Source organism: Callospermophilus lateralis, chromosome 15 (assembly GCF_048772815.1).
Source record: "Callospermophilus lateralis isolate mCalLat2 chromosome 15, mCalLat2.hap1, whole genome shotgun sequence".
Lineage (NCBI taxonomy): Eukaryota > Metazoa > Chordata > Mammalia > Rodentia > Sciuridae > Callospermophilus > Callospermophilus lateralis.
This window is the reverse complement of record NC_135319.1, coordinates 70571348-70642258: the sequence shown is the minus strand read 5'-3', so window position 1 is coordinate 70642258 and position 70911 is coordinate 70571348. Positions and strand designations below refer to the sequence as shown.

The 70911-nt window shown below is 45.3% G+C and overlaps 3 protein-coding genes and 1 non-coding gene across 4 annotated transcripts in view; 1 reads left to right on the top strand and 3 right to left on the bottom strand.

Moving 5' to 3' along the window:
* The window catches only part of Itprip (inositol 1,4,5-trisphosphate receptor interacting protein), a 24858-nt gene extending 2939 nt beyond the window's left edge, over positions 1-21919 (top strand). The window contains exon 2 of the mRNA XM_076834444.1: positions 17981-21919. Coding sequence (XP_076690559.1) covers positions 17994-19649 — 1656 coding nt within the window. The 5' untranslated portion in view covers positions 17981-17993 and the 3' untranslated portion in view covers positions 19650-21919. The remainder of the gene's footprint in view (positions 1-17980) is intronic.
* Positions 21920-29915: 7996 nt separating this feature from the next.
* Positions 29916-47025, bottom strand: Gsto2 (glutathione S-transferase omega 2). Its single transcript, XM_076835167.1, has 6 exons — positions 46861-47025; positions 46490-46598; positions 44150-44372; positions 43171-43272; positions 31994-32100; positions 29916-30208 (listed from the first exon to the last, which is right to left on the bottom strand). Exons 1-6 carry the CDS (start codon positions 46892-46894, stop codon positions 30049-30051), a joined length of 735 nt encoding a protein of 244 aa, XP_076691282.1. The 5' UTR covers positions 46895-47025; the 3' UTR covers positions 29916-30048.
* A 2356-nt stretch (positions 47026-49381) lies between these two features.
* Positions 49382-49488, bottom strand: LOC143381677 (U6 spliceosomal RNA). The gene has a single exon (XR_013088850.1). It is a non-coding gene; the product is annotated as a U6 spliceosomal RNA (small nuclear RNA).
* Positions 49489-54297: 4809 nt separating this feature from the next.
* Positions 54298-65055, bottom strand: Gsto1 (glutathione S-transferase omega 1). The gene is made up of 6 exons (XM_076834502.1): positions 64889-65055; positions 64575-64683; positions 61327-61549; positions 58321-58419; positions 55307-55413; positions 54298-54537 (listed from the first exon to the last, which is right to left on the bottom strand). The coding sequence occupies exons 1-6, from the start codon at positions 64920-64922 to the stop codon at positions 54384-54386; spliced, it is 726 nt and encodes a 241-aa protein (XP_076690617.1). The 5' UTR covers positions 64923-65055; the 3' UTR covers positions 54298-54383.
* Positions 65056-70911: the final 5856 nt, after the last annotated feature.

Here is a 70911-nt window from a genome sequence, read left to right as displayed (position 1 = left end):
GAGACGCAAGCCTGGCCTCATGGCTGACCGGGGAGCCTAGCCCAAGCATGAGATGGCTTTCCATCTTCATTCCTGGGCAAGGTGAGGTGGCAGATCCAGTTTGGGGCCTGGTACAAGGGTGATGTGTAATTGTCACCTGGGTGTGGTGCAGAGGGAAAAGGTGAAGCTGTGTGCAGGACGCGAAGTCTTCCTGGGGTGGAAGCAGGTGAGGGTGACCGAATATGCTGTCCTGACCTTCTAAACCCCTCTTCCCCCACCTCCAAGTAGATAATCACTTGGTTTCCACACTGTTCACCTCAGCACTTAGTGAGCTAGAACTGAGCACTGTAAATCGTGCTGTCCGTGGGCACTTATCAGAGGTTTCTGACCACTGAGGAAGTCAAGTAGTGTCTTGGGAAGGCTGGCTGGAGTCCAGAAGTCACCTGTCCCAGGGGCTGGCTCTTAGCTACACCCACTTACAAATCGTATTTATAAGTGGTTTGCACTCAGGCTACTGAATCACCCTGAGAAAGCGGGTGTAGAAGTCAGAATGCTAGTTTATTAGTTTGCAAGGAGACTTTATGAACACCACACAGACTGAATGTCATCTTGTCCATTCCCGCATCCTGGGGAAGCCACATGGGAAACTTGCTTTGCAAAGCTGGAGTCACAGCCAGGCAGGAGGGTGGGTGTGTGTGGGGGGGTGGGGCATTGACAGCCAGTGGTCCAGAACTCTGTCCACCTCTGTGGCCCTCTTGCCAATGATCCCCCTGGCTGTGCTTGTCTCCTTGGTTAGTGCCTCCAAGGCAGTGTTTACCTGGTAGGTTTTCTCCCTTTACTCTTGCATAATGTAGCGCTTTTTGTTATATTTGCTTATTTGTTTAGTGCTTTGTAAGCATTATCTCTCAGCTGCATAGATTTACATTTGCATATGTTAAATAACTACTGTAAAATCCAGGGCTGTAGAACCAGGCTGCCTGAATAAATGCTATATGCAAATCAAGAGGGTAATCAGGTGAACTGTGGGGGAGGGAGTGAAGAAGAAGCCAAGCACAGAGCTAAGAAACAGTGTCCCTAATTAGCACTGAGACCCCAGGGAGTAGTAAAATCAAGACCAGCTTATTGCCATCCTTGTGTGAGCCTAGGGATGAAGCAATCCTCTGCAGTGTCTGCTCAAGCCACCTGTCCTGCCTAGCTGGCCTCTTGGAGTTTAAAGGGCTCCCTCTAGTCTCTGTCGGGCCTCCTCAGAACTCATCTTTAGTGAGTCCCTTCTCCAGCTGCCCCAGGAGGTGACCATATGGGCTTTGGAATGGGCAGATTTGGGTTGAGTTCTGGCTCCACTGCTTAGAAATTAGGTGTTGTTAGTAGTTGGGCAGGTGCCTTGACCATTCAAAGCCTCATTTTCACCATTAGTAAAATGGGGATGAGCCGTCAGGACCATCAGAGGGTTGAGTTGGGTGGTGCATAGGAAGTGCTAAGCCTTGCCCCGCCGGCCTGCAGGCTGAGCTCTTCAGTGCTTAGTGGTCATCAAGGAGGTGCATTCTCTGCTGGTCTGGGCGACCTTGTCAGGGTGCTGCTTCATCCTCTGAGGTCTGAATGAGGGGCAAAGCCACAAGGTCTAGACAGTCCCAGAGGGGCAGAAGGAGATCTTCAGTGTCCCACTCAATTGACTTTTTCAGAGACAAGGACAAAGCTGCTTGCTCTCACTTTTCAGGGGACTCTGGAGGAGGAGTCATATTTGAAGCATGGCCTATCTCAGGCATCGGGGAAGGGGAGAGGGACAGGGGGGTCTTCTGGAGAGGAAGAGGGTCATTTGAGAGTATTCAAAAGACCTCTAGGGTCCTCTTGAACAGTTTGGGATCTCTGATGTTTTCCTGTAGAGAGTACATCTCCCCCCCATCCACATGGCCCATTCCAGTGACATCAATGGAATAGAAGCACCTGGCAGGTAGCATCACTGTTGCCCAGGCAACACCTCCACCTTAAGGCAGACAGGAAGAGACAGACCAATGTCAACTGTAAGACGCATGTTGAAGAGAAAGGACGTAGACGTTGTGACCTCTCCACAGGTGTGTTTCTCAGAGGCCCACGAGAGAGTGGGCTGTGGGGCTTGGGGTTCTGGGGCTACAGTTTTGAGTTCTGGGCCATGAGCCAGATGGTGGTAGGTCTTTAGGCCTTGGGTTCAGTCCGTGGTAAGGAACATAGTGCTGAGGGCCCTGGTCTCTTTAGTTCCCTCAGTGTGACTCCCTACAGGGGTTTCTGCTACCTAAATCTTTGAGGTGGGGAGGGGAGCTCAGGCCAGAGCAGTCATGGGCCAACCATTAGAAAAGGGAATTTCCAGCTTCCTCACCCTCACCGCCCAAAGAAAATGAGATGCAAGGATGCCCACATTCTTACTGTGGGGGCTACTCATTGACCCAGCCATCACTGTGCACCTGTGATAATAGGCATGGCACTGTGTTTAGGGACTCTGGCCTCATGGAGCTTCATGACCAAAAGCACAAACAAGAATGTGTGCGACCCACTACCCCAGAGGTAGTAGTACCAGATGGAACTAGAAAGTCTCATAGAGCGCCTGTCACTCAGCTCTGTTTCCCATGAAATTCTACATGGGTTAAATTAAACCTGTGAAGTCCCTTGTCTCCACTAGCTCATGCAGAGCATTGGAGGTCACGTTTGAGATAAACTTGAGTGTTTGGAGAGTGAGGTTAAAGAAGGCAACTATGGCTGTCTACAGTGTCCCACCAAAGGGACACCCTGAAGACGGCACTTTTCTCAAAGCTAAGCTCATTTGGCAATTCTGAGGCCCTTAATTTGGTGACCTGTGGGTTCAGCCACATCTCACTGCTTTCCTTCAGGAAGAATTTCTAAGCAAGCACCACAAGCCAACACAAGGGATGAAGATGCAGGGAAAGGAGGTGGGAAACTCTGTCTGTCTCTACAAGGTCTCAGAACAGGAATTGCCTTGTCTTTCAACTTGATGGTGTCCCTTCAAGATCTTTGTTGTATGCAACTGGGCATCCCTCCAGCCTGTGAGTGGCTGAAGTAACTGTACAAACATGACTTTTTCAGAATCATAAGTGAAAATTAGTGTATGCTTAGTAGAGATTTTTAGCAGATAAGGCTTCCATTGACAAAACTGGTCCCAAATCAGTGGTCATGACCTTTAATTCCTAAAAGCAGAATAACCTTTATAAAAGGGATTGGCTTCCTTTACTGAGCAAAGCCCCATCCTCAGGATTTAACACGTTTGTTTCTCTTGCTGCGACATCCCTTCTGGGTAGGTATAGGCTGGGTAGAATAGGCTCTGAGAGGCCAAGTGATTTGCCCACAGTCCCAGAACTGAAAACCACAGAGCAACATTCAAACCTAGATCTGTGCCTCCACAGCCTAACACACTTCCTGCCACCTCAGGCATCTGGATACCATAACCCAGTGACTATGAAAGAGGGGTAAAGAATCCCATGAGATTTGAGTAGCAAAGTGGAGAAGATATCAGGCAGATCACCAACTCTAGGCTGGAGCCCAGGTCCCCTCTTGCTGTGACTAGCTCTGGGGTATTAGCAGACAGAGCTCAGTTTCCCACTCTAAAATGGACAGGACCAACCAGTACCCAGATAGCATTCAGCATACTTTGAGATCCTCAGATGGAGTCCCTGGGGGAAATGCAAAGCCCAGGACTATGGAAGAACTCACTTGCAGGTGGAAAACATGGCAGCCACTCACACCAGGGCAGAAGGTCAGCTTTGAAGCTGCCCCACATGTTGGCCACTGTGTCCTCCTCCTTTCCCTGACTGGGATGCAGAAGTATCTCCAACCTGCATCCATCTGTCAGGAAGGGCATAGTCATCATTTGGGGCCTGCCTATTGGTGCACCAAGTGTGCTCTTATCACACTGGTCTCCCAGGAGCCTGTTTAATAGCCTTAGCAGCAGTCAGGGGACCCGCCTGAAGTTCATGAAAGGGGCCTTTGTTCTGGAGGGAGTTGCTGGAGGCTTGAAAGAAGGAGAGCAGAGGATGCCTGGACCCCACCCCTATGTGCTGCTTCCAAATGTCCTCCTTTTATCCATGATAGTTCTTAGGGACTCACCCAATACTGACGAGCCTGCCAGGGTCAGAAGAGACCTTGTTCCCCTTTTCTATTCTGCTGTGGGTACTGGGGATTGAACTCAGGGGCACTCAACCATTGAGCCACATCCTCAGCCCTATTTTGAATTTTATTTAGAGACAGGGTGTCACTGAATTGCTTAGCACCTCATCGTTGCTGAGGCTGGCTTTCAACTCGCAATCCTCCTATCTCAGCCTCCCTAGCTGCTGGGATTATAAGAATGTGTCATTGCACCCAGCTCAAGTGCACTCTTTATTCCCAAATTTCATCTCAATTGTCACCTACCCATCCCTAAACAGTGTGGGGAAGGGGATTCCACAGGAATGTATCTAATGTTCCAAGATGCCAGGTCACTGAGCAGTGCAGCATCATGGGAAGCCCATAGGCTTGAAAGACAGGACTGGGGTTCAAATCCTGACTGTGTGCTGTTGGTTAGTGACCTCACTACTGCATGCCTCCAGTTCCAAATCTGTACATGTAGATAAGTACCTGCCTTTGAGGTTCAGCCTGAGGATGACACACATAAAGCACTTTGCCCAATGCTTAAGCCCCAAATATTATGTATTGGATGCAGAGGTTTCGGGCCAGGAGGCTTGTCCAATCTTCTCCAGAAAGGGAGACTTGCTGCTCATTCTGCTTTACAATTGTATTGGACCCTGTAACCCTGCACTTATCTTGAATTTCTCTCTGACTCTTGAGCAAGAAGCTAGGTGTCAAAGGGCAAGGCAGCTAGGAGTCAGATAAGCCTATATCAGGGTTCATTCCTGGGACATTTCCTTGGAAAACACCGGTGGTCCCCAGGCAAAGGATTTTGCTCACATTGCCTAGGACACTTAGCGCTGTTGGTGTTTTGCTTTTCTGACTGCTCCTGGGAGTCCTGAGTCATTCATTCATTCATTCAGCAAGCATTCCTGGAACGATCCTCCTCCTAGTGCTGGGTGCTCAGAACCTAGTACTAGGAGGAGCTGTCAGTGACGCTGCTGACCATTGGGAGGGAGGGAGGGAGGGAGGGAGGGAGACTGCTGCTGAGCCTCCTAGGTCACCAGACTTCCTCCTCTCCCTCTCTGGCAGCCCCGAGACCTTTCAAGGACAGAGAGGTAGAGGAGACAACTTAGTAGTCATAGTCGTTAGTCCTTGTCCCCAGCCTTCTAGAGGAGCTTCAAGCATATTGGTCATCTCCCTTCTTCCCAGGGAGTCCTTAAATTGCAAATAGAATAATTCAACAAATCAAAGGGACTCCTGACTTTATCACCATTGCCAGTGCCAACAAGAGCATGTCACTTACAAAGCACTGCATGTAATTGTGCACCACCTGGCTGATGTGCACAAGGCCATGGACTGGGTCATGATTGTCATGGCAGTGGCAGAGCCAGGACTCAAAGCCAGACCATCGGATTGCAGAGTCAGCTCCTTAACTCCTCTTCTCTAAGCCTCTATAAATGGTTCAGCTCCTCTGAGCTGAAGACTCTTGGGCTGTTTCTTTCCGGGTGGCCTTGAGGGCAGGAGTAGGTCCCAGTGAACTTGTGAACTTGACACTAGCAGTGGTTGCTTGAGGACCAGCCATGGGATCATGAATTCACCGGGCATTATTTGGACGCATTCTTCATTCTCGGCAAAACTCCTGCATCAATGATATCACACCATCCCTGTGGCTGGGAAACAGTGTGGCTGTAGGTGGTTGTGGTGATTGTGGTTGTTGTTTGTTTGGGACAATTCACAAGGAGCAGGAGGTAGTCGTAGGTAATTCTGGGAGCAGTTTTGCTAACTGTTCCAAGCCTTACCGTCTGCTCTCTGGGAGGAGGAGAACTGGTTTGCTGTGACTAACAGGTGTGGGAAGACAGCAGGCAGCTGGCTCTATTGTTCAGACCAGGTCCCTGCAGCAGAGCTGGGGCAAAGAAGCCACCACAACTCTTAGTGTTTTATGACTGCTTGGCCTCCCTCTTGCTTTTGTGCTGCTTGTTCTTCCCCTTTACTAAGATGAAAGGGGTTTTAGATCTTTGCAGGCACGCAGAAGTGTGTGTGTGTGTGTGTGTGTGTGTGTGTGTGTGTGTGTGTGTGGTGTGTGGTGTGTGTGGTGTGTGTTGCTCTGGAGCTCCTGAGCTTCTCCTCCTCACCCCCTCTCCCCCTCCCTAGCCCAGCTGGGGCCAGGCTTTGTGTCAGGTACTGCCTAAGCCTCAGGGAACTAAGCCAAAGGACCAGGGTGGAAGAACAAACTGGGATTTTGCTGTGGCCAGGATGTGAGTAAGAGAGGGTAGCTGGGGTGGCCAGGGGTAAGGGAACTGGCCTCTCTGTGGCTGTGGAAAGCTTCTGGGGGGACATCCTCCCCCATGCCCTAGAAGCAGGTAGAGAATTCCAGCCAGGCTCCCGTTCCCATCCAGGGATCAAAAGGAAAGCAGCAGCTGGGTGCCCGCAGCCCTCTAATTCCTTCCATCCCCAGCTCATCTGTGGGAGGGGGAGGTGGGGCAGGGTGTGGCCCAGGGAGGGCTTTGTTTTCCTTTGTACTTTCTCCCTGGTTGTGCCCAAGCCCTCCCCGTCTAGCAGGCAGCCTGAGCCTGCATCCCACCCAAGGAGCCTGCCCGCCTGCCTGCCCTACCAACCAGTGTGACTTTGATGGAGGCTTGGGTTCTGCGCTTGGAAGCAGGACACATGTGGAACGTGGCGGGAGACAGAGGAAGGGGGCACGATGTGGGAGCCCTGGCATGTTCTGCCCCGGTGGGTATTAACGCTCCCTCTGTACAGCACCCTGTGGGTGAGGTGAGGCCACAGGAGCTGGGAAATGCTCCTCTGAGGAACTTTCGCCCAAGCCAAGCCAATACACAGCTGGGAAATGCTGAGCACAGCGGTTCTGTAATAAGTGCCTGCGTTGCACACACAGAAATTGGAGGCGGGATTGCAGGGGTCTAGGGAGGCCCTTCCGTGCCAGCTCACTACGGGATGTTCACTCTCCTGGCCAATGAATGGTCTGTGTTTGCGGAGACCTTCTTTGAAGGTGGTGCCTCCATCCAGGATGGCGTGTCCATGGCCCTGTGAGCAGCTCTGTACCAGGTGCTTGGAGGACTATAAAGATGAACAAAGACCCTGCCCTTGTCCTGGAGGAGCTCCAGCCCAGGAAGGTGATGGGTGAACAAGCAGGATGGGCCCACCGGGCAGACACAACCTGGAGCACGGTTAGTTGGTGACCTTGAGCAGACTGCTGGACTGCTTGTAACAGGGGCTGAGGTACCCTGCCTCTGACTGCCTCATAGGATAGTCACAGTAACCAGGGATGGAGGCCCAGGGAACCAGCTTTTGTTGGGTGCCTGCTATCTTCTGGTCACTTCCATGGGGATGCCTCTAGACACCAAATGTTTGCCTGCCTGCTTAATAAATAGGTCTCCTTCCCCTTGTTCTTCTATCCCTTTCCAGAAAGAAGGATTTGGCTTAGGAGTTGGGGCATGGGGAGGGGCTAGGAAGGGTCCTTGCAGTGGTTTCTGGGAGGGCTTGTTATGAGAACAGATGGGTAAGGTTTTAGTCCAGAGCTATGAGGCACGGGTGTTGCAGGAATGGTGGAGATGTGCAGGAGGGGTCAGGGGACTAGAGATGATCCAAAGTGACTGGGCCAGGCAGGGAGGAACCCAAGGGGTCCCCGAGGCTGGTTGGGGCAGGCCAGGCCCTGAAAATCAGACTTGAAGTGCTGACCTGTGTTACATAGAAGCAGGACTCCACTGAAGAGGGGCAGGTAAACTTTGGGGTTGGGTATAGGTGGGGTGGGTATTAAGGAGAGCTCAGAGGAGCTGGTTCCCAAAATCTCTGCTGGCCAGGTGGTGAGAACCCTGTCTCACATGGAATTCCCAGGCTTTAGTGCAGAGTAAAGACCTGAGCAGAGAAGGCTGGGGAGACTAGAAGCAGCACAGCAAAACAGGGAGAGTCTGTGGGGATCGCTGGCTGGAAGAGAAAAAGGTGCATCATGCATTAGGGCTGTGTCCGTCTCCTGGGGCTGCTGGGACAAATTGCCACAAACTGGGGTGCCTAAGACATTTATTCTCTCACAGTTCTGGAGGCCAGAAGTCTGAAGCCTGGGCGTCCGCACAGCCATACTCCCTCCAAAAGCTCTTGGGGGATCCTTCCCCCGCGGTGACAGCGTCCCATCCTCCATCTCTGCCTCCCCGTCCCATTGCCTTCTCTGCTTTCTGTCCCTTCATGAGGACACTGGTCATTGGATTTAGGGCCCACCTGGGTAATCCAGGATGATCTCATCTCAGGACCCTTAATTTAAATGTATCTGCCAAGACACTTTTTCCAAATAAGGTCACATTCTTAGGGTCTGGGTATATTAGCACAGTGACACATCTTTTTGGTGGCTGCTGTTGAACCCTCACACTGACTGGGCGAAAGGAAAGGGACATGGGCCAGGACGCAGGCTTCGGGGAGTCCTTTTCTTGTCCCTTGACCATTTTGCTCCTCATGTCCTACCTCTCCCCTGCCCACAGCCCAGCCATTGACACCATCCTTGGTCTGTCCATCCCCAGACACTGGCTTCTGTGCTATCCTGGGGTCAGGGCCTCTGCTGCTGGGGAGTCAGCAGGGTGTCTGGATGGTGGACTCCCAGCCTTCCTGGGAGATGGATGGCTTCCTTTCTCCATCCTTTGCTCAGCAGGGGACAGGCATGAGCCAAAGGCAGAAGAACAGGAAGGATGTGGCTCTCCCACCCCGGTTGGCCGGCAGAGTCCAGGCTGCTGTCCTTCCTGTGCCTTGGCTTCCCAGCCACCCTTATAGGAGTGAGCATCCTGGTGACTTGTTTGAAGCTCCTTCCTCTTCCAAGAACTTGTGACCAGGGACTTCCTGAGTCCAGCCAGTGCCCACCTGTGGGCTGTGGAGGCCCCCTCCCCACCCAGTGTGTGTTCCCTTCTCCTCCTTAGTATTCCACCTGAGTGGGGGTCTGCTCTCTGCTCTCTCCCTGTCCTCTGTCCTATTATGCCACCCACACCAAGGTCCAGTGTTGACCTCTGGGTCCTCTGAGATCATGGTTCTGCTCAATCTGGGGTGTGAGTTGGGGATGCAGGAGCCCTGGCTCTCTGGTCCTTGGGAACACAGACCTGACCCTGGAACACCAAGCACTTCTCAGTGAGTAACCCTTAGACTAGAGTCACCACCTTCCAGTCTGGGGCCTTCCAGTCAGCCAAAGCTTTGGCTGTGGGAGGAAACCCACTCTGGCATTAGCCTAAAGCCCCTCGCTCAGCCCTGACACAGAGTGGGCCCTCAAGTGCTGGTTGTGATTCTTCCCAGTGTGGCTGCTGGGGCTGACTGGAAGGCCCCAGAGTGGAGGCAAGACTGGGTTTGGGAGAAAAGGTTGAGTTGGAGGGTGCTTTAGGGAGTTCTGGACACAGGAAATGGCAGGTATGCTCCGTGGTTGGTGAGGGTTAGGAGAGAGGAGAGCCCGGGCCTGGAGTCACCTGGAGGTGTGCTTCCTGAGGGCGGAGGCACTGGGCAGGAGAGGAGAGCTGGCGGTACACGTGGACGACTGCAGACAGGACCCTGGGTGGTCCACAGAAATATCTTAATGGGCTTATGTGGTTTTTAAAGAATTTTTGACATAGTAGCCAACACTTTAAAATTGGAGGATTTTGATAAAATCCAGGTTTACTGGCTTCGAAGGAAAAAAGAAAAAAGATCTTGCCCCTCTGGGTACACAGGGTGTGATGTGGTGGCTCTCCCTATAAGTGAAATGTGGGTCCTCCAGGTGACCAGTGTCGCCCATGGCAGCCTGGCTCATTTTCCCTTGGGTCCCCCAGGGGACTTGATTTCACAGCCCCCATCCCTAGGAAGGATGACTGGGCCTGGGGCTGCAGGATGCTGGGAAGAGCGGGAGCTGGCAGCTCAGAACTGCCCCCTCCTACCTACTTTCTCAACAGGTCCCCTCCCTTCCTCTTTCCTCACTTCCTTTCTTTGCCCTCCTCTTCCTCTCCTGCCGGGTCCTGAGGCCTGTCAGGGCCCAGCCCCTACAGATGCTCTCCCCTGGCCCCATGTGGGGTGCAGGTGAAGTGAGGTCCCCTCTAGGGACACCGTGGTGGTGGTGGTGGCGGCTCTGTGTCTCTGTGGCCCTTGCTGAGGCGTGGGCCAGCTCTCGGGCCTTTCTCCCTCCCTCCCTCCCTCCTCAGTCATGGTGAGCAGTTCTGCCTTCGGAGCTGCTATGACCCAGCCATTGATGAGGTACTGGCTCTCCTGAGTTAGGCAACAAGGAAGTTGTGGGTAGAGACATTGTCACTTGCACAGCTGTTTCTGCCCCAGCCATCTCCCCACAAAGGCATGGTAAATCCGCTGCCACTGACGTGTTGGCAGCTGCGTTGTGTCCGGCTCATGCTTGGTGCCCTGGGAGCTGCAGGACATTCAGGTTCATGACCATATAGGAAGTCAGGGTCCAGCAGGTAAACTGACACAGTGAAGAGCAGGAAGGTGGCCCGAGCTGGGCCGTTCTGAGAAGGGCGAGGTCCGTCTGCTCCCAGGGCCAGTCTGCTCCCAGGGCCAGCCCCTAGAGGAGTGTGATCTTGGCCTGACCAGGAAGCATAGGGCCTGGGCCCTCCTAGAGAGGAGCATGAGGGAGGAATGAGCTGGTCACAGAGAGTCCCACTAGGGCTCAGACTGCCCAGCCATGGGTGAAAACCAAGGCTCAGGCCAAACACAGGCTCCGCAGTAAACCTGTCCTTTCTCCCTGTCCTGGAAACCTGGGGACTACCTACCTGGATGATTTTGATGGTTATCTCTGACATTGCCCAAGTGGCGCCCCCTGGCAGCAAGAGGTGGCAGGGCTCTCTCAGTTCCCAAGGGCCTGCTGAAGGGGACAGGGGGATAGCCAAGGGGGGAAGCCAGCTGCCAAGGTGCGGCTCACACACAGGCATATACCGCAGACTAGACCATCTTATAGGCCACACAGTGAAGCTCCCTGTCCCTCAGTCTATCTGTTCTGAAAACTAAATGACAGACATACGCATAGTGCCTAGTATTATGCCTGACGTGGAGTAACTTCTTCTTTATAAATGGTTCCAAAGGAAAATATCCTCATCTTCAGCTTCCCTTCTGTGCACAAATTCCTGCCCAGAATCCCTGGGAGGGTCCATGGCAGATGGCCAGCCTGCCTCGACCATTTCTACTTGATCCTTGGGATCAAGCATGTCTCTTCTTTAGGCCTCAGTTTCCTCATCTGGGAGTTGGGTTTAGACAAGCACAACTAAATTCTGACTTTCTTGAATCTATAGCTTTATTTCACTCCAAACACTGTGGATCTGATGAACTGAGACACTCCAGGACAAGGCCAGGCTTGTGACAGTTTGGGTCTCCTTGATTCCCCTTTTCTTGGAGGCCCTAGAACCTAGACAGTGGGAGAGGGACCCAGCTTACGCCCCCAGGCCTGGGCTACGCAGCCCTCCTCTGCTGCCTCCTTTATTCTAGTTCATAAAGAAAACCAGCAGCTGCTCCTTTTGGCTCTGAAGGTGACGCCGGGGCTGTGGCTACATTTGTTGTTGTAATTAGCAGAGCTAATTGCCTCTGACAGACCTGGTGAGGGGCAAGCCCTTGGCAAGCTCCAGGACCCAGCTGCTGACACCTCAGGAGCCCCACCTCCCTCCCAGAAGATGCCTGACTCGGAAACCTGGCTCGGGAGGAGCTGGTGCTCCCGGTGGCCCTCAGACCCCAGTGGACTTTAGAAGCACCTGGAGAGCTCATTAAACATGCCCGCCAGCCCCGCCCCTGGAACTTCTCATCAGCAAGCCTGGGTTTGCCCCCCAAAATATACATTCAAGTTGCCAGGGGTCCTGTTACTGCAAGCGTTTGGGAACCACTATCCCAGAGGGAATTTGGAGCCAGTGAGAAATGGGACCTGGGCACTTCTATGGCTAAGCACAGGCCAGGCTGTCCTGGGGTGGGGGATGGGGGGTGATGAGCAGACGTGGGGCTGGACATGGGCTTGTAGAATTCTGTCTGCAAGGAGAGGAGAGGCGATTTGGAGCCAAGGAGTCACACCAACATCTTCCCAGCAGGTGGGGAGGTCTCTGGGCAAGGAGAGGACCCCAGGGAACAGAAGTAAAACTCCCCTCCTCTGCGTTTTCGCAGCTGTAGGTCGTTGCCTCTCATGACCCAGTGCTCCTTCTGTCTGTGAGAGAACTTCATGGCCGACTCCCCTGTGGTTTTTACTGCTGGGGCTCAGGCCATCCTGAAGCATCCAGCATATTCCCAAGCTTAGCGGGGACAGAAGTGGGCAGAGGGGCCTGAGTTTCAGCCCAGCTATGACGTTTGCTAGGAAATTCCTTAGTTCCTTGGGCTTTGGGGAAGCCATCTGGGAAGCAAGAATCTTTTTAGGTTATAGTGGTCCCTGTGTTCAGCGCCCAGTGCATCTAGGGAGGGCTTCAGGGGATGCTGTGGATATTAGACAACTCTTAGTGGTATTTTTTGGATGGGGCTGTGGTGGGGAGTGCTGGAGGGCTCGAGGTGCAGGATGACGGGACCCTCGTAAGGAGTATGGGATTTCTCCTCCAGGGTCTTGGACTTCTGATCAGCCTCAGAGTAAGGGTCTGGTAAAGCACTGGTCCTGGCCGCCACTGTAGCCCTCTACCCAGGCACCCAGAGGTCAGCCTCTCCCCCCAACCCCTGCTGCCTGTGACCTGGCCCTTTGCCAAGCTAAGTTTAGCTGTGAACCACATGAGCCACCCTCTCTGTGGGTGAGGCGTGGGTGGAGAGGAATTCACAGGCTTCCTGTCAGCTTCCTGACAAGCAGACAAAGCCACCAAACGACCCAGGTTTATTCTCAAGGCCAAGCCCGCCAGCTGATGTCATGGACCACAGGTGTGAGACATCCCCAGAGAGGTGAGAGCTTTGGAGCAAGGCTGGACTGGGGGAAAGGAGCCCATGGGGAGGGATGCGTGTGCATAGAAGCACACGCGAGTGCACGGGAGTGTGTAAGTGCACATTATCCATGGTTTGCAAGAAGCCTGCCCCTCCCCCGCAGTCTCCAAATGTCAACATGCCTGCCCTCGGCCATCCCCTCTGACCTGGGACTCCTAAGGAGATGTCCTGTACAATTTGGTTTGGTTTTGGAAGGAGCACCACACGGGCTTCAAACTCAGCCGCATGTGATGGGCACGTGCAGCCACGGTCCTGTTCTCTGCCTCGCCCTGGCCCACCCCACCCCTCCCCACCCCTCCCCATCCCTCGGGTGCTGCAGATAAAGGCAGGCTGTGCAGAGTTCAGTGAGGAGCAGAGCACGTTGGGTATGATCCCTGGACATGGTTAATGTGAGGAGGTGAGTCAGCAGGAGATCCCAGACTCCCAGGGCTTCTCCCTCTTTGCTGGGGGGCAGGGCGGACCCAGCTAAGTGCCAGGGAACGGCAAGAACAGTGGAGCACTTTGTGCTCTCAAAGCACTTTTGAGCGTGCCTTCCTTCACGCCTCTGGCACTGGGGCAGGGCTAGTGTGCTTGGCTGGTGAGAAAACAGGCACTGTGCTGAGCACACAAGATGCGTGATCTCACAGGAGGGACAGTTCTGAACTCCTCACAGGTAAAGCAGGTAGCCTAGAGGAGCTGAACGATCCACCTGAGATCCCGCAGCAAGGGGCAAGACCCAAGTTCAAGGCCAGGTCGACAGCCCAGGTACCTTCCATTTTGTGGCACTGTTTCCCAGGTGCTGCAGATGGAGTCCCGTTTGTGACCCTACTATTATCAGTGTCACTAGGGGCTGCCTAAATCCTGCCAGAGTTCCCATCAGGCAGGTTCAACAGTGTATTCCCATACCATCAAGCCACCCTTTAATAAGAAAACTCACTAAGTGTTTCACTAAGTGTTTGATGTGCATTATCTTGTTTAGGCTTTACAACAGCAAGTATTATTCTTTCCATTTGACAGATGAAGAGACTGAAGTTCGGAGAAGTTGAGTGATTTGCCCAAGGTCACATCCAATAGATGTACATGCTGAGTTCTTATAACCCAGTCTGTTTCCTCCAAGTCTTGATTTGGCATTCTGAACCTTGCCAGCCCCAATACAGAGAAGCTTCTAGAAGCCCATTCTCCTCCAGAAAGCACAGTGGAAGCCGTGGGTGGAGGGAAGAAGACTTCCCCATCTAGTCTAGGACTTGGTGATGGCACCAATTGGTGGCATCCTACCCTGAGTTGACAGAAACTGACACCCTCCTAGGTTGGGAGTTGCCAGGGCTGTCCCTGTGTCTGGTCAAGGTCTCCTGTGCCCAAAAGTCAGTGGCCCTGAAGGACATCCAAACCCCCAAATTATCATCTGTCTACTGCCAATGTCAACATTCAATGCCTTTTCCTTCAAACTCGGAAACCTGTTCATTGGCCAGGCTCATGGCTCTGCTGTGGACCACCCCGGCAAACCTTCCATTACCGTTTCTCTAATGTCAAAACCAGGGCTGACCTGTTTCTGCAATTATCCAGCACGCTGCTCCTTGGCGTGGGGACAAAACGCTGGCCAGCTGCCCTGTCTCCCTTTCAGTTTGACTTCCTCCACTTTCTCCTGTCCCCCATTTCCTGCTCTGCAGAAACCCATGCGTGAGTACTTCAGAGCTCACCTCTGACTCTGGACTTGGGTCTCCACATGGAGGGCAGCTACTGCTGGACCTTCCTCTCCCAACCCTTTGGAATCCTCCTGACACACCCAGCTGTAAACGGGGTAAAGCTGAGTGTCACATCTGAGCAGCAGCTTGGTCCAAGTGTGGCTAGCAGCCAACTCAGGCAATTTACATCTTGCTCTTTGCTGGGGACATCCTGCCAAGGTATCCTTACCTGGTGACAAATCCCTGTTCCATGCACAGTAAAGGCAAGAATTCCATCATGCAAATCAGGGTCCAGGGCTCTAGCCAAAGGGAATGGGGCTCCCACCCACAGTCAATGCTGGCTTCTCCAGCGGGGTGATGGGAGAAGCCCTCTGGGTTCTTTCTGTTGTCCGGTGACAACCTCATGACCTCGCTGATTTGCATTTGGCCATTTTGCTCTTTGCTGAGGTCCCAGGAGGAAAAGAACAAGACTAGTGTGGAAAGAGAAAGGGCAGATTATTCCCAAGATTCCTGCTGAGCAGAGGAGAGGGTTTAATATACAGAAGTGCCCTCACCTGAGGGGGATGTGTCCAAGACTCCCCTGGGTGCCTGCCTGAAACTCTATATGGATAGTACTGAATCCATCTACACTGTGCTTTTCCCATACATACACAAGTTCAATGCCTTTCCTATCTGAACTTACTCTGCTTATCACACGCTGGGGCTATAACTTTTGCAGGTTGAGGTTCAACAGCAAAACACATTTCTTTTCCTCCTTCACAATTTCACAGGTAGAAGATTCACCCTTTTTTATTTCAATCTTTTTTTGTTTGGTTGGTTTTTTTTTAGTGGTGCTGAGGATTGAACCCAGGGCCTCATGCATGCTAGGCAAGCTGAGTCACATACTCAGCCCTCACCCTAACCATAGACCTTAGCAATCTCGGTATATGATTTTTTTCTTTCCTTAAGTTGAGAACTTTCATCCTTTCACTTAAAAGAAGCACTTTACTACCTCTCTTTGGCATATCCAAATTGCCAGGGTCACTACTCTTGCACTTTGGGGCCACAGTTAAGTAAAATAAGTATAACTTGACCACGAAAACTGCATTACTGCCAGTCAATTTGATAACCCAGTGAACTACTAAATGACTAACAGGAGGGTAGTATATATAAGGTAGATATGCTGGACAAATATGATTCATTTATTCCTGGACAGGAAAGAGTCAAACAATACAAGATTTCAACACACTACTCGGATAGCTGCAACTTGTTTATTATTTCTGGACATTTCCACTAAATATTTTCAGATCACAGTTGACTGCAGGTAGCAGAAACCTTGGGAAATGAAGCTGTGGCTGGACGGGGGTACTACTATACTGTAAAATGATGCTTTCCAGACCTTAATGTGGATGGTGTTAAAATACAGATTTTGTGTTGGTGAGGATGGGGGGAAAAGGTACACTCATACGTTGCTGATGGGACTCCAAATTGGTGCAACCACTATGGAAAGCAGTATGGAGATTCCTCAGAAAACTTGGAATAGAACCACCATTTGGCAAAAAAAAAACAAAAAACAAAAAAAACACCTCAATTTATTCCCAAAGGACTTAAAATCAGCATACTACAGTGATGCAGCCACATCAGTGTTTATAGCAGCTCAGTCCACAATAGCTAAACTATGGAACCAACTTAGGTGCCCTTCAGCAGATGAATGGATAAAGAAAATGTGGTCTATATGTACAATGGAATGTTGTCAGCCTTAAAGAAGAATGAAATCGTGACATTTGCTGGTAAATGGATGGAGCTGGAGAATATCGTGATAAGTGAAATAAGCCAATCCCAAAGAATCAAAGGTCAAATGTTTTCTCTGATATGTGGATGCTAATTCATAATAAAGGGAGCTGGCTAGGGAAGAATAGAGGTACTTTGGATTAGACAGAGTGGAATGAAGGGAGAGGAGGGGGTGTGATGATAGGAAGGATAGTAGAATGAATCGGACATTATTACCCTATGTGTGTATATGATTACCCAAACAGTGTAGCTCTACACCATGTACAACTAGAAAATGAGAAATTATACTCCATTTATGTATGATATGTCGTACATAAATGACATATACAAAAGCAAAAAAAAAAAAAAAACAGATTTTGAAGGAGGCCTGGAGTACAGCTGACATTATGTATTTCTAACAAGCTTCCAAGAGATATTGCAACCTATAGTGTGTGGATCACAATTTGAATAGCAAAGATTGTTAGCCCTCCCCTGTAAGTCACTTAAAGCCTAAAAATTTAATGGGGGAATGGAATATTACCTTTCACAATTAAGAAATCAGATTCCAAGTTCAGATGTATTATGAGAGGAAACTAGTGATATCAATACCATGACCCTGTGGGATACTTTTTACTCTTGTACCAGGAAACCAAGATTCAGAGACATGAGTTAACATGCCCAGAGTCTCACACAGCTTTTAGTGAGAAGGTTAGCTTTAGAGCCTCTTGTTCTTAACCACTAGACTTCACTTGTATTGCAGGAAGATGAATTCACTAGATGAAATCCACTGGGGTAGCAGTGGATGTTTGATTGAGGACTATTTTGATTTTGAGGGATGGAAAAACAACTCAAACTTACTTAAAGAAAAAGGAATGGCAGCCCGGCACTGTGGCACACGCCTGTAATACCAGGACCTCAGGAGGCTGAGGCAGGAGGATCGAGAATTCAAAGCCAGCCTCAGCAATGGTGAGGCACTAAGCAATCAGCGAGACCCTGTCTCTAAATAAAATACAAAATAGGGCTGGGATGTGGCTCAGAGGTCGAGCGACCCTGAGTTCAATCTCCAGTACCAAGAAAAAGGAATGGCTTCATGCGTAGCTGGATCCAGGGGTCTGCTTTCTTCTGTGTTGGCATCTTCCTCAGGCAGGCTCCCCCACCCCGCCCCCAGTGGCTGGAGAGCCACCAGCACTGCAGCTGTGACCCCGTCACCCAACCTAGCCATAAGGCAAGTCTTTCTCCCAGTGCTCCCAGCAAGCCCTTCCTTTGGCTCAAGTTAGGTCGCATGTTCACTGAAGAACCCATCACAGGTGGCCGCAGCTGGGGATGAGTGTGGAATAGCCTGATGGTCTTGGGCCTGGAACGCCCACCCCATAAGGACCTGGAGCAGAAAAGGGTTGGCTCCTAGGGTCAGGGAGGTGCTACCAACAGCAGAAAGAATGTCCTGGAAGACAGATGTCCGCCCCAGGAAGCCTTGAGTTCTTCCTCCTCAGCCAGGCTGAAGACACAGGAGGCAGCCGCAAGGGCCAGTGGGGCTGGGTGGGGCCGCGAGGGTCTGCGGACAAGTGCATTAGGGAGGCGTGGTGTGTAACCTGTGGTCTCTCTGTTCCCAGGAAACCTCCAGCCATGGCCCTGGGCCTCTTCCGGGTGTGTCTGGTAGTGGTGACGGCCATCGTCAACCACCCGCTGCTGTTCCCGCGGGAGAACGCCACTGTCCCAGAGAACGACCAGGAGATCATCCGCAAGATGCAGGCCCACGAGGAGAAGATGCAGCTGGAGCGGCTGCGCCTGGAGGAGGAGGAGGCGCGGATGGCAGCCGAGAAGGAGGCCCCGGAGCAGGTGGCGGAGGAGGGCCAGCAGCTGCAGGAGACGCTGGCCTTGAACCTCTGGACCACTCTCTGCATGATCCTCTTCCTGATCATCGAGGTGTGGCGTCAGGACCACCACGACGGGCCCTTGCCTGAGTGCCCAGGTGGGGATGAGGATGAGCTGCCGGTGCTGGGGAGCGCCCCGCTGCGGGGCGTCACCCTGCCCAGTCAGGCCATGCTGGGCCACTTTCACGAGCACTGTATCCGCGGCACCACGGCCGACGCTGCCCGCACCCGGGAGTTCGTGGAAGGCTTCGTGGACGACCTGCTGGGAGCCCTGAGGAGCCTCTGCAACCGGGACACTGACATGGAGGTGGAGGACTTCATCGGTGTGGGCAGCATGTACGAGAACTGGCCGGCGGACAGGCCGCTGCTGTGCCACCTGTTCGTGCCCTTCACGCCCCCGGAGCCCTACCGCTTCCACCCGGAGCTCTGGTGCTCCGTCCGCTCGGTGCCCTTGGACCGCCAGGGCTACGGCCAGGTCAAGGTGGGCCGGGCCGACGGGGACGCGCTGGGCTGCATCTGTGGCAAGACCAAGCTCGGAGAGGACATGCTGTGCCTTCTCCACGCCAAGCAGAGCGGGGCGCAGCCCTGCAGGGAGATGGAGGACCTGCTGTGTGCCCCAGAGTCCCCGTACCTGGACACCATGCGGGTCATGAAGTGGTTCCAGACGGCCCTCACTAAAGCCTGGCAGCGCATCGCCCATAAGTTCGACTTTGACCTTGCCTTTGGCCAGTTGGACACCCCCGGGTCCCTCAAAATCATGTTCCGCTCAGGCAAGGCCATACCCTTCAACCTGATTCCTGTGATCCAGAGTGACAACTCCGATCTGTACTTTGTCTCCCACCTTCCCAGGGAGCCCTCTGGGGAGACCCCGGCCTCCAGCACCGACTGGCTCCTGTCCTTTGCTATCTATGAGCTGCACTTCCTCAGGATAACTTCCAAGGGGCTGCCCGAGGGGGCCTGCCACCTCAGCTGCCTGCAGATCGCCTCCTTTCTGCTCTCCAAGCAGAGCGGCATGGCGGGCGCCAGCGGGCTCAGCACCTACCACCTGAAGACGGCGCTGATGCACCTCCTGCTCTCCCGCAAGGCCTCCGACTGGAAGGCGGCGCAGCTGCACTCACGCCTGCAGGAGCTGCTCTGCTTCCTGGAGAAGAGCCTGCTGGAGAAGAAGCTCCTTCACTTCTTTGTGGGCAACCGCAAGGTCCCCGAGGCCCTGGGACTCCCCGAGGCCGTGCGCAGGGCAGAGCCTCTCAACCTCTTCCGGTCCTTCGTCCTGCAGCGGGGTCTCTACCGGAGGACAGTGGACTCCTTCTATGAGATGCTCAAGAATGCCCCAACCCTTGTCAGTGAATATTCCCTACGTGTCCCCTCCAGTCAGGCCAGCCTGTCCACCAAAGCTGTCCTCTTGTAGAGCATGTGGAATTTGAGAGCCAGGAGGGAGGGTGTCTCGCAAGTCCGCGTGGCCGGGGCTCTGCAGCGCACCCGGGGAAAGCGGTAGGCTTGGCGGAGAGCCCAGGTGCAGCCTGCCGGGAAGCCAGGCCCCGCCGGCGGAGGAAACAGAATTCAGCTGGATGCTGATTTGCTTCTCTGCCACTGAGGCCCAGTGGCAGAGTTATCATTTGGGTTTGGGGACTGGTCCTTTGCAGGGTGCTCTTGGATTACCACAGATGGACAAGAAGGTGACAGAACACTCCACGGAGACTGAGAAGGAGAGAGTGCCGACGTTGACCTTGAGCGTAATCCGTTTCCATCTTGGGCCCAGCCCATGCTCTGTATCAACAGATGCTCCACATGAATGCTGCCAGGGACCCGCGTTTAGATCCTGTACCCCATGTCCAGGAATGCTGGGCCCCAGCCATCTTCAGGCAAAATAAGAATAAGGACAGATGTGGGAATCCATAACCTGTGACCCACGGTGGCTGCCCCTTCTTATAGTGTTGGAAGAAGGGACCAGGTAGAAACCTGGGGCTCCAAGTAGCTCATGCTACACCCAGCTGGGTATTTGGTGGCAGAGGGTTTAAAGTTGGCTGATGCTTTGGCCATATTCTCACTCAGGTACACCCCTTCTCAGGCCTTTTTGCTAGCACCGTATGTCCCAAGTGTCCCAATGGCACCTGGGTGCCATTTACTGCACTGGGCGCCTCTCACCTCTCTCCATCCTTTCAGCCCATCAGTGTGGTAGGGGGATGGCAGATGCTGCAGATGGAAACTGATCTTGAGAAAGAGAGGTACCAGCTGCCTGGGACAAGGGACAGAGCCTGGTTCCCAGGGAGGTAGGGTTGGGTTTGTAATCTGGACTAGTTCAGAGGAGGTTGCAGAGCCCTGGGGTGGGGACTGCCATAGCCTTGCAGTATCCTCAGGCTCTCAGTCCTAGGGCAGGGTGGGCTTGGAAGCTAGAACTCTGGAAACCCAGCTCTGGGCCACAGGCCCAAAGCCACCTCCTGCCCAGTTCCTCACTACAGGGGGACTCGCTTACTGCCCAGAGTCCACCCTTTCTGCTTGGGCCTTCCTGACCATGCAGATAACCCAGACCTAGAAGCCTGGTGTTGGCTGGGCTGACTGGGGACCTGTGTGGGCACCAGGGACACAGCCCTCAGAATTCAGGGACCACCTTGTCCTGCCGAGAGCTATGGGCCCTGAGTAGGCACCAGAGCCTGGGGCTAGACTGGGCTCCTCTGCAGGCCTCGTTCACGGGATTGAGGAAACTCTTCTCCACTGGGCTTCAGTGGCCCTTTGAGACTTCCTCTCTGCATCACTTCAGGACAAAGAGGAATGGAGAACAAAGAGCCAAGCCACGCCCAGGTCCCTCTTCCAGGATTCATGCCATCCATGCCTCCCAGATGGCATAACTAACTTGATGTGGGTGTTCGAGCTTACTGCGACCTGAAGAGAAGAGCGCCCCCCTGTGCCCAAGGAATGCTGTCTCACCTAGCCCTGGAAAGCTCGAGATTGCCCACCAGCGTTAGATCCTGGTGGGAAGACAGCTGCAGTCAGGGCGGCAGATCCCATCGGAAGTGGCCTAGTGTGAGCAGGAGCTGGACTGAGCTCGTGCTTGGGCTCCCCGGGCCCCCCAGCCACCTGGCACCCCAGGGAGTGACCCTGCTCAGGTGTGGCTCACAGCAACCCTGAGCCAGCCATCCCACTGGATTTCACTTCCAGAATCAGGGCAGATTTCCTTATTTATTGTAACCTCTGCCTTTTCTCCCTTCATCCTTTTCCTGCTGTGCTATGAAGAAAACCCAGTCACCAAGAACCAGCCTCCAGAAGCCAAGGCCAAGCCTGCATCTCCCTCAGGTTCCCCCTTTGCTTTTGGGAGAAAGTTCACTCAAAAACTAGCTCCAGTGTCTTGTTTGTGCAGAACTCAGTGGAGAAACCGTGGTCTGTTGTGCACCGAAGCTGCTTCTGAAGCAGAACGCAGCGGGGCTCTCGGTGTTTCATGCTGCCTTATTTATATTAAAAATAAATAAATCAATAAAATCTCACATGGAGGAGAAACGGGCACAGAGTTTGTTTTTAACTTCAGGAAGTTTGTGTGGCTCCCAGGGCAGAGTTGGGGACGGGGGTGGATTTCCTATTGAGAAGCAGAAGCTTTCGCTCCCCTTTTATTCTTACACTTTCAGGGAACTTTTAAAAATAACAAACTGGAAGATTTCTGTCTCTGAGGCTGTGTCTGCGCTGCCTGCGGAGGTCCAGAAAGGCCTTTGAAAGCCAGCTGGAAGGCAGATTCCAGCACCGGACCTTACTTCACAGAGCTCCTGTGTGCAAAGAAATGGAGGCTCTGGAAGTCACTGGAAGCTTCCGATATTTGAAGAAAGAAACTGTCTTGTAACTGGAGGAGCTCTGGCCCTTTAGGGCACATGGACCTTTCCACTAAGGACGCCCCTCCCGCTCTGTCTCTGAGGACTTTTACTTCTTTCCAAGGGATACTAACTGGGCCTGGCCTCTGCCTACTTTCTGGGCAGAATGCTCCAGGCTGTGATGCACCTCTTGACAAGGGTGAACTGAGTGGAGCCAGCCTGAGGCCAGGAGTTTGCGTAGATTGGGGAAGTACACTGCATACTTCAAGGCCCCTGTCCCTATGTATTTATTTTGTTACTATAATGAAATATCTGAGGCAGGCTACTTATGAAGAAAAGAGATTTATTTCTTGCAGTTTGGGAGGCTCGGGCGTATTTATATGGCCTCTGGCTAGGTGTCACATGATGGTGGGGACATGCATATGAGAAAACACGTCTTGAACTAGGGAACAAAGAATTGAGCTTTTATAACAATCATTTTGTGAATACTAACCAGGGTCCCATGAGAAATGCCTCATTTCCTCCTGAGGGCACCCACTGATTGACCTCAGGGCTTCCCACTAGGTGCCTGCCTCATAGTTTCTACCACCTCCCAACACCACCACCCTGAGGACCAAGCTTCCAACATGTGGATCTGTTTGGGGGTGGGTGGGAGTACCAAGGATTGAAGTCAGGGGCACTTGACCACTGAGCCACACTCCCAGCCCTATTTTGTATTTTATTTAGAGACAGGGTCTCACTGAGTTGCTTAGGGCCTCACTTTTGCTGAGGCTGGCTTTGAACTCACAATCTTCCTGCCTCAGCTGCTGGATTACAGGCAAGAGCCACCATGCCCTGCCAAACATGTGAATCTTTGAGGGGGACACAGAACTCCCAAATTACAGTTCTTGCCATGCTTTGCTGATGCACCGCCTGGGTGAGAACCTGGAACTAGCTAGCACATAGGTTCATTGTCAAGGGTGTCGGGGCCCCTGGACAGCTGGGCCATTTACCCAGATGCTACATGTTACCAGAATCCAACTTGGAGCAGTCAGGCAAGACTTATTTTTAAAGCTTTCTCCCAAGTGACTGGCAGTCCCCCTGGTTGAGGAAGGTTTCTCACTTCCTTTCCAACTGGACAGCTACAGGAAGCCCAAGTGGATAGCTTTTGCCCCAGAACTATTGGGAGGTGGACCTAGGAGAATCTGATGAGCCTTCTAGGTATCTATGGTCCAGGGGGTATCAGCTATGCCAGACCTCTGCAGGAGGCAGCAGGTGGTGCTAATTCCTAGCAGGTCTTAAGGGTCCCTAAGCAGGCCAGGCATGGTGGCACACCCTTGTAATCCCAGGTACTTGGGAAGGTGAGGCAGTTCTAGACCAGTCTGGGCAACTTGTCTCAAATTTTAAAAGGATCTGGGTAGAGTAGAGCACTTGCCTAGCATGTGCGAGGTGGGAGGGACAGAGAGGTGACCCTCTAATTACCCGCCTACGAAAAGTGCCACAAGAAAGACTGAAATGCACACAGTGCTGGTAGGTTCCAAGAAGACCAGTGAGGACCTGTTTGCCCACATGTGGCCCCACACTACCCATATCACATGGATGCTGGCTCCCGGGCCACATCACAGGCTGCAGAGGTATCTCTGGGAATGGGGTCTAGGAATCTGCATTTCACCAGATTCCTCAGGTAATTCTGGAAGGCCTCCTGGTGGCTCTGAAGGACAGGTAGAACTGTGTGACCAAGAGAAACACGGCAGCCAGAACCACCCGACTCCACAGCAGCTCTTGCTTTGTGTGCCCCCACCTGTGAGCTCCAAGTCAGTCAGTCAGTCCTGAGGTGGCTGCAGTAACTGTCCTCCCATTTTCCTGATGAGGAAACTGAGGCACAGAGGGGTTATGTGATTTATCTAAGGTCACACAGGGGTCAGTGACTGTCAATATTCTAACCAGGCAGTGCTGGTATATATGTTCCTGGGATGTTGTGGCACATCAAGTTGAGAAGGTAGAGGGGGAGCTGAATCACGGGAAGCCTTAGATGCTAAGCTACAGCCAATTTGGTGATGAGTGATGAACCATTGGCAGTTTTTGAGTGAGACAGTAGCTTGATTCACCCCTAAGCTATGGAGTTCTTAGTTACGTGCTCTGTGCCCTGTGGGGTGCCGAGGTGGCAGGGTTGGCAGGGTTGGCAGCCCCGGCAGCAGCCAGGGAACATTCAGGAGATCCTGGATTCAGCCTCTCCGAGGCTTATTCAGAACATTCCCGCGTTCCTGGGAAGAGCTGGAAGGTTGTTTGGTTTGTTCCCATGCAGAGCCGAGAACCGCCCAGAGAAGGCCAGGCCAGTCCCCATCTCACTGCACCCCTCCCCCGCCCACCTCCACTCCCCCACCCCACCTCCACCCCCCTGGAGGGGCAGTGTTTACAGTTGACTTTTCTCATCGCCATCTAAAGATAGCTTGTACTTTAAGTAGTTTGTTTTAAATAAAACAGTACTAGTCATGATTTTAAAAAAAAAAACAAAACAAAATCAACACAAAAGCTCCTCCTCCTGACTTCTGAGTCCACTCCCCAGAGAGAACCAGTACTGTTTCTTGGGCATCCTTCCAAAATTTTTCTGTGTAGGCTTATCACATCTGCATTTGCCTTGCTTAAATGGCATGCCATCTAACTTTTCTTGGGCATCTTTTTGAACATTTTTCTGTCTTATTCCTTAAAACAGCTGTTAACTGTCAACTCTGTGTGTGTGCTTGGGCCTCAGTTTACCAGCCTCCCCTACCGAGGATCACTCAGCTGCCTCCAGACTTTTTTGCTGTTTATCTCTGTGCACTTGGCCTGTTTTGAAGTGACCCTTCCTCTCCTGGTACTCACTGTATCCTGTACTTAGATTCACCACCAAGCTCTTTACACCGTCAAAAGCAACCATTGCTGGGGATTTCTGCAATCGAGGCTGCAGAGTAAAGGAAAGGCATTCGGCCAAGCCCTGAGCAACAGGTGGGCTTTCCCGGGGTCAGGCACTAGGTGAGGAGCAGAGGTAGAAGTCAGGGGTTCTGTGCCCAGGGAACTGGGTCTGTTAGGAAGTCAAGACCAATGGCTGCAGAATAAGTCAGAGATCCAGGAAGGCGTGGTAGTCATTGGAAGTGAAGTAGAGGCCACCCGAGGGGCGTGGGAAGAGCTGGGTCTGCCTTGAGTCTGAGCTCTCACAGCTTTAGCTCCCTCACAAAATCTGAAGCACCTCCCAGAAGAAAACCGAAGCCACCTGATTGTCTTCCAAATGCCTGGACTCCACTCACCTGAGCCCCAGGGCTGGCTGGTTTCCTCCTACACAACGTGAGGCCTTACTTTATAGGTGAAATCGCACTTGTCATCACTCTGGTGTCCCTCTACAGCCCCAGAAAGAAACCAGAACATAAAAACTCTCAGCAACAAATTATCTCCCAGCAAGATAGACCCACACAGGCCTCAGAGATGTTCCAAGGCATTGCTTCTGTCCTAGGGAGGAAGAAGGGCTAAGCGAAGCTCTCAGGACAGGGAGAGCAGCGGGGGTTGGTCCCCTCTGATTCTTTGAAACCCACTGGTCAGTGATACTTTTGGTTTCTATTAGGGTAACTTAGTGTAAAATAGAAACAGAAAGCAATGATCCACTTCCTGCTTCCCCTTGGCTTTATTCACAGCTGGCCAGGGTGGACTCCCCCTGTACGGGACCCAGCGGTCTCACTGTCTACTCCATGAGACCGAGGCTTCAGATACGCGTAAATGGCACAGGAGCTGAGAGCTTAGGCTCCGTGTTCAAATCCCAGTGGTGCCTCATCCCCGCACTGCAAGCAAGTCTTATCATTTCTGTAAGCGTTGATTTTACCTTAGTTTTCTCAACTGTAAAATGGGAATAATGCCACCCACTTCATGAAATTGACTGGGAATGCATGTGTAAATCACTGAGGCTAGGGCCTGGAGAAAAATAAGCTCCACAACAAAACAGCATTCCGTTCATTGTTACCTTTGCACTTAGCAGAGCTCCTCACAGCCAATTCCCACCTCCCGGTTCCTCTGCGCCCCCAGCGCTTCCTTTCCCCGGACTCCCTCGGCACACAGGGTGGGACCTGCGAGGTCTGTTTCCTCTACACCTCCTTTGGGGACAGACACATGCCAGGTGCTCAGGAAATGTTTGTGGACCTCCTGGGGAGGGGTCTAGGGCATTGCCCCCCAATTTGTGAGAATAATGAGGGGTCTCTGTCCTCGGCCCTTCCAACATCTCTGCTCTCCTAGGCTCTGTGCTGCAGGAGAACAGCAAGAGCCCAGACCAGTATTTGCCATAGTCAGGACAGATGGACGGAGCTGGGGTACCTGGCAGGACACCCCTGCTGCTCTGGAGACACAGGTTCCTCTTCACACGGCAGAGGCTGTGACAGCTGCCTCGTGAGGGGCTCCCTGGACACCCGTTTGTCCAGGCGACCATCTCGTCCTGTGCCCTGCATTCGCTCACTCACAGGACAGCGAGTGAGTATCATCACCGTGTGCCCTGCATCCAGGCACTGAGCAGATACGAGGGAAACAAAGTCCAGAGGGAGCAGAAGAGGAAGGTCACAAGGACGGAGGCAAGGCGATTACTGGTGACTTGAAGACAGAGGAGCTTGGGGGTTGAGGGCACAGGCTCTGGAGTACACAAATCCCAGCCCTGCACGGTGCCAGCCGCGTGACGTTGGGGCAAGTTATCCACCTCCAAGTCTCAGTTCGCCCGACTATAAAATGATTAGGACTCACAAGATCGGGAGGAGTAAGTCAGGTGTGTAGACTCCCTTGTATACAGCAGGCACTCAGTAAAGACAAGATGTGTTGTTATTGCTCTGACTACCCCGTGCTCCCATCTTAACACCTGAAACCAAACCCCAGCAAACCCTTCCCCTGGCTCCCAGGTGACCAACCCCTGCTGCCCCCATACCTAGGGCATCTGTGGGTCCCCCACGCTCTTCCTCCCTCTGCCTTCACATCATTTGGGACAGTAGCTCAGAAAAAGTCCCCAAAGAAGACTTTTCTGACTAGCAAATGAACAGCCAATGACCATTACTTTAGAATGAAATTTTTAGCTGGCCATGGTAGTGCACACCTATAATCCCAGCTGCCGCAGTCTGGCTGGGCAAAATAACTGAGAGGTGACAAGCAACTTGAAGGTTGAAGCAGGAACTACTTTATTGCGAGTGAACTCAGAGAGAACTGAGAGAGAACTCAAAGTAGCGGGCTCCTAAGGTAGCGGAACTGCCTTATTGCAGGATAGCAGAGGTATATATACCTAACCGATTACACACAGCTTGACTCAATTAACATCAGTCAGCAGTCAGCCAATAAGGAATCCTCACCATCTAAATGGCTTGCTGGCGTTGCTTCACAAACCACTCCTCCTGGCAAACTGCCAGGTGCCATCTTGACTTGATTTGCATCCCCAACACCCAGCGGTTCAGGAGGCTGAGGCAGGAAGATTGCAAGTTCAAGGCCAGTCTCAGCAACTTATCGAGGCCCTGAGCAATTTAGAGAGTGCCTGTCTCAAAATAAAATATTAAAGCAAAGGGCTGGGGATGGGGCTCAGTGGTAGAACACCCCTGGGTTCAATCCCTGGTTAAGGAAAAAAAAAAAAAGCTCTGGAAAAGGCAAAGAGACATTTGGTCAATCAACTAGCATTAAGGGAAGTCAGAGATGAGTTTCAACACAGAATGAAATTTCTGAAACACCTCTTGCCCCTATCATTATATAATTCCTCTTTATTCATCCCAATACCTGCTTCTTATGGCAGCCTTTGGAATATAACTAGGCCACTAGTGGAGGCCACTCAGAGGCCACTCAAACCCTCCCAGGAAGACCCCACAACCTGCTCTGGTTGTGCATTCTGATGTCAACATCCCTTGTGACCTGGGGTTTTTTCCAGAACTGTGGTTGCAACTCATTTTCCCCTTCTCTAGGGTGAGCTTTTTCTCTTGCAAAGATAAAGATAACCTCTTGAATCCTGAGGTTAAAATGCTCCTTGTGAGACACGCACACGATGTTAAATGTGGTTCTCTCTGGACATAAGAACACAGATGTCCTATTGTTGACATTTTTGTGTTTTTGGCCTCTGTTTTGTCTCTGCCCTTCCTGCTCACGAGCTCTCCGTAGCACCCTTCAGTTGCTCTGCCCTCTTTCCACGTCCTCTTAGTTTCATCCGGAGGTCGATGACTTGGTTTCTCTGTATGTCAGTCCAAAGACAAAGAAATAAGGAGGAAGTATAGGGAAGGGCATGTGACCAGGACCTTGGCAACCTGCAGGAGGCCACTCAGACCCCAAGCAGGGCTGTGGACCACCAGCCAGCAATTTTTCCCCCCAAAGTATTTTTATCCATCCTTTATTTCCAGGCTCTTCGAGTTTTCTATATTAGTAGTACGTGGGGTCCTAAAAGAGACCACCTTCATTTTAGCCACCCAGAGAATGTCATTTTCGGTCACATCAAAAGCAATTGCGGTCCCATGCCAAAGAGTCACCAGTGAAGGCGATTTATACCTGCAAAGGCTGATCAGTCCCCTGAGTCCAGGAGAGGCCACGGGAGATGATGCCCCTGTTCCCAAGCACAGATCCCGGGAAACACTGATTCACACGCTCCACTCTGCATTCGTTCAGGCGCCATGGCAACGAGGCCCTTCAGAGCAGATGGTAGCACCGACTGCCCGTCATGTGGCACCTCTTCTGGCAGGCCAGGCCGCCTCACCAAGCAGGCTTGCCTCTGTCCAGCTGGCAGGGAGTGACTCCTGGTAACTATGTACATGGGGCAAAATATGCCCAGGGCCAGCAGATGGCAGGGCCCAGCTGAGATGTGGGAAGAGGGGAGGGCTAGTTTGGGCTGAGTCAGAGGCAGGAACAGGGGACAGCTCCTGAGGGGGCAGGAACAAGTCAAAACCTCACACACGCTGCTGCCTGGCCTCAGCTCGTCTGGGAGGCTGGGGAACAAACTGAGAGGGAGCCAAGCCAAAAACATCAGAAGCTTCGACAAATAACACTGGACAGTCTCAGCCTCCCTCCTCCGGGGGAGGCGATGGACACTCCCAGCAGAGGGCAACTGCTGGTGCCCCCAGCATCCTCAGCTCTCTTTGTGCAAATCTGTGGTGGGGCCAAGCCAGAGCCTCTCACTGCAAAAGCAGCAGCTCCAAAGCTCCAGGGTAAACCCTCCACCAAGATGGCGGACAGGTGAGGGGCTCCTGTGGTGGGGAGCAGGTCCCACATCTTTGCCAACTGCATCCCTCACGTGACCCTGAGCTGGGTACCCAACAGGCAAATGGGGGCATCTGTTGGGACAGATTGAAAGAGTACATGACGCAAATCCCACAGAGTGACCTTTACCCGTGACTTGGGGTGTGTGCGTTTTTTTGCTACAGGATGCTGGTTACAGAACATTTGGTGAGACATCCCGAGCCATGACAGTGAAATTCTGACGTACTTAGCCCAGAGTGATAAATGGGTGTTTCATTTCCTGCTTTGGAATTCTTTCCAGTCACAAGACCCTCCGTGTCTCCCAGGCCCATGGCCAAAGTTTGAACAGAATGACAGGCACTCGTGCCCGCCCATAGGGACGACAGCATTCACTTGTCCAAAGGAGGGTATTTGGACTTGGAGTGTTTTCTTCTTCCCCTCCCTCTTCTCAAGATTTCCTCTCACCAGGGACGTTTTGAGAAGGTGCCCATCTGCAGTGACAAACGTCCATCCTAGGCAGGCCCTGAACACCAACATCAGCACTGTCACCAATAATCTGGAGATCCAATTGCACCAAAGGTCAAGAATCTGAGAGACACACTTGCTCCCAAAATGCACTAGGACATCAGGGCTGGGCACCTTCTGGAGAATCATTAGAAGCTACAGGCTAGAGAAGTCAGACAAATGATTACCAGAAAGAATACATTTTCTGTTTCCATTTTTATTGGGAACCTCAAAGAAAAGGAAGAGAGACGGACTGACTCCTGAGACAATCCCTGATGCAGAATCACAAAATGCTGGGAATTCTGGGTGTTGAATGGGGGACTATGAGCCTCAGCAAATTAGTCCAAAATCAAAGGCGTTAGGGTTGTTCTGGAAATAGAGATTCAAGAAGCCCAGGAAAACGTTCTTATCCATGAGCAGAGCACAGACTGTGGGGTCCTGCTTCATAGCTGATATCCAGAGCCGTAATGTTGGGGTGTGATTCACACAACTGCAAGACAGGAAAGAGGGGTCAGCACGTCCCACAGGGAAGACACTGCGAAGAGGGACACTTATTGCCTTTTAGATTTGCAAAAAAGCAAAAATGAGTTTCTTGGGGGAATATGGTTAATACAGTTATCATATTTAAGTGAACATAATCACTTAACTGAAGAAAAAAAATTTTTTAACTAGCTGTACACGTTTTGGAATGGCAGAATCTGTTGCTTCTAATAATATGGGGGATACTTGTGGACTGAGGCTCTGGGGAAATAAAGTGTCTATTTCCTTGTTTACTAACAAAAAATAGAAAACATTCTTAGGTCATTTGCAGATTTTACTTCAGGGAGTTTGAAAAAGATAACAACAGCAGTTTCCAAAAATACTTTTTAAGTGAATAAAACAATCCTGAGACTTGAAATAATGGAGATACTGAGGGCCCTGTTATGGTTTGGATGTGAGGGGTCCCCAAATGCTCATGTGGGAGACAGTGCAAGAAGGTTCAGAGGAGAAGTGATTGGGTTGTAAGAGTCTTAACCCAATCAGTGATTTAATCCCCTGATAGGGATTAACTGAGTGGTAACTGAAGTGGTGGGGTGTGGCCGGAGGAGGTGGGAATTGGGACATGGCCTTGGTGTATATATTGGTATCTAGAAAGTGAAGTCTCTCTCTCTCTGCTTCTGGATCACCATGGGAGCTGTTTCCCTCTGCCACACTTCCGCCAGGATGTCCTGCCTCACCTTGAGCCCTGAGGAATGGAGCTGGCCTTCTATGGACTAAGACCTCTGAAACCAAGAGTCCTCAAATAAACTCTTCCTCCTCTACAGTTATGCTGGTCGGGTCCTTGAGTCACAGCAGCAAAAGAGCTGACAAAAACAGGCCCTCTAAAGATGGATCAAGGAATTTAGGTCAAGGGCATGCAGGGGGATGCTACAGTAACAACTGGCTAGGGACAGTCCAGGACTGGTGGTGAACCTTCCTGACCTAGAGTTCAATGCTCTGTCTTTGGAGGAGACAGGTTCTTATCATTTACATGTTGGAGTTGAGTTTGAATATCCAAGTTGGTTATGTTACTGATTTCCAAACATCAGAAATGTCCAGCACCCTCCCTGCATCTGGCAGGATTAACACGAGTCCTAGGCCTATCCAACATCTCTCTGAGCTTTGGGGTGACGAAGCCTGTGTTCTGCTCAGGATGCTACAGAGCTATTATTTCTTTGGCCTTAAACATCCCTACCCTTCTGTGGAATGTGGTTGTGATTTTGTACATGTGTTTAAACATTAATCATGTGTTCCTTTTAAAAATTATATTCCTAGGCTGGGTTGTGGTTTAGTGGTAGAGTGCTCGCCTAGCACATGTGAGGCCCTGGGTTCAAACCTCAGCACCACATTAAAAAAATTAGATAAAATAAAGATATTAAAAATATATTAATAAATAAAAATGATATTCCTATCTGGGGGAAGATTTCTCATAAACATGAGATGTGACTCGGGTGTGCGGTATCTGCTGGGCAATGCAGCAGGACCGGATGGACTGGGCAGGACAGCAGGCTGTGAAGCCCTACAGGAGGCTTTGCATACTGGGTCTCCCCGCAGAGACGCAAGCAACACCTGAGTCTGCAGGTGGTGGGAGGAAAGCCTAGGTGCCTTTGGAACAAGGACACGCACATGGGTGGCTTGAAAACCTGCTTTGGTTTTATACATCCTGGGACGCCCCCACAAGGGGAGGTACTGGCACATAGACCATTTCAAACATTGTCACTCAGTGTATTTGCCACCACATGGTCGAGGGTCTTACTCAGCTATCCCATACACATCCAGCCGCTCAAACCAGGGCCAGAGGAGGTAATCGATCATGGATATGTGGTCCCCACCAAAGAAGGTGGTGTTCTGATAGTCCAGAATCTAGAAAGGCAAACGGAACAAAAGCACATTAATTCACAGCTCTGCCGGCATATTTCTAGACATTATATATAAATATCAGATACATTCCCAAAGAGGGAGATGGAGGATTCAATTCTTCTTCCCATTTTTAGGAGACTGTTTCTTCCCTTTTCCTGAGGCTTCTTCCACCTCCTCTAGGGCCACACTCCTGGCTGTATTCTGTCCCCTCCCTCCTTCCAACACTGGAATGACAGTGTAACTCAAGTGACTGGAGAATCTGGACAGACAACCAGTGGCCCAGTGGCTCCCCCAGTCTGGAGCAGGCTGCTCCAGGTGCTGGGCTTCCACACACCAGCTGGGTCCAGAGTGGGAGGCCCAGCCTCAGCCCAGAGCTGCCCGTGACCTGGAGGCCTGGGAGCCTCAGCCTGATGCTGAAGGCATCGCCAGGAACCCCACTTGCTGTAGTTCTGAACCCCATTCCCAGCATGCTCTTCTCTATAACAAAGGGCATACGTAGCCTTCCTACCGCTCACTCTTTCACCTTCTCAATCAGTTCAAAGCCACGGCAGGAAGAGCAGCTCCCTCAAATCCCAGCATTATCCATCATTCTTTTATTTGAGTTCTCTGAACTTCACACTCTGTCCCCTCAACATTATCAATATCTGCATTAAAATAAAATTTCTCTTTCCTAAATGGGACAAATCAACACAGGTAGATAGATTCTACTGAAAACAGATACCCTCTCAACAGACAGATCATCAAAGACGGATGAAAGAAAGCACCTGAAAACCCTAAAAAGCAAACACACTTGGCGAGGTTGTCATTGGGCCAGCTCTTCCTGGTGTCCCTTACCTGGCTGAATCAAGCAACCACTCGCTTTGGCCTACACAGCTCATAACCAGAGATCCGTCCCCCAGCTGGGGCTTAGAATGTGGCCCAGGTGACTCAAAGATGTAAGCTCTGTGGTGTTTCCATCTTGAGATGTTGGGGCTGTAGTGAGGGACAGAGGTTTACTAAGAGGCATCCTTTAAATTAGGTACCTGGTATGAATGGCACCATCAAGGACACACTTCAGGCCTGCTTGCTCTCTTGGCTGGGGCATGGTGATGGGCTTGTAGCTAAGAAGGGAAGCTCTAGAGCCCCCAGACCTTGTCCTGTAATAGGCTTTACCTCTGTTCTAACATGGAACCCAGAGCAACTTACCTCCTTTCTCCTCTAAGCCTCAAAGTCCTCATCTATAAATGGTGGGGATGTCAGAGGTTCTGGTGAGGGAGTGACATAACCATGCATGGAAACCCACCAGACCCTGCTTTCACCATAAGAGCAGAGACCCCTCATTCTGCATCCACAGAAATCAAGTAAATACCTCCTCCTGCCAAAAGATCATGAGCTCTCTACATGCCACCCCTTCTCAGAGGGGAAAGAAAGTCTTGATGCCCTAAAGTCTAAGTCTTGATATTTCCCAGTGGGCATAGAGAGATCCCCTGGATTGTTGTCCTGAAAGTCTGGGTAAATGTTAGGTGATAACACTTGTTCGAGGAGGCTAACAGAACAGCATGAAGACAGCAAAAGCTACGCAATGAAAAACCCAGAGGTGTCCTCAATCACATATAAACAAGATCTGGCTTAGAGGGGAAAGAAGCAAATATATCAGTGTTTATAGATTCCAGCAGGCTCAAAACTCCCTTTGTGTCCAGGAATAGATAATAAGTGTCTAAACTCTGTGTGTGTGTGTGTGTGTGTGTGTGTGTGTGTGTGTGTGTGTTTTGTTTGTTTGTTTTAGGTACTGGGAATTGTACTCAGGGACACTTAACCACAGGGTCTCATTAAATTGCTCAGGGCCTCCCTAGCTAAGTTGTTGAGGCTGGCCTTAGACTTGTGATCCTCCTGATTCAGCCTCCTTAGTCACTGGGTTTCAGGTATGCACCACTGCACCCAGCTAAATACCCAAACTTTTATCACTGATTTTGGAATGAAGAACCACAACTTGTTATTGGACTCATGGCACAAATGAAAACCAAATCTAAACCACTGGACTCTGGAACAACTGTATAATTCTTCTGCTTTACAGAGCAGGATGTTCTTGGAAAAGACCTTGTTAAGCAAATCAGACAAAGACATTTAATGGAATCAGGTGGGTCCTTTGATAAAATGATGATATAATTTCACAAATGAATCGCTGCTTAGTAACTGATAACTGTTCAATATATATTTCTAAAGCTTTCTATTTATTTACTCAGAGTAGGAGCATACCTTGAAATAAATGATCTTACAGACATTATATAAATACTCATAAAGTAATACAAGCAATAATCAAGGTACTTAGCATAGTAAAGTCAACATGAGCCAGGCATGGTGGCACACTCCTGTAATTCCAGTTACTTGGGAGGCTGAGAAGGCAGGACTACAAGTTTAAGCTGAGCCTAGGCGATTTAGTGACCCTGTCTCGAAATTTTAAAATGGCTGGGAACATGGCTCATTGGTAGAGGCCCTAGCATGTGCGAGGCCCTGGGTTCAATTCTCAGTACCAGGGAGGGTGAAATCCATGTGAGCTAATGGATAAAATAGATCAACTGCCCTTCACCCGGCCCTCAAAGGGCAATACACGTCCCCTCAGCTCTCTCAGAGCCGGCGATAACTTGACCCACCCACATCAAAACTGCCGGAGCTCTCAATACAGTGCCAGATTATTTTTGTTTTTATTTTCTTTTTAGTTCTGTGGACAGAAAAGGGCTTCATACATGCTGGGTAAGTGCTCTGCTACTGAGTCCCCCACGCCACTGCTGCAGACCCTTGAGCCCTGCCCCAGACAGCATTTCCCCACCAATTTTAAGTGAATCCAAAAATTCCTACAGAAAACTGTCTCCCCATCAACAAGCGCAGAGTTATGCCTTATTTACTGATGCATCTCAGGGTTGCAGAACACCCTGGCCAGGCCTCCTTGGAGGATTCTTGCAATTCTTTAGGACTCCCAATAGGAGAGCTCTCTTCTATACAAACCTGGTACTTTTCAGACGTTTAAAATTATCTTAGAGTCCCAGACATTGTGAGAGAAGCATTTTGCAAAAAAGGCATTTGAGGTTCTGGAATACTACAAAAATCTATTTTTAAATGTTCTGTTTTCCAAATCACTTAAAAATAAGGCTACAGACTTAATGAGGGAAAACTAGTGAGCAATGCCCCAAAGTAGGAAGGCCTTTTTGGCATGAGGAAGGTGCACTCTTCCTTCCCACCCTCTGAACCTGAAAGGCCTGGCTGGAAAAGCCCCTGTCTTCTTCCAGGCCTCTCGGGCGCCCCCAGCAGGAGGAAGATTGAAAGTCAGTCCTTCGAGGTCCGCAGGAGCAAGAGCGGAGGAGGAAGCACTCGGGTCTCCCTCTAGTGGTCATCAGTGGAGCGGCGCAGTGGCCGTGCCTCCCTCCCGTAGGTTCAAAGGAAGGAAAAAGAAATCTGCAATGCTTTCAAGACCGAAGCAAACTCATAAAAGAGAAGCGAACCCCAGACCTTTTAAATCAAGACAATGTTAAAAAAGAAAAAAAAAACCCTCCAGATTAAGATCTCAGACTCTCAGTTGCAGCCTCAAACCTTGAAGGGGCTGCCTGCCCTTTACCATCATCATTGACAGAAATCCCGGGCCTTATGGTCATTGTGGTCGGCTCTCCCCCCGCCTCCGCCTCCTCCTCCTCCTCCTCCTCCTCCTCATCATCATCATCATCATCTTTGGTACAGGAGATTGAGCCCAGTGGAGCTTTACCACTGAGCCACATCCCCAGCCCTTTAAATTTTTTTTTTTTTTTTTTTTTTTTTTTTGAGACAAGGTCTGGATAAGTTGCTTAGGGCCTGGCTAAATTGCTGAGGCTGGCTTTGAACGTGTGATCCTCCTGCCTCAGCCTCCAGAGTCGCTGGGATTACAGGTGTGTACACCAGCTGGAAATTATTCTTAAGAAGCCCCCTTCCCCCAAAACACGAAGCCACCTACCAGTATGTGAGCAGTACAATACAAGCCCTTATCCAGATGCCGCAGCAAAGCACTCAATTTTTTCTCCCATAAATCTTTTGAGTTCATAAAAGATAAGTGAAAATTCTCAAGATGTCAAATTCAGGTCTCTGCTACACTGAGACAGCTGAGGATCCAATGAACGGAGTCTCCGTAAAATGAATCATTTTCTCCTCTAGGAAACAGCCTTAGAAGTAGGGTTTATGCAGAACCTGCCCCTCCTGCTGCCCCTCAGTTATGATCAAGATTGTCCTATGAAGATGCAGAATACAACCTGTCAACATTTGGAACTTAAAGGGGCACTGAAAATTCTATCCTGTAATCCTTTTAATGGCCCTAATTATTTTGTTCAAAAAATATTTGTAACACTAGGTAATGCCAGTCAAATTCTGTAAAGTGATGAATAGCATATGCAAATTTGGAGAATATTTATCACCTCTCTGAAGGGGGAGGGATTTCTATGCATAATATCAGTGGAAAAAAGCATACCAGGAAAGACAGCATAATATTTTTAAATGTTACGTTTCTATATACATAAAAGAGATAAATTAAAAGTTAAAGTAAAAAACGTGTTTTTAAAACAAGTAGATTTTATACATAAGGAACTCTTTTAAAGGAACTACTACAAATCCACAAGGAAAATCAATAAGGTCTTGAGAGACAGATGGACAACATCCTTGAAGAGACAATCTTCACAAAACCAAACACAAAGCAATGACATACTTTGGGGAAACCTCCCACTTCAGACACAATCAAAGTAATACAAAGGACTGAGAGTATAGCTAAATGGTAGAGTGCTTGCCTTGAACGTGCAGGGCTCTGAGTTCATTTCCCTAGCACAGTGTGTGTGTGTGTGTGTGTGTGTGTGTGTGTGCGTGCACGCGCGCGCCTGTAAGTCAAAAAGGAGAAATTGCTATTTAGCTCTCTAAAACAAGCAAGTATCTTTGTGAATGAAATCTCCAAAGGAGATGGTACCTGGAGCATTCTCATATACTGCTTGGAGAGTGGTGTAAACGTCACACATCACAAGTCTTTTGAGAAGCCATTTAGTAATATATGGCTGGTACCCCCAAAGCATGCAGCCCCTTTGATCTGTTATTTCCATTCCCAAGAGTTTCACCCAATGGTGTATTATAAAGCAGAAAACTATTTCTGAGCCAAGAAGCTGCACTCCCCATGGCCCCATTCATAATGGCAGAGGACTCAGAACATTGCGACACCCCTAATTCCAGAGTGTGGGATGAACAACTATTTGCTTTATACATATGGTAAATTATGTAGACACTAAAAGTGATTTTCTTCTATTTTAAAAATTACACATCTAACACAGAAATGCATTGTTATTACCTTTAAAAAATTCAAACACAAAAAATAGTATAAAAGCAAAGATCCTCCCTCCCCCATTCCCTGCCCTTGACCCACTTTTCTTTCCATCGGAGCTGTAATCAGTGCCCCTCCCAGTGGAAGCCACTATCAGGAGTTCAACATGTGTCCCTCCAGACACTTTCCTGGGCATTTGTTCACATGTATACATTCACATATATTGTGGGGGTTTTTGCCTATTAAAATAGGACCATGCTACCTGTATTACTGTGTGATTTACTAAATGTTTCTAGGCAATCTTTTCATGTCAAAACACAGAGATACACTGTATTCTCCCCCCTACCATCCAGTGCTAGGGATTGAACCAGGACCCCAAACATGCTAGGCAAGCACCACCAATCTGTACCCCAAGCCCTTTTTAAATTTTTATTTTGAAACAAGGTCTTGCCAAGTTGCCCAGCTAGCCTTGAACTTGTAATCCTCTTGTCTCAGCCTCCCCAGTTGCTGGGATTACAGGTGACACCATGCCCAGCTCAACTGCATTCATTTCTTTTTCATATTTTTTATTGATGCATTTTGGCTGTAAATAGTAGCATTTGTTATTACATATTCATACATGCACATAATATAACAATATAATCTGGTTATTGTCATTCCCTAGTATCATTTGTAACTACTCCACAGAATTCCACAAAATGAATATAATTTATTTATCCATCCTCCACTTAATGGATACTATGATTTCTATTTTTTGCCATCATAAATAATTTTTCTCTAATAAGCACCCTTACATATATAAATAAACATTTATAGAGGTTACAGAATATGAGGAAAATCTTTATGTAATGGTAAGTTTTATAGCAACACATTTTAAGTACATAAAAATATACATAGCAGAAAAGGATAGAAAAAAAGTATATTCATTTATAATTGGAGAAAAGTAAAATTAGCTTTTAAATAATAAAAATAATTATTATTCTATTATTTACATGGTGGGACATGGTATAGCAGAAGGCTATTTAAAAAAAAAAAAAAAGGCACAGGCCTATAATTCTACCAACTAGGAAGGTTGAGGCAGGAAGATCACAAGTAGAGGCCAGCCTGGGCAACCTGGCAAGACTCTCAGCCACTTAATGAGACCCTTTCTCAAAATAAAAAATAAAAATGACTGGAAATGTAGCTCATTGGTAAAGTGCTAAAGTGCCCTGGATTTAATCTCTACCCACCCCATACATACAAAAGAAAAAAACAGGAAAAAAAAGTCATGATACATCAATTATATCTCAACAAAACTGTTATAAAAATAGCTAGTAACAATAGGTTTAGTTTGTAAATGTGTCAACCTAGTTGATAAAAAAATAACATTAGGTTGTAGATACTTTGTGGTAAAAGACTACAGATTATTTTCAATAAAGAATCAGTCAAGTATAAACTTTCTTTTCTTCCTATCTTAGTGATATTAAAGGAGAAACAAACAATATAAATAATTTCAACATTGAAATTAATAAAAATTAAAGAAGAACAACAGTGAAATTTCACCAAGACAGCCAGGCATAGTGATGCATGCCTGTAATCCCAGCAGCTCAGGAGGCTGAGGCAGGAGGATGGAGAGCTCAATGTCAGCCTCAGCAAAAGCAAGGTGCTAAGCAACTCAGTGAGACCCCGTTTCTAAATTAAATACAAAGTGGGGCTGGGGATGTGGCTCATTATTCCAGTGCCCCTGAGTTCAATCCCCATACCAAACCCCCCACCACCAAAAAAACAAAAAAACAAGACAATAGAACCTAATGGGCTAAAATGTCTTTCTTTTGGAGAGGAAAAAGGACAGATTAAAAATGAAGATTACAGGTAAAATTTAGAATCAACAAAGTATCGCCCGGCATGGTGGTGCACACCTATAACCCCAGTTGCTTGGGAAGCCAAGGAGAGGGAGGATTGCAAGTTCAAGGCCAGTTTTAATTCAGTGAGAGTCCATCTCCAAATCAAGAATAAAATGGGCAGGGATCTAATTCAGTGGGAGAGCAACCCTGGGTTCCATCCCTAGTATCTTCCCCTCCAAAAGAAAGTAACCACAGATGCTCCTGAATGATGCTCACACAAATTATGCAAATTTGACCTCATGTAAAGTCTATACCTAGGACTTATAACCAGATTTGGCAGTGTGGAATGCAAAGGAACGTAGGACAAAGCGGGTTCGTGAATGCTAAGAAGCAAAAGCATGGTGTCCTATGGCTTCCAGAAGGGGAAGGCTTCTGTTGCTGATGAGGTCCTCATTCCCAGTGCGCTGTTTCAGGGTTATGTCACCTTCTCACTCCTCTCCTGATGATGACTGGGAAGGAACCAAGCAATAGCCAAAATGTGGACACTGAATGAAAGAAAGCATGTGAAGCGTCACAGAAATCCGGCCAAATCCTGCCCTTCAGTGCACTGGACTTGACTTCCATAAAACGTTCTGAATGAACTCCCTGGTGAAAAAGAGCTACTGAAAGGTCCTGTCAAACTGAAATCCACAAAGACAAAACCAAGACTGGTCCAAATGCTATTTTGAAATGGAAAAGTCAGTAATACTGTAAAAAAAAGAGAAGAAAGCTAAAAAATGTGTGCCACTTCAATTAATGATTCAAGAAAAGCTAGAAAATCTGTTTGAAGACAGATTTAAAGTGTGTTTAGCCCAGGGCATCCCAACAGTTTTAAAACTCATGCCAATGTTCAGTAGAGGAAAGCGAGCGGAGAGCCAGCTGGTTCAACAATAAAAGCAGTGGTAATACATCTCAAAGAAATGTGAAAAATATTATAGAAAAAAATGTGGCTATGTAATAATAAATCTTCAATCTTAATGAACTGGGTTTTTAAAGAAAAAAACTTTAAAACCAGACAGGGTACTTATTTCAAAAGAAAAAAAAAGTGTCAGAGTTTAAAATTGCAAAATGTGAACAGCATTTTGCCTGGAGGTAACATGGCAGATTGTATATTGAAATCTTGGCCCATTTATCACTCAGAAAGACCATGGGTATTCAATATATTTCTAGCTCATATAAAATCCTGATTGTACAAAGCCATGTGAAAGAGTTATGTGTCAGGGGGTTGTTGCTATTAGAATTATTCTGACAAGTTTCAATTTCACTAGAGTCTCCTTAGAGTCAATACATTGATATTTAGAGGAATTAATCAAATAACACAAGTCCACTGGTCATGTTTTCAGATTCTGACATTGCCTTCATTGTAGCTAATATTCTTGTTAACATTCTATGGGACAAAAACCACACTCAAACCTGTTAGGATAACGCTACATATTTTATGGTCCTTCAGTAACATCAGTGAAAGCTACTTGATCCTGGGGTGGTTAGCAACAGGTATTTCTGGGGCTCAGGTAACTAAAGATAAAGTGGAATGTGTTATTAGTGATGAACTGGAGCCAGCTGCCCACACCTCTTTCCAACTCTGAATTCAGAGGCAGCACATGGGTAGCTTAAAATCAGCCTTGGGAGGGGATTTACACCATTGAAATTGGCAAAAGCTAAAAATCAGGGACTTTCCCCCTTCTTTATTTCAGAGAGATGGTTCTTAAACATTTATGACCACCCTACTGATTTGGGGTTAATGCTCCTAGCTAGTAAAATTATCCCATATCACTCTCCTAAGCTCTGTCTCCAGGAATATCCCATCAGTACCCCAAACAGAGCAAAATGAATCCTCCTTCCAACCCTCTTTCAGTGAAAAGCATCACATTTACTGGCTACAAACACAAACTTGAAAACCAACTTCCATAACTTCAGCTCCTTCACCAGGTTCCATCTCATCTTTAACTCTTAAAATCTCTCCCTCTCCAACCCTCTTGACTGTGGTCCTGTTGGCCCCCTTACCCATCCTCCTCACTGTTGCTGGGATGAGCACTTTAAAATACATGAAGATTGATGCATGCCTATAACCCAGAGGCTTGGGAGGCTGAGGCAGGAGGATCACAAGTTCAAAGCCAGCCTCAGCAATTTAGTGAGCCCCTGAGAAACTAAGAAAGGCCCTGTCTCAAAAAAAAAAAAAAAAAAAAAAAAAAATGCTGGGGATGTGGCTCAATGATTAGGGATGAGGCCTCTCTAATTTGCAAAGTAGGACTAGTACATTCAGGTTGAAATGGTTGTTGAAAAGAGCAAATAAAGCAGTGAATGCCAAGTACCTGCAGCATTATGCAAGGCAAAAAAATACATACAGGTTCCCTTGTGCTGAACAGAGCCCCAGGTGAAGGAAATCTGTTCCTCCACCATAATTTTATATATTCATTTAGCAACCTGCACTTTACAAAGTTCAGCCATCCTCTAAATGGAGAGTTGAGGGACATAGATCTGGAGCCAGAACCAGGCCTCCTCTGGCTGAGGGTTCTGGAACCCAGTAAAGTCAGTCTAAGACCCAAGACTCCTTCTCCCATATCACAGGCCTCTTTGGCATCAAGGCCACAGCCCAGGACCCCAGACAAAAGGTTGATATCGTTTACTCGTGACTTCATCATCCACAAGTACTGCAATTACGCAAATCTAAGATAAGGAATGAAGTGTGTATAAATATTTATACTGCTTTCACTTGACAAAGGTCAAATGAAAGAGTATTAATAACCAGTGTTCCCTTCAGGGGCGAAAAAATGCATTTTCTGGCTACCAATGAAGAAACAATGCATCCATCCAAGGTATTTATCAATTTCTGGAACAAAGATAAAGGAAGCCAAAAACCACCTTCCAGATTATTCTAGAGGTAAGGAGTAAGTAGTTCCACTACTTAGAATCTACTGGCAGAGATTGCTCCTTGTCCACCCACACCCACTTTCTTTTTCTTCCTTAATTCCACAACACTAACTTTATTCAGAGTTTTCCAGATAAAAGACAAATTTCTCAGCTTCTTCTGAAAATAGTTAGGACCCTACAACTAAATCCTGTCTAAGCAGTCACTTTTCAAGGAAAAGTCCTTTAAAGGAGCGTCGCCATTTGCCTTTTTTTTTTTTTTTTCCTCTTTACTCTCCTTTCCAGAACCTGGAATTGGGATGTAATGACTGCAGTTCCAGCAGCAATCTTGTCATTTTGAGGATGAAAACCTTGCACTAAAGACGAGAAAACTGAAAGAGAGAAAGAGTCTCAGTACAGGGTAATTTTATAAGGAAGCCACCAAATGGCCCTGAACTGTCTACCTGTGGCTTTCCCCAGCGCCAGGGGGCTGAATTGAGGACACAATGCATGCTAGCCAAATGCTGTACCACTAAGCCTGAGCTACACACCCAGTCTCCCATCTTTTTTTTTTTTTTTTTTTTGAGACAGGGTCTTGTTAAGTTGTCCAGGCTAGCCTCAAACTTGGAATCCTCCTGCCTCAGCCTCTCAAGCAGCTGGGATTACAGGTGTGTGCCATGATGCCAAATTTACCTCTGGCTTTTTGATGTGAGAGAATAAACTTTTATAAGATAAATACAGAATAGTTAGGCCCACCAGCAGCCAAACACAATCCCTAGCTAATATCCTGGCCTCCCTGGCAGAAGCCAGAAAAGCTGTGCATTTTCTGAGATACTCAAGAAACATGGTGACTCCAAAAAAGGAAGCACTTGGTGCAAATTGTACCCTCCTACCAGATTTTTAAGAATAATTCCAAAGCATGTCAGTGGAAGGTGACGATCTGTGGGACTTAGCAGAGTCTGGCAAAAGGAATAAGCCTTTAAAGTAGAAGGAGTCAGAGTGACCAGCCAGAGACTCTGCATGGCTTTCTCCAGTCCACCTGACCATGAGAGGGGCCCCTTTTTGTACCTCCTCCAGGTTGCAGAATTCCTGACGCAGGGATATCTTCAGATCAGCACATTCTCTCCCACATCTCAATGCTACCAGACACTCCTTAGTCAACTGTGGGACCTATTCGGAGGACACAGGTTCTTAGTGGAGCAGTCTGTGGGAACCATGTTCCTGACCTGCCTAAAACTGCAGCAAAGCTTTACAACGCAGAACAGACCAACACCCACACACCACGACCAGAGTGCTCCCTGCAAGGGGCTCGAGGTTATGCAGGAACCCACTTCTTACAGCACTCAGGAAAATAAGGTGCTTTAACAGGGGTTCAGCACTTCTTACTTGATTGGCTATTTCTATGCTGTACACTGAGGCTTAGAGAAGATGCTAACCTCGCTAAGCCTCAGTGTTCTCATCTGAAAAATGGATACGATAAAAGTATCCAACTCAAAGGCAGATGTGGAATGAAATAAGTTGGCTTCTGAAGTAGTTAGGGCAGTGCATGGACATCAGTTTATGTGTACTATTAACGTCATAGTTTTCTTTCCAAAGAGAATTACCTTAAAATGACTCCATCACCTCTTCTTTCATTATCAATAGCTGCCCTCTTTTCTCCCTTCTTCATATTTCCTGGATAGCGGTATCCTTGCCCCATTTAAAGGGCAATTCCCTTTCATGCATAATCTTCTCACTCTATGATGTTTAGAAATACTCTCTTTAAAGGATCACCAGTTTTCAGTCAGTATCCCTACTTCAATTCACAAGGTCATAACCTGCCAAGACTGCCAGTTGAAATGGAAACGCACCTAGCAGTTAATAAGCCTTCAACCTTTACTATCAGTGGTCAGACCCTACTCTAATGCCATGGCAATTATTCCCCTGAGGCTCAAATGGTATTACAATAAAACCATTTCACCAATGATTTGATTACAATGGGTTGAAATTTGGCAAAGACACGCAAAGTAAAATAGATTGTTAAGTGGCTCTTTAAAATTAAATATACCTTACAGAATAGCTCCAATAACATCTTCTGGCGTGCTCGTTCATAAGGGTCATATGGGAAGAGCCTCCGTCCTGGGTAAGCGTCATCCAGATATTCACATGTGATGACAGACTCATAGATCAGTTGACATTGGCTGGTCTCCAGGACAGGAACTTGGCCAAAAGGGTGTTTTGTAAAGTACCAATCAGGCTTGTTTCTCAGGTTAATGTTGATAACTTCGTGTCTTAAAAAGCAACGACAAAAGAAGACAGAATAAAAATGTGTATGTAGGCAGATGCCCATCTTGAAATAATCAATTTATAAAATTAAAATTTGTGATTATAGCAATTTTTTCAAGAAAGTTCAAGTTTTGTATAAACTATGTTATGTCACTGTCTTCATTCCTTCAGTAAAAGGTGTTGGATGTTTTCTATGCCTGATCCCATTTGTTCCTCAGGATTCCCCACTTCCTGGGAAATAAGACTGGAGGTTGAATATGGTGCCTAATGCCTTGTGCTAAGAAGAGCAGAGTCAAGATCAGAGCCAAACAGACTGACTCAGTGTTTGTACACTGAACCATGGAATTAGAGAGTTTGGGACATTTTAAAGCTTAAAAATACAAATCTGGTATTAATATGTCATGATATGTTGTGGAAAATGTTAACAATGAAGAGTACAAGTTCAGGCACCAAACTGTACAGACTAGCCCAAGACCTTGGCCACACTCCCTCACCTTCTGTGCTCTGGGTCCTTAATTATAAAAGGAGGGTGATAAACTGTCCCCATCTCTTGGCACTGTTGTGATGATCAAGGAAGTGACTATGAATTGTTTGGGACAGTGCTTTGTACATTAGTATACAATAAGCTTTTAATTCTTATTTTTAATTATAATTATTAGAGATTCAAGCCTATAAAGTTATCAGAGACAGTCACATAATGTTTAAAAAGATTAAAGAAAGCAAATGAGTACATTCTTTGCTAGGTCTAATAAATTATATTAAAAGTAGCAGTGCTCAATCAGGTGACTTTTGCCACCACACCTCCCCAAGAAACATTTAGCAACCTTTGGAGACATTTTTTTGGCAACAACTACTATAATCTAATAGGTAAAAGGCAGGGATGGTGCTAACTATCCAACTATTTTCAAAACAGCCCTTCCTCCCCCTCCCCAACAAAGAATCATCTGAATCAAAATGTCAACAGTGCTAAGGTGAAGAAACTGCTTTAAAGAAATATTTACATCATCAGTTCCTAAGCTGCCAATTTGTTCCGAAATAGGCAAAATATTGGGTTGCTATTAGTTTTCTTTAAAAACAGGTAACCTTAGAGGCAATTAGATTTGAGCAAAAGGGAAGAATCTGGAAATACATGTCATATACACTCAACATCATTTTATGTAAAGCATCTCTGCACCTAACTCTGTATTTTCTGATGCAAATCTGAAAATGCTGTATGCCCCCTGTCCCCATGATGGACTCTTTGAGACAAGAGTCAGAGCCTGAAGTGATCCATTCTCTATGTTTGAACTTGAGGTTGGTGGACTCAAACAGTCCACATCCCAGCAAAGTTGCTTAACCTTCTCAATCCAAACCTGAAGGAGTTCATCTGCAAAATTCCTTCCAGAAGGATAGGTACCCACTTCTCAGGTATGTCGGAACCTTAGAGACACCTGTTGGTAGCAGTTCCTTCTATTTCAATTTTTGGAATGGTTTATTCCTTCATTTAAGAAACACTTTTTGAGTACCTACTATGTGCCAGGCTCTCTTCTAGGGTAGGTCCCTACCCTCCCAAGCTCATAGTTTGGGAGGACATGTTGCAGTAGTGTGGGGGCAGTGGCCGAAATGGAGGGACTAGGAGGAAAGATCGGTGTTGAATGCTGTAGGCACAATAAAGAACGAGAACAGGGTCCACCTAAGATGCCTGGGTGGGGGTGGGGACCCCATGGAAGGGAGCAGCTGGAGAAGGCCTACATAGCCTTGGCTGTGCCCCTCCTAAACAAACATGGAGGAGGGAACCAGTTTGTTAAAGCCACCAATCATTCAGTTTGCTCTGCTTTGTCTGAAAGTTCCATGCAGGGACAGGCCCCTGAAAAGAGCTCCGCCTTCCAGGAGGGCTGGAAAGGTACCCTTGCTTTGGACGTTTGGGTACCACAGGTGGTGTGGCCACCTCTACATCAAGAATCTATGAAGAATGGGCATTTAAACCCCAACTTTCATTTTAAGGGTGTTTCATTTACTTTGCCTCCGGAGAAAAGGACACGGGGCCCCGTCTAAAATCTGAGGGTGCCCTAGATTGTAAATATTCCCCCCTGCCTGTGGAGCGCTGGGCTTTATCAGGGCAGCCTTGGCTCCAGCTCCTCACCTGATGCCTTTGGCTTTGAGGACGAGCCGTGTCCTGTGCGAGTAGGGGCAGAACCTCATGCTGTAGACGCGGATTGTACCTTCAGGTACTGGCCCTGGGGGACAGCTTCCTGCAGGGCGGGGAGGGGCCGAGGACGCAGAGGCGGGTTAGCTCGGTGAGGAGAGGGGCTCACTCCCCTCCAAAGCTCTGCGCTTAGCCTCCCAAGTCCCACAGGGGGCAGTTTCGCACGTGGCTTTGGTGCAGGGGAGCCCTCCAAGTTCCTCCTAGCTCCGCTGACCTACAGGTTAACGCCTGTCAGCCCTCCCCAGAGCCAGCAGCCCGGTCACCTGGCTCCCCCTGTCTGCGGGCCAGGGTGGATCGGGAGGACTCACCTTTCCCCAAGGACCTGGTCGTATCCACAGACATGGCGTCTAGGTGTCTGCCCTGCGCCCAGCGCTCACAGTCGTAGCCAGGTGGCTCGCCGCCGCCTCCGGCTCCAGGGACAGCTGCGCTCAGGAGCCCTCCTGCCCTAAATTCAATTTTTGAAAGGCTGGTCTCCGGCGGGTTAGAAGGGGCGGTGATCTGGGGCAAAAGCTAGGATAACTTAACCGGGGGAGACAGAAGCCCAGATTCGGAAGCCCAAGAATAAGGACAAAAGCAATACCAAACCAAGCAAAACCCTGAAAAGTACCCACTTTGCTTTGAACATTCGAGTGACATCTTTGGTGGGGCCTCCTCCACGTCAAGAATCTGTGAAGGATGGACATTGAAGCCCCAACATGCATTGCAAGGGAGTTTGATTAAAAAAAAAAAAAAATGACCAAGATAACACGTTTTTTTCTTTTCCACCCTCAATCCTCCCTTCTTTACTTAAGATAATTGGTCACATCTTTGTATAGTGAGTGCAGAGTGAGTATGGCTTTTTTTTTTTTTTTTTTTTCCTTTAATAGGGCCAAACTTTTCCATGATACAGCAGATAGGAAGAAAAAGTTATATGTTCAGATCTTGCATCTCTTTGAGAGTGAGTGCCAGCTAAATTTTGCAAAACACTTCACTTTGCCTTGCCCTAGTCCTGGCCCTAACTGTGAGATTTTTACCCAAGTTCTGAAAACTAGCAGTTAATAAAAACAGGATACCTAGAGGCAAAGAACAATTTGTGAGCTCTCCCCACTGCAACCCAAATTTCCAAGAAGACTCATTCTATTGGTGAAGAACACATTACCCACAGCCCAGCAGCACAAAGGTCACTTGCATAGCAACCAGTCACATGAGGTAGAAGAGGTAGCTGGCCTGGACTTTGACACTGATAAGCTGAGATCCTGAATTTCAGGAGGTGGAAAAAGAATTTTTTAAATTTTCCATGACTGGGGACTGGGGATGTGGCTCAAGCGGTCCTTAGCACCACATACAAACAAAAGTGTCCGCTGAAAACTAAGAAATAAATATTTAAAAAATTTAAAAAAAAAATTTCTATGACTGAATTGAAATGGAAATTGCTTGCAAATCCATTTTATGGAATTGACAGGTAATGAAGGAAAGAAAAGCATTGTGTCTTATGCAAAACTAATTATTTCCATGGACTATTTGTTTGCTTCCTAAAACTGCTCAGTCAGGAAACTAGTATTATTCCTATTTTACAAAATAATAAATAGCCTCAGAAAAATAAAATTATTTGCCCAAAGTGACCAGCTAGTAGAGTTGAAGAAATTTAAAAATCCAAAGAATGACTCATTGTCTTGGCCCCTAAAATGGATAACAATGTAGAGGAAAGGGTATATGTTCAGGAAAAGATGTAACACATAATGGCTGTTATTTTAATCTAGCTATTTTATTGAATGAAATAACAGAACCTTATTAAGAGGTTTATGAACGGGCACTTTTTGGCCTTTGGAATTGTAATCTATTCCGAACTTCTTATTTAATAGTGCAAACATTTTTTTTTGTACAAAATAAAAATCTTCAGAATAGTGACTCAATCGCATTTTTTACTGTCATTCAGCAATTTTATGAAATAAGCTTAGATAACAATGTGGCTTTATAAGAATTTGGGAATATCGAAAATGTTTGGATAAATGCATAGATACTTAGAAATGCATAAATGTCAGAAATCTGGTGTTGAAAAAGACAAATTGGTTCTTGACTTGCTATGTTGACAACTTTTCATTTTGGAAGATAAAATTATATAGCTAATTTCTATCAAAAAGGATAAATTGGATGGTAAAACAGAAACAGGAGATAACCATATCATGTCAGAGCTCCTGGTAGATAAAGAGTCAGACAAATGTGTCCCTTGCATATTCCAAATAGATGAGAAAAGTATACCCAGAAGAAGAACAACATTTCCCATCCCTCTCTTTACTCACCTACCTACACCAAGTTAGACCTAACTTCCCACATACAGGTATACTTTTAATAAACAACGTTTTCCAATGGAAGGCCCTAGGAGGAAAGTGGAACCTCAAAATAAAAATAAATTATTGGTAACATGTATTTGGTGCTTTATGTGTATTAATCCACTTAACCCTTAAATGGTCCTAAAAGTATTAGTTTATTTTAAAAGATGAAAAAACTGATGCTAACAAAGTTATAAACTTGGCAAAAGCTTCATAACTATTAAATAGAAATGGAAGGATTAAAGCAACACTCTCAACCAGTAGCTTAATATATTCTAGATATGATGGACTGAATGGCTAGAAAACATTCTTCCCTAGATAAATATTTTAGGCTTTTGGGTCCTTCTGTTCTTTTTTTTTTTTTTTTTTTCATTATTAAATATGTATTGAAATCCCACAAGTCTTTGGGGTTAAGGTTTAAAACACAAAGCACAGTCTCTTTCCTCTAAGATAATTTAGTTTTTCTTGTTATTGAAGTTAGATTAAGAGACAGAACTACAACAACAACAAAAAAAAACTGAAAAATATGGAACGCTTCACGAATTTGCGTGTCATCCTTGCGCAGGGGCCATGCTAATCTTCTCTGTATCGTTCCAATTTTAGTATATGTGCTGCCGAATCGAGCACGGTCCTTCTGTTCTTAACTACTGGCTGTTTTCCAATGCAACTTTATGGACACTGAATTTCAATTTCATTCATATTTTTAATAGCATTTATTTTCAGAGAAGTTTTAGGTTCACAGCAAAGCAGAGGGGCTATAAAGATTTTCGTATATCCCCTACCTCACACATGCAAGCTTCCCAGACTGCCAACATCCCAACCAGAGTGGTACATTTGTTACAATTCATGAATACATACTGACAAATTATCATTAAAGGTCCTTGTATATGTATATTAGTTGTTCACTATTGATGAATTTCAAGTCATAAGTTATCATTTGTATTTTAATGTTTTAAAATGTAAAAAACATTCTTAGCCCTTTGGGCTGTAAAAAAAACAAACAAAACAACCAAACAAAAAAACAACAAAAAACCCCAAAACAGTTGACTGGATCTAGCTCAATGGCCTTAACTTGGACATCTGTGGTCTGTAGCACAATGATTGGATTAGCAATGGAGAAATTAATTGATTAATTAATTTGTAAATTAAAATGTTCTATGTCAGAGGATGTAGTTCCAAGTTCTTTCTCTTTGTTCCCTCTTTAAAGGAAATAAAATCCTTTAGAAGAACATTTAGAAAATGTTGCTTATTAAAAGTATACCTATGTGTGGGAAGTTAGGTTTACTTGGTGTAGGTAGGTGAGTAAAGAGAAGGATGGGAAATGTTCTTCTTCAGATAGGAAGCAATACTGTTAGAGTTCTCAAAACCTGGAGCCAGAAAGGCAGACTGTGAGACCTGGCTTTGGCATTCAAGCCAGCTATGGAAGTTCTCTGACTTTCCCCTGTACAGTGAGAACATTAAAAATACCTACTAGATGGGTTCATTGTGAGTGTGGACTGCGATCATACAGACATCATCAATATAGTAAGAGCTCAGTGCACCTCAAAATTAATTAAATACTAGTGACAAGGAACACATTTTCAATAGTATAGTACATTCCAGCTTTGTATCCCTATAGATGAGATATACTGTTATTCAGTTTTGCTAAGCATATTAGAATTAAAATTCAACTCACAATATTTGTTTCACAGTTACCAGTTTAATGGCAATTGAGTAGGTTAAATGCTGCAGGCTACATTTCAGTAATGTGGTTTTTGATCTTACCGCTGAACACTATCATTTCCCTAGAAAGATTTTAATTATGACCTTTAAGCTTACTTCTTTTTTAAAGATCCAATAGGTACCTCTTTGGAATCCTCTTTGCAAACTTTCCTTCTATATTATTTCATGTTTATACTTCTGTTATACCAATCCATTCAAACATGAGACAAAGTGTAATGAGGCCATCTTAAACCTGCTCCAAATCGGTTTCCAGCCACTTCAAATATAACTAAATCTGTTTTGAAAATGTAGGGATCTTTAATCATGGCTGATTAATGACTTAAGTCTTTTAGGAAAAGAATGCCACCACAAAAATAATTTCTTCAATTGTTTACATGAGTTTACCTTTAGAAAAAGTAGAGTTCGTATTTTACAATTTTTCAAAACTTTTTGTCATACCCACCACTGAGAGAAGAAACTAGAGGATTTTCCTTTTTAATATTTCAGAAGAGGGGTTGGAGTTGTGGCTCAGTGGTATAGTGCTCACCTAGCATGTGAGGCACTGGGTTCGATTCTCAGCATCACATAAACATAAATAAAATAAAGGTTCTGTGTCCATCTCTGATGAAACATTGGTGAAGGTTAAATAATTGGGCTTTAACTAAAAGGGTTAAAATGCAAAATTTTTTAAAAGTTTGCGATGCTATTAAAGAAATTGTTAAAAAATATTTCAGAAGTGCTCTTCACATGTAAGATTATAATACTGGGTATTCAGTTATTGTTCTTGGAGTTCATAGAGCAAGATAAATTAGGAAACAGGTTCTACCCTCAAATATGTCTATAGTCATCACTTGTTTCTAGGAAGTGAGGGTCATAGGGAATTCTGTGCTTTAATGAATTTGTTTGGGGACATATCAGTAAGATCACTAAAATTATTAGAGGAAGAATGTCATCTTCCCACTTGGGAAAGTAGAGTCAAAGGAGACTTTTCTTTTAAGTGTTCAAATATGTTTTCCTATACCTATTCTTTACAACTTGAGGCATTGAAGAAAAAAACTTAACATATAACATTCAAATAAGCTAAAGCAAAAATTCAAGATTCTAACACGAGGAAGTCAAATATTTGTAAAAATCAAACAAAACACATTGAGTTTGAAAAAGAAATATCAATATCTCCTATTAAATTCCAGGCATAATTATGATGTGGCAAAAAAAGTGATATAGTCATTCCTACATATTCACACAGATTTGGCCAAGGACTCTGTGGGATACCCAAATCCACAGCTGTTCAAGATTCTTAAATAATAAAAAATGCCATATTATTTTCACATAATCTTGCATATCCTCCTATATAAATTAAATTATTTTTAGTTATAATACCTAATACAATGCAAATGATATGTAAATAGTTGTTCTACTGTATTGCTTTGGAAATAATTATAAAAAGTCTGTCATATTCAGTACAGATTAACGTCTTTTTTCTTCCCCCAAATATTTTCTATCCATGGTTGGTTGATTCTGCAAATGTGCGACTTGTGGATAAGGATGGCTGACTGTGCTATCATCTCCTGATTCATCTCCTGACTCAACCTCCAAATGCTAAATTGTTGAATAAAAAGAGTCTGGGGGCAGAGACATATGTAATCTGTTACATTAACAACAGTAGTACTGACTCTTTTAAAGAGTACTGACTGAATTTGAATCTCCTCTTCAGCATTTAATAGCTGGGTGACCTTGGGCAAATTGTAAAAACTTTCTATGCACTGGTATTCTACAAACAGACACAGGATGAGAGCATTTAATACTTAGCACACACCTGTCACCTAGTAAGAATTTAACATTAGCTATTATTATTTTTATTATCGTTTGCATGTAGCAGGAAAGACTTTCAGTCTTCAAAATGACAGGATAGTCCAAGAAATTAAATTCCCCTGCCTGCTTGTACCCTAATCATGCAGTGTAGCGCAACTAGAGATGCTCCATTTCAGATCTGAGTACCTAGTGATCTGGGGTCTTCGTCCGTCTCCAGCCAAATGAGAAAAATAAGAACAAATTAACCTGACTTAAAAATATTTGATTTAAAGACCTGTTCTTTATTCTTCGATTATAACCCTTGTATTTTTGTTTTGTTTTGTTTTTGTTTTACGTTAAATTCTCTGATGAAACACTGGTGAAGGTTAAATAATTGGGCTTTAACTAAAAGTGTTAAAATGCAAAATTTTTAAAAAGTTCACGATGCTATTCTGGGCCCTAAAATTCATGAATATCTTAAAGTTCAGAAATGACCTCAGACCCCTCTGGTCTTCCAACACAACGAAAGCCACACCAACCCTCCCGGGAGAGGTGAGAGGAAAGACGCCCTCACGGAACCTCAAGGAGCCTGACCGCCGGAAATGGATGGGGAGGGGTGATGGCGCAAAGGGAGGCGGGGCCCATGTGGGACACGCCCCTTCTCACGTGATCCTACCCGCCAACTGGCCGCAGGGTCCAGAGCTTTAGCCAATCCTCAGAGCTTTTGGAAGTGCCTGCCGAACAGTGCTGAGTAGAGCCAATGGGAGACTGCGTTACAGCTCTGATACCGAAGTGGAGGGCCTAATCACTATGGCTGGCCTAAGGTGAAACCGGGTAGTGGTTGGTCGTGGCCCCACAGGACTCGGCTACACTTTGTTTGAAAACTCGCCGGGAGCCGCCGCGCCTGGCGGGGCGGGCTGGCGACGGCGGCAGAGATGGATACGCCGGCGGCTGGAGCGTTGGAGCGGCTGAGGGCAGGAGTCAGAGGCCGTTTGTGAAGTCAACCGGTTCTCAGCTGCCTCTCAGGGTGCGGCCCCCACATCATCATGGGGCGGGGAACTCTTTCCCAATGTAGAACTCGCGGCCCACCCTGGACCTATTAAATCGGAAATGCAGCGCTGAGTCGTGGGTGATTCTTAGGCACTCTTAAAAGACCTAATCATTCGGTCATTTTCCTCACCAGCAAATCTGAGCCTGAGTACAGGAAACCAGGCTTTGGGGCAGGTAGGCAGCCCCTTGATTGTGATGGGAAGAACAGTGTCCTGGATGTGTTCTCCAGATCCTTCTGCCAGAGTCTTAAGACCTCATTTACCCTCGGGACTAGTTTAGAACAAAATGAGGCTCTCTGATCTGCCTTCTCCTGGCGGTGAAGTGGTGATAAAAATAGAAATCTACTGGACTCTGGAAACTATGGAAGATGTCATTAATATTTCTCAGTGGGGACATTACCTTTTATTTATACAGCCTTATATAATGAATTGATCAATGTGGTCTTTCCACTATTTAACACCTACTGAGTGTCCAGTATGGGATTTGGAAGGATGGATTTGAAGGAGATTGGAGGCTGGGAGACCAAACAGGCCATTCAGTTACCTAACTTAAGGTGAGGTGGAGAGAGTGAGATTAAATGGATGATGGAAAGGAAAGAATGAGGGAGGTTTCTCAACTCAGAAATCAAAAGACAGGAAACTTGACAGGGCATCTCTTGAAATGACAGTAGGTTGTCCCGTTGGAAATTTCCAATGAGCACATAGAAATCTAGATTATAAAGTCCAGATCTCACTAAAGAATTTAGTTTTCGGATTTTCAGCACAGATAATGATAGAACCCTCCAAGTCATTTGAGTATTTTGAGATAGGAAATGCATTTACATTTCTCTAGAAGGGCCTTGAGGAGACTCCTTAGTTAGATCATATGTCAAATTAGTCAAATGAGCCAATGGAATGCACTTGATAAAATGAAAGCATGTTATTATACACATAGGTGAAGTAAAATATTAGACATAACTTCAGTGCTGATTTTTGCCCACTTCAGAGCCCATAGTCAAAGGCCTCCAGGCTGTTCTGTAAGTAGAGGCCTAAGAATCCTTGATGAGTCTTCACATCATGGAGGAGGGCTGATACTGTGGGATCTTTCTTCATGGCTGCTATCCAGAGCTTAAGTTTTGGAGTGTGGGCTACACACCTGTGGAAGGAAGACAGAAAAGGTGTGAGCTAGGTAAACTAGATTGGCATCACAAAATCTTCTAAAAATCATTATCCTTGTCTGCAGTTTAATTTTGTTTTCCTCTAGCCTTTTTAAAGATTAAAAACATTTCCTTAAAGTGCATGTAATCACAGACTATTAGATTTTAAAGGTATCACAGAGCTCTTTGTTTTCTATAACAGGAATCTGAGAGTAAAGTGACTTGCTCAGTTTGCATAAGCACTTGTCCAAACTGAGAGACTGATAGCTTTTTAAGAGAGAATTTGGAAGACAGACAAGAATGTTAAATTTTAATTATTCTATCACCAGATTGTGACTAAAAAGTAATCCCAAATAGCTGTAGTCTCTAAGAAGTGGGAGAATGTCAGGGTGGCTGGCTGACAAAACTCAAACATTTTAGAAAATAGTGTGGAAATCTTATTGGTAATTGGGAGGTTAACCCTGGTCATAGAATCCTGCAAAACATCCTTATAAAAATGTACATCCTATGGATTTTTAATCCAGAGGGAAGAAGTAAATTTAAGCATTTTATTCCATGTCACAGAAATTTCCCACCCTCCAGGGAGTAGCAAATATAAGTATATGACTTGCTTTAGATAGCATGGGACCCTCCTGTCTGTTTTCATGCATACCAGTTGTATTAAATATTTTAACTTTATTTTTTTTAGCTTTTATTTGTTCAGAAAAAAGTACAATGTGTACTATTTCAGCTATCCTAAATTATGGACATAATATTTGAAGGTCTTACTCATTTAGCTCCACTGCTTCCAGCCGTTCAAACCAGGGCCAGATGAGATAATCAATCATAGACACAGAATTGCCACCAAAGAAGGTTGTCTTCTTATTAGTCAGAACCTGAACATTAAAAACATAAAGAGTACTGGTATTTTATGCATCTAGTAAGAATCATCATCAGAAACAATGAAGGCAAATTAAGTAAAGCATATGAGAGCAACATCTCTTATTTTGACATATCCAAGTTGGATCAAAAGTTTAAACAGCTTTAGAGTCCATTGGATTGGCATAAAATGAAATGATGAACAAAATAATCTGAAAAATGGAGAAAAACAGGTCACAAAGCATAAGATCCCTGTAAAATGCAGGACTTACACGCAGAATGTAGAAATAACTGGGAGTCAGTAAGAAAAATGGCAAAAAATTCATTAGAAAAATGAGCAAGAGGATGTCCAGATGGCCAATAATCATTTGAAAGGGGCTCGACTACATTAGTTGTCATAGAAATGAAATTAAAACTAAAAAGCAATTGCACTGGGGCTGGGGATGTGGCTCAAGCGGTAGCACGCCCGGAATGCATGCGGCCCGGGTTCGATCCTCAGCACACATACAAAGATGTTGTGCCCGCCGATAACTAAAAAATAAATATTAAAATTCTCTCTCTCTCTCTTTAAAAAAAAAAAAAAAAAAAAAGCAATTGCACTGTGTATCAGTCAGAATGGCTAAAATGAACAAGATGGAACCACTGCTGGTAGGAGTGTAAATTGGTATAACCAGGTTTTAGCAGCTTGCATACTCTGTAACCCGGCAGTTCTACTTGGAAATGTAACATACATCAATCAAAATTCTGTAATAGTTCAAATGTGAAAATGTTAATTGGGATTACATTAGATAAGTTGTGGTGTAGTCAAACTGTAGAACACTGTACCAAAGAACAGGAAAGAAGTACACAATGTAAACTTAATATTGAATGAAAGACATCAAATCCAAAAGAGTGTGTATTATATCATTCCCTTTGTATAAAGCACAAAAAGAACCCAAACTAATATTCTGGTTCTTTTTTTTTTTTTTTTAAAGAGAGAGAGAGAGAGAGAATCTTCTAATATTTATTTCTTAGTTATCGGCGGACACAACATCTTTGTTTGTACGTGGTGCTGAGAATTGAACCCGGGCTGCACGCATGCCAGGCGAGCGCGCTACCACTTGAGCCACATCCCCAGCCCCTCTGGTTCTTGATATGGGTCTGCTACCGCCCCTCTGGTTCTTGATATGGGTCTGCTACCATGATTGTGTTCACTTTGAGAAAATCCATCATGTAGTACTCATATGCTTTGGGTGCTTCTCTGGTTGCAGTTTTTCAATTAAGAAATGTCTTCAATATACCAGAAATAGACTGGATTAAACATATGGAAATATACAGGAAAAAGACTGTAAAACAGATGACAATTACTTGAAAACCAAGCACAAACAGGATGTTTCTGAAATTTAAGAAAGTGAATTGACATTAGGGTTTTGCCAAAGGGGAAAATTGAGACTCTTGTCTGGTGAACTAAACAAGCACCAAGAAATGTTTCCCTTTATAAATAAACTCCAGAATTTTTCTTAGGGCCCATGTAACATTATGCATTTTTGATTGATTATATCTACCCAACTATTCATCTCAGTAAATACTACTAAAAGGTAATCATCTAAAGAATTATGTTCTGCATCTTTGCAGCTTTTACACTGTCCAACAGAAGAATATAAAATTATTCAGGAAGAAATATAACCCCTGCCCCCATCAATTACCATTAAGAAAATTTAACTGGTAATGAAAAATCTACTTCTGCATAAAAAGACACCAGGCTCAAATGTTTTACAGAAACAGCCAGATTAGAAAAAATAGGGAACATTACCCAACCCATTTTAAGAGGTTAGATCAGCCTGTAATCCCAGCTGTTCAGAAGGCCGAGGCAAGATGGCATGTACAAGGCCAGTACAGACTCTGTCTCAAACAAATAAAAAGGGCTGGAGATGTACCCCCAGTGAGAAAGCACCCCTCTGGCTTCAATACCCAGTACAAGAAAAAAGAAGTTAGACTATTTCCAGACAACAAAACAATTGAAGATACTGTGAGAATAGATTATGGGTCAGTTCAGTTAGGAACACATGTGCAAAACTTTATTAACGATTATATTAACTTTTATGAACTACAATACACAGGAAAATCCATTGAGAACAAGAAGGTTTTATCTCAGTTATGCTAGTTTGGTTAGACACCAGAAAAATCTATCAGTAGCATCACATTCACCAGATAAAAGGGGAGAATTCTGTGAACATTTCAGTAGATGTAACAGATGCCAAAAAAAATTAAACACTCATGATTTTTTTAAAAATTAGCAAATTGAAACTCCATGAAAAGGGTTTCAGAAAAAACTCACAGTAAACTTCAGTACTCATTCCCATAAATGACAGCAAGTGTGAATTCTCTCAGTAAAACTTAAGGCTGTGTATGAATAGAATATCTCAAGGCTAAAGGAAGGCTCTGTCTCAAGCCTATATTACAGCCTCTCCAAAAAAGACAAAACACATCTGGGCTTCCTCAAGTGTTTGTGTGGTTCATGGCAATCTTTCTGCAGTGAGAAAAGTTTTTTATTATATAATACCAAGTCGGGGGGAAAACACAATGACATCCATGCTCTGATCACATTTTTTAAAAATATAGACAAAGACTGAAACAAGAATGTAAAAATGGAAACAGGTGACAAATTGTGGAGATGTGTATAATATTTTTCTCTTTTCTTTGTTATTTTAATGTCAATTTAACAAAGTATTTTAAAAACAAACCTTTGACAGTGCTTTTGGGTGTTTGGGTTTATATCATAAGCAGAACATCTTACAGCAATCAACTTTAATTTTTTTATTTTGAATTCTTCCTAATTGCCATAAAGTGACTTGGAAAATGGAAGTATGAAAAAAAGAGTAAAAGGAAAAGGAGGTAGATATACAGTATTTTGTATCATGATCAAAGCTATGAGAAATGATTACCTCCTCTAGCTTGCTGAATTCTTTCTTCAATTCTTCTTTTAGGCCAGACCAGTTTTCTTTATTTTGCCCTTTAATAAAGTTTGCCATCAAAGATGGTACCTAGGCAGAGAATGATTTCTTAGTGAATCAGTTTGAGGCTCACTACCTTAGCACTCCTACATAAAAAAAATGATTAATTTAGGTCCTAAGGAACTTAGTGAGAACCTGTCTCTAAATAAAAAAATCAAAAGGGCTGAGGATGGAGCTCATTGGTAAAGTGCCCCTGGCTTCAATCCCCAGTACAAAAACAAAAAAACAATAAAATTCTCATAGTATGATATTCCAAAAATGTCTCAGGTGCACCAAGTCCCTACATTAACAAAGGCCACAGAATGATCTTAGAAACAGTTTTTTAGACTAAGATGATATGTTGGTTAGGATTTTATGAATTGCTCATAGCAGGATTGTTGGGAGGCGGGGAGGGGAGGGGGGATAGTAGGGGATAGGAAAGGCAGCAGAATACAACATACACTAGTATGGCAGTATGTAAAAACGTGAATGTATAACCGATGTGATTCTGCAATCTGTATACGGGGTAAAAATGGGAGTTCATAACCCACTTGAATCAAATGTATGAAATATGATATGTTAAGAGCTATGTAATGTTTTGAACAACTAATAAAAAAATAAAATTAAAAAAAAAAAAAAAAAAAAAAGATTTAGGAGGCTGAATAAACAGACCTGGATCTAAGAACATTCCAAAATCTGAGAACTGGCCTAATGGGAGGTGCCCACTGCTGCCAGTGCCAGCTGAACATTAATGTTACAGCTCATACTGCTGCCAGTAAGTGGATTCTGAGGTTATCACTAGTGCTACTAGCCCCCCGTGCCATTATTGTTCTGGAATTTAATCTTGTAACCTCCACTGCACCTGAGAGCTGGAAGCTCTGCCACCAGCAGCACCAGCGACCCTCACCAAGCTTCATCATGTCTGAATTGAATGCTAACGTGTGTGGTAGGAAGAACCTAGATCACAGGCAATGGCACCAGTGGTAGAGGGAACTGGGGAAAGGGATTTTTCTGAGTTCTACCTTTCTACATAAAGAGGTGGTACAAACGGGATTACCTAAAGACATGACAGGTGTAGTGTCAGATGCTTCAATGCTTGTAGTGGAAGCACTGAATCTCCAATTTTACTTTTTATGCTTATTATTTCTGTATTTTAATATTTGGTCTTTAAGATCTCATTCAGAGAAGCACACTTAATCCGATTTAAATAAACAGGTACTTGTAAAAACATTAGAATCTCATGAAATCCCATCAATGTCAGTACAGTTTGCCCTTTTGGAACTGAAGGTTTGCAGGCAACAGTTGTCTGCATTTCCATCTCTACCTGACTTGCTGGTTCTGACTGCATTTCCATCTTCACTTGCCTTACCTTTTGTCTCTTCTTGTTTTCTGTATATCATTTTCCACTCAATGCTCTTCCATTTTTGCTTCCCCTAAAGATGAACTTCTGTGGCTTTGATTTTTCAAGTCTCCTTTATCTATTTTATACGGATTTATACTGACACACACACATCCACTTGTTTTTTTTTTCCTTAACACCTTTACTGAATTAGTTTCTGTATCTAATTTCTACATTCCCAGGAGAGAAGATGACTAGCCAGGTATGGCAAGGCGGGATTGGGGTTTATTTCTGGACTAATGAGCTGTGGCCAGGAGAGCAGGATCATAAGCCATCTTTTTTTTGAAAGTGAACAGGGAAATAATGGTGGGAATCTCCAGCTTTACTTTTCATGCTCATTTTCTTTTTGGACAGTACAATGAATTTTGGAACCAATTTTTAAACACCCCAACATTTCTTGTAAAAGTCACATTCCCTTTCCACCAACTTTAACAGCAGCCACTCTGCTTTTCTTTGACCCTTATCCTGAGAAGCCACATGATTCTCTCCTCCTTCACTATACCTTTGCAATACTCCTAAAACAAGAAGATCTCCCTATAAATCTCTCATATTTTAAGTATTTTTAAAACACATTCTTTCTTTAGAGGCAAAGCATTCCTTTATATACTAACCATGTTATCAAGGTAATAATGTTTAAAGGGATGTAGTAGGACATTGCTATTCTGGGTATCTACATACACATCCACTGGTTTTTCTTTGCTGATACTAATTGTTAACAAATCCACGTTGGTGCTAATTAATGATGTAAACATTTCTTAAGGGATTCCATTTATTCAGCTGAGAGTTAGGGCCAACACAGAGTTGATGCTCACTGCTAGATGCTATGACTGTAACAAGAACTAACACTGAGTAGGTCCCATGAGACAGACTCTGCTCTAGGTGTTTCATATTAATTGATTTTTACCTCATAAGATGGGAACAATTATTATAATTATTTGAAAATGATGAACTAACTAAATAATTAAAAATGATGAACTTAAGAGGCAAAGTAACAAGTAACTTTGGCTCAGAGTCACACAATGTGCAAGTAGCCAAGCTGGTCACAAATGCAAGCAGTGGACCAAGAGTGATCAAAACACAGTCTCCACACTCACAGAGCTCACATTGCCAGTGCAATACATGGGCAAATGGTGGGTGATTACGAGGGCCAAGTGTCACAACAGGAAAGTGAGCATATCTGGGACACTGACCAGCCCAGACAGACATCTGGAAGGTAGCAATACCCAGGCAGATATGTGAAAGATGCCTGGGGAATAACCAGGCCAGGTAAGACTGTAAGAGCCTTGTCCAGCAAGAGTTGAGAAAGAGAAGGTTCCAAGTATGGGGAAAAGTGCAGAATGACTGGAAAACAAAATGTCAGAAGAGTGAAAAGGGAACACTTTGGAGAGGTAAGAGGGAACCAGATCATGGAAGGACTTGTGGGACATATCAAGCTAACAAGAGCATATTGCTCTATTGTCTTCCACTCCCAAATCACTGAACCATCATAAATGACAGTGTTGATTTACTTAAAAAACAAAGCATTTTCAAATAGAAACTGAAATTCCTTGTATACCCACCTTAGAAAATAACTCAAAGACCATCTTTTGGCAAGCTTTTTCATAAGGATCATCTGGCAACAGCTTCTTCCCAGGATATGCTTCATCCAGGTACTCACAAGTGATGGTAGATTCAGAGATCAACTGACCCTGACTGTTTTCCAGAACTGGCACTAAACCCAGGGGATTCTTCTTGAAATACCACTCAGGCTTATTTCTCAGGTTGATATTGATGATTTCATGCCTGAAAGATACAAGATTATGAAGAGACTGAACCATTTTCTGTATTTCTGTATAAATTTTTAAGTCCTACCATCTACTTAGTTCAGACCCCAATTTTAGGGGTTATTTCTGCCTTGATTTCCTCCATACCATTTTTTTGTTGTTGTTGTTTGTTTGTTTGTTTTAAGAATTTGAATATTTTAGCTAGCTGTGGTGGCACACATTTGTAATCCCAGCTATTTGGGAGGCAAAGGCAGGAGGATCACAAGTTTGAGTCAGCCTTGGCTACTTAGTGTGGGCCAGTCTCAAAATAAAAAAATTAAAGAGAGCTGGGAATGTAACTCCATGGTAAAGCACCTGAGTTCAATCCCTAATACCTAAACAAATAAATAAAAATTAAAAATAAAAAGAATATGACTATTTTGACTATTCAACTGTTTTGACTATTCCACTTCCTATGAGTGGAATCATGTAGTATTTATCTGAGTGATTTATTTTACTTAGCATAAGGTTCTCAAGGTCCATCTATGTTGTCACATATTGCAGAATTCCCTTTTTAAAGGTGAAACAGTATGTACTTATCACATTTTCTTGATTTATTTATCTATGGATGGATATTGGCATTAGACCAATTATGTAAGAGTGCTAATATCTCTTTGAGATCCTGATATTGATCTCAAAGAAATGGGCATCTAATTGAATTGTATCCACTACACACCATATAAGAATTAACATGATAAAATTCAGTTTCTTTCACTTTGATTCAATTACTCTGAATTTAACAACAACAACCAAAAAAAAAAAAAAAAAAAAAAACTTGCTTTTTTTTTCCCCAAGAGTTATTAAGGGATCTTAAAAAATTCACTCACAAAATAAACTTTCAAATTAAATCCCCATGAGTTGTTATGCTTTTTAAAATGTAACTAGTTTTAAAGCATTCAAGTTAAACCAAAAAAGGAAAAAAACAGGTGAAGTCCAGGCTATTTTCAGACTGTAATTAGAACTACCATGTATCTTGCTTGAGAGATTAAAGAAGAAATAAAAGAAGGGCAAATGTCATGTAATTGTTAAAACCAGATTTATATAATTGTCAAAGCTGGATCAGTGTCCAATAGAAGAATTACTCAAAAGTAATAGACACCAACATCTTTGTTTCCTGTTTCTCCATGCATAGCAGTAGCTAGAACAGTATTTGGTGTGAGATTTTAAATAAATAATCCTCTGTAGAAACACACGAATAATCATCCATTTGAACGTGTGTGTGTGTGTGTGTGTGTGTGTGTGTATTAAAAGGCTCATGTGCTGACACAATACTGAATGCATTCACATTCCAGCCAATTATGAGGAAAAACATGAATTCCTGCCAAAGAATTATCAACATTTTTTGAAAATTTATATTATGAAAACAAAAGGTAGATCCTGGGCTTTTTTGCCATCAAGAAGTCTTTCAGAATACACATGCATTTTGGTAGCCTGGCATTTTGAGCCAACAATATACCTGTACCCCCACTCCCAAAGTTGGAAGATATACCTTTTAGGGAAAACAGTAATTGAATAGTTACATCATGTGGTAAAAATCTAGTACTTCACCAGTAAAAGTTTCCTGGGGTTCAAAGTTAAAATTGATCCATGAACATAGTAGATCTCTACTGTATGCACTACCTGAAAGGTGTTACCTCCCCCACTAGAGCCTCCCTCCCCACTATTATGGTAAAATAATTTCATTTTTCTTTAGAAAACTGTCTCAGTAAGATAGATGTTTTCAACCTAAGGTTCCAGAGGGAGTCACATAACTCATGATTTTGATCCCCTGAATCCATTTATGTCCTACTCCTGGATTATCCATCACATAAGTATAAGAAATGTTTTTTAATCCAATTTTAATCTTACTTGGAATGAAAGATTACAGCAAAGATTACAGTGTTTTAGATAAGCATTACTAAATAATGAACATTTTATGTTCTCAAAATCATAATTTCATCCAAATGAAATGCAAGTCTTAGGAAAGTGGTAGCTAAACCAAAATAATTTTTCCTTCAAAATCATCTTACATTTCTTTTCAGGAGAAGTGTCTACTTAACCATTTTTCCCCTTAGATGATTAAAATTACAAACTCTAAGCCCATAGAAGGAAAACTCCTTTAAGAACGTTGTTTTAAATTTCCACAGAGCCTTCTACACCACCGGTATCTAATAAAGGTTCAAAAGATTCCCCAGTCACTGGAAGGGAAGTTGTTCCAATGGATACCAGGCATCAGAAAAACCAAGTGACCTGTCCATTATGAATAACCCATCAGTCAATAACTGATAGCTTCAATAATGAGGCTTCGCAAAAGACTGAATTTTTAGGCACAGACACTTCCTTTTTTTTAATATATATATACTTTTAGTTGTCAATGGAACTTTATTTTACTTATTTATATGTGGTGCTAAGGATCGAACCCAGGGGTTCACACATGCTAGGCAAGCGCTTTATCACTGAGCTACTACCCCAGCCCCAGACACTTTATTTTATGTTGACTAAAGTAACAACACAATCTACCCGGGTGTACCCAGGATATTTAACTCAGCGCTCTTCCAAGGAGGGTCAACCCTGTACTAGGGCAAATTACTTTTCGGAAGGCTCCATAGAGCACCCATGAGTAATAACCAGATAAGAAAGAATAGTCACTAGGGTGGGAAAGCAGAAAACACGGAACCAGGAACCTGGGGCCTACCAGAGCTAAACTGCTGCCAACGATCGCCAGTGATCTTATCCAAGAGAGATCTTGGGCAAATCACTAACTTTACTGCACCTTTGGCTTCTCCAATTCTGTATAAAATGTCGGTTAATATGGAATGAGCTGTCCTAAACTAGGGGAGTCTGTGCCATTTTTCCCTCTTGAGGAAAGGGTCTGTAATTTGCCATATTCCCCACAAAAGGCTGACAATAAATTGTCGTAAAACACAAAAAGATCTCCAAATGCCCTCTCCAAAATTCCCAGCCCTGCCGCCCGCCGCAGTCGCCTCCCTGCAGGCTCCGGGAGTGCCTGGTGCCTCCGTTCTTACTCGATTCCTTTGGCCTTCAGGACCAACAGCGTCCTCTGGGCAAACGGACAGAACCTCATGCTGTAGACGCGGATCAAGCCCTCCGGGACCGGCCCTGGGGGCGCGCTTCCTGCCGGGGAGAAGCAAAGGCGGTTATGGTCCTGGCATCAGCGACCTTCAGCCTCCCGCGGTCCCCCCCAGACGCCACGGAAAGAACCCCGCGCCACGGCCCGGCCCGTTCCTCATCCGCACGACTCGGTTCCCGGAGTAGCCTCACCCAACACCCGGCCCGGGGGCACAGAGATCACCCGCTCCTGGTGGCGGGCAGGCCTCACCCTTTGCTAGGCTCCTGGCTGATCCCCCCGACATCGTGGCGCAGCGCCGGCCGAATTCTCCACGCCTCGGCTCTGGGGTTTGCAGGCGATTCAGGAAATAGGTAGCTCCTCCCTCCCAGCTCAAAAGTGCCTGCCCCCGGCTGCCGCCAACTCCGCCCGAACTGTGTCCCCCGACCCCGCGCAGCCTGCCCTCTGGAGAGAACGCACGCGCGCAGCGAGCTGAATAGGTGCCGGCGACCGACGTGCGCAGTCGGTTTCCCAGCCTCACTAAGAAGAAAGCCGCGGCGATGCAGGCCGAGCGGCTAGAGGAGCAATGTGGTCAACCAGCCGGATGCGCCCCCATCCAGCCTCCTGGTTTTAAGAGATATCCCTTAAAACACGGGAGGGGGTTGTCGGGTCAGTCTACTACAGGCCAAGACCTTCTGCCACCGGGAATGTACAAAAGGAGATCAAAATGCTCAGACCAAAAGTGGTCTCCTGTCCACCCTGTACCTATGACCTTGACCCTGCCCCTGACCTCCCTACCTCCCAGACCATCCTGACCCCAGACCAGGAAGGCGCTCCCAGGCGGTTTTCAAGGGGCATGGTCTTGGGACTGTTTCTCGCCCTGGGGGCCTTCGCCCGCATCGCAGCGCCCCCTTGGTTCAAAGGCTTCCTACACTTAAGCACCTGTGGCAGGTACACAATATTTCACAGAGCTCTCTCCAAAGGCTCCTGTTCTCCAGACGCCCACGGCTTGTTGGAGGTCTCCGAGTCGCCTGGACAGCCCTTTCCTTTTTCTGCCAATGCTAGCTTGAAGTGACAACCGGGAGGGACACTGCCCCTACTCTCACCCACAGGACACCTTTTAACCCGAAAGAGTACAAATGTGGATATTATTAACCTCCCAAGAGTGGTGCTGCTTCCAAAAATCAAATATTTGTATTTCAAAACCCTTATTACAGAACGGGATCAGAGTTAAAGAAGCGTTCAACTGAGTGGATTTAGCCTTCTGGGTCTACGGAAAAAATGGTCTGGCCAGAGGATGCACTCAAAAAGCCCCTTTAATTTAGAGATCAGGTAAGATGGTTTCTGGGGCACCATGATACACGTAAGGAAAAAAAAAAAAAAAAAAAGACTATTCAATCATTTGCTTGCCTGCCTAGTTTTAAAAGCTGATAACTCCTGGACTGGTCTGGAAGGGGATGTCTGTTTAATTTTGCTTGGCTCTGTTATGGGAGGGGCAGAGAATGAGATGATAAGCTTGCAGTCTTGGAGCTCCCTGTTGTTTTGATCCTGGTTCTCCCCCTGTGTTAGTTTACTAGGGTTAGAGTAACAAAGTACCAGCGTGGTTTAACCAGCAGAAACATGTCTCACATCTCTAGAAGCTAGAAGTCCAAGATGAAAGCGTCAGCAAGGTAGCTTCCTTCTGAGGACTGTTGAGGAGAATTTGCTCTATGCTCTCCCAGCTTGGTGATTGGAGGCAATCTTTGGTATCCCTAGGTACAAAAGCCTCAGCCAGTCTCTTTCTTCACCTTCACAAGGAATCCTCTGGGCTCATGTCCATCAAAATTTTTTTCTTTTTTAATCAGGACCTCAGTCATACTGAGTTAGGGTCACACTCCAGTATGACCTCATCCTAATTTAATTAATTACATCTGCTACAGCCCTATTTCCAAATAAGGCCACATTCAGAGGTACTGGGGATTAGGATATTACAGTATGTGTGAAGTTGTGGGTGGACACAGTTCAACCCATTGCCCCTTATTATCCCTGTGGAAGCAGGCAAGTCACTAACCTGTGTATTTCAGTTTCCTCATGTAAAATGGGATGGTAAAAACTTAATGCCTTTTATAGAGTTCAAAGAACGATTAAATTAGTTAATATATAGAAAGCATTTAAATATTACATGGCATAGAATAAGTGTTAAATAAATAATATCATTACTACATATTTCTGTTTAATTAAATAGGCAAAAATAAAACTAAATTTAAAATACGGGCCTTGCTTTACTCTATTTAAAGAAATAAAAATTTTAGGAGCACTTTTTTTTATTAGTTCTAATCAGTTATACATGACAGTAGAAAGCTCTTCAATTCATTGTACACAAATGGAGCAGAATTTTTCACTTCTCTTGTTGTACATGAAGTAGGGTCTCACCATTCATGCACTCATACATGTGTCTAGGGTAATAATGTCCATCTCAGTCCACTATCTTTCCTACCCCCTTGCCCCCTCCCCCCTCCCCTTTGCCCCATTCAAAGTTCCTCCACTCATCCCATGCCCCCCCCATTATGGATTATCATTCATTTATCAGAGAAAACATTCAGCCCTGGTTTTGGGGATTGACTTATTTCACTTCACATGATATTCTCCAACTCCATCCATTTACCTGCAAATGCCATAATTTTATTCTCCTTTAATGCTGAGTAATATTCCATTGTGTATATATACCACAGTTTCTTTATCCACTCATCTATTGAAGGGCATCTAGGTTGCTTCCACAATTTAGCTATTGTGGATTCAGCTGCTATAAACATTGAAGTGGCTGTGTCACTGTAGTATGCTGTTTTTAAGTCCTTTGGGTATAGACCAAGCAGTGGGATAACTGGGTCAAACGGTGGTTCCATTCCAAGTTTTCTAAGGAATCTTTTAGGAGGACTTTTAACATGTTAATGACTTCATGCAAATAACCTTATAAATTTAAACCTAGCTGGCAAATCTTTAATTAGACAAACTAAAATTTTCATATCATGGTATTATGTTAGAATTTTATTTGGAATTTCCTGTTCCCTAGTTAATTAGTAGTAGAATGTTTTGTTATAATTTTTTGAAAGAGCTAATTCATCAATAAAGTAAAATAATAATTCCTCAAAGAAACAAATTGAAAAGAAAGTACACTATATCAGGCAATGCCTGTACTATAGTACTGCTATGTGTTATAGTAGATCATTTCCAAATCCTCTGCAGGTACACACATAATGTGAACATCTGATGTACATCACTGTGAGCAACAGTTGAAATGGCACAGTACTGCATTTTATTTATTTATTTATTTATTTATTTATTGGTGCTGGGCATTGAACCCAGGACCTTGTGCATGCAAGGCAAGCACTCTACCAACTGAGCTATACATTTTGCAGCAATAATTTTCAATAATAAATCTGAGTAGACTAATCTGAACTGATTCTGCTGGTTCTAAGGTCAAAAGCAATGACCATAAGAAATAGTTATCTATCTTCTAAATAGCACCTGTTCTCATTGCTCATATACATCCACTTGATACAGTATTCTTCTGTGACATTTCAGGAATGTAACTTGAGTGTGTTTATACTTTTAAATATATATTTATGTTAATAAGAGTAAGTTAGGAATATTGAAAATCACATTAATTGTTTCAACATTGTTGCTATTTTAAGAAATAATGTTTTACAAAAAAATTTAGAGGAAATTTATCTTATAATATATTTTTTAAATTAGCATTCAGTGATGGTCCAGAGCAGGGAGACACAAGTTTTTATAAAAGAGATTCCATGAAAGATACTGGCTAAATGATTGAGTGAAAAAATTAGTCCCAGAATCAGATCAATGAAAAAATATATTATCCTTACAATAAGGATCCATATGGGAATACATTGTCCATAAAGAAAGGAGCTTAAATAGAAAAAAAAAAGTGAGGAAATTTAAAAAGTACATTTAGAGAAGACTGGATAAATTGTGGTATTTCATTTAATGGACAATTATCCAGCAATGAATACTAAGAGACTACAGCTATAGCTATCAACTTTTAAATCATCTCAAAAACATAAGATTGAGTCATAAAAGCAAGTCAAAAAAATATATGGCATGACTATGTATATTTAAAATATGCACAATTAGGGGCTGGGGTTGTGGCTAAGCAGTAGAGTATTTGCCTAGCATGTGTGAGGCCCTGGGTTCGATCCTCAACACCACATAAAAATAAATAAAATAAAGATATTGTGTCCAACTACAACTAGAAAATAAATATATATACACACAAAAAAATTAAACAGCGTATTGGTCATGGCACATGCATATGTGGTAGCATTGAAAATTGAGAAACAATAGCCACAGAATTCAGAATAGTGGTTACCCCCAGGAGGAAGGAAAGGAAAAGAGAGGGTATCTGGCATGGAGGGGATGCTTCAAAGATATTGGCTAACTTCCATTTCTTTGGGTGGAAGATGGCTTCTGGAGAATGGCATTGAAGCAAGAATGGATGAAATGGGAAGAAACAAGGTGGAGTCTGTTGTCACTTGAAATCCTTCCCATAGAATTTAAGTTTTTACTTTTTGCTATATTGGAAAAAAATAAGAAAATTTTAAAAAAATATTTTTTTAAAGAACAGGAAAAAAATATCCTACAGTTAAAAGGCAACTATTAAAAGGGATAAAATAAATCTATATATACTGATACAGAAATATGTTCAAGATCATTATTAAATGAAACCATTGCAGAATAGCATATAGGGGATAATTCCATCCATTGAGTACACACTTCCTGCCAGGTATCTGCTAAATATTTTACCTGGGGGAAAAAAACATTTAATCCTCACAACAATGCTAAGAATAAAGTGCTATGATGGTCATTTCATGGATGAGAAAAAGGGGGTCTGAGGTTAAGGGATTTTTCTCAATATCAACACACTTTGAAAGGTGGGGCTGGTTTTTCAACTCAAGTCTGAATAGAGTCATTTCTTAATTGCTACTATATCTCATCCATTCTAAGATTTGAATTTCTCCACATTTAATGCCCCTGAAAATTGGGATATTGTGGGAGGCCATCCTCCCACATGATTTGAGTTACCTCCCTGGCTGGGGGAGAAGTGCTTAGGCACATCTTGTGTCCAGAGCTTTCCCCACCCTTCTCAGGTCCCTCAGCTTGTCCGTGCAGAGGCATGTCTGGCTACTACCCCAAAGACCCAATCGTCGCCCCTGACCTTGGGACATTGCCCCCCTTGATCTTCATTGGATGGGATTTTCCTCAGAATTTTTTGTTCTCCAATAAAAATCCATTCCCTGGCATGTTCTCTCTCTCTCTCTCATCTCTTCAATAAACCTTGCTACCACAATAGGTGACTGGAGGCTGTAGCTAGGAGGAGCTGTCCTGGAGCTGGTTTAAAGGTAGTGTAACTAATTAAAACAAAACAAAACAAAAGGTAATTAGAGTCTATCTCTTTAATTCAAAACTCCCTAGAGATTTCTCACATTCTGGACCTTCATTCATGAAGCCGGTGCTGGTCCCAGGCTAAAGGGTATGTCTTAAAATCACTGCAGGCTGGGGGTTGTCCTGACATAGATGTGATTACCTGTGCTTGAATCTGCAGGGTAGATGTCAATGGCTTGGAAGAAAGTCTCAGAAATAATAAGAGAGGCCTCTTGCTATATTATTAAATTAAATGCTCTCGGCAAAGAGGACAGTTTTGGGGGTGGGGGGGAAGAAAGTAAAATGAATGCCTAAAACTTTGGTCTGAAAAATTTTCACAAAAGCTTGATTCTAAAAGTGAACAAGTTGAAGCGATACTTTATTTCACTGAATAATGTTTCTTCTTCTACTTGCACAAAAGTCAGGACAAATATCTATTTCTAAATAAGCTTAAGCGTTCCTTTGTGATAAAAATCCATCTGCATTTTAAAAAGTTCTTTCAACAAGTGTCAAGTAAAAATTCTAGGTTTGGGATGTAATGTAATTGGCATATTATTTCCCACTTATCAGTTCAAATTAGATTTGATGAAATACAGAACATTTCCCTGACTATCCTCTAAAAAAGTACTTACTAACTTTTTTAAAAGGAAAAACACATTTTATCTACTATCCAAGAGCAAAATTCACACACACACACACACACATACACACACACACACACACACCTAAAACAGTGTTTATGCTTACCATGTGGGATGCATTGTGAAATTTCTGCTGTGTTCCTTCATTTAAAAAAAAAATGCCAGTCACAACATAATAAACTAGTATATTGGATGCATAACTGCTCTGGAGCACATACATGTTACCACACATTGGTA

Bases quoted from the DNA above. Each gene is read 5' to 3' on its own strand.
- Gsto2 (XM_076835167.1), bottom strand. From the start codon at position 46,894: ATGTCTGTGGATACGACCAGGTCCTTGGGGAAAG. The intron at 32,101-43,170 runs GTACAAAAAGGG...TTGCCTTTCTAG, and splicing joins AATTCTGCAACCTGGAGGAG to ATTCTGGACTATCAGAACAC. The intron at 30,209-31,993 runs GTAAGACCCTCG...CCTGTCTTGCAG, and splicing joins GATGTGTATGGGATAGCTGA to TTGTGTGAATCACACCCCAA.
- Gsto1 (XM_076834502.1), bottom strand. From the start codon at position 64,922: ATGTCGGGGGGATCAGCCAGGAGCCTAGCAAAGG. The intron at 61,550-64,574 runs GTAAGAACGGAG...TGTATCTTTCAG, and splicing joins CTGAAGGCCAAAGGAATCGA to GCATGAAATCATCAATATCA. The intron at 54,538-55,306 runs GTAAGACCTTCA...TTCCTTCCACAG, and splicing joins GAAGCAGTGGAGCTAAATGA to GTGTGTAGCCCACACTCCAA.